We start from the raw sequence: 72,089 nt of genomic DNA, 5'->3' as shown, positions 1-72,089 counted from the left end.
TTTGTTTACTTTAGAAATGAAAAATGTTTTTCCCTCCAAAACCCTACTCCCTATCATAGCCTTAGTATATATCCAAACAAAATCTCAGAGATTGACAAAAGAAAACAAATGCATATCACTCACAAAATGACATAGTGAACCAAGTAATAGGGCTCAAGTGGTTACTGAACTCCCCTAAGGGCAAATAGCTCGGGAGTACCTAAATTCGATTCTTAGGTGGAACATGTTTTTTCTAGGATTTACTTACCTACTGGCCGAACTCTGGATTATCAGAGTACCCTTCCCTTAGGAACCGGATGGTTAAAAAAAAAAAGAATGACATAGTGAGATACTGGTTAAATTAGTCTACAGAATCTGTTTCTGATACTCGTCCATAAATTATACTACTCAACAGAGATTTCAAATGTTTCAACCTAAACTAAACAATGCACACATAGTAAATACTAAAATTGGAGTCATGCAAATGGAAAATATATATATAATTTGATAGGAGAGTAAATGGACATAAATGAAACACCAAATTCATTATTCAAAAACACCATTTTCTGGCATTAATTGAATGCATTGTAACACTGAGTAGGCTCATCAGGTGGTAAAACTGGTTGCAAAAGGGAACCTGATGAGTTATTTCACAAATATCTTGTGAAATAACTGAAGATACTTTTCATGAACGATGCTGGTTATGGCATCTAGTTTTATAGGGACGCTTCATTTAACATGATTAATTAAATTGACAACTGTATGAGAAAACTGACTCGATTATTTGTGTTAATGTTTGACAGAAATTCAGGTTCTCCATGATACAACTCAAAGATGTCGTATTTTGTTCTTCTTTCCTTCTATGATTCTTCAATTCAAAATCAAACATTTCCTCCTCATCATGCACAAATCAAGGAAAATATGGATTCCATTCGCTACGTGACTTTGGCTTTTCTGTTTTATTTGTCATTTGGTGTTTTATAATTTGGTTCTGGAAGCTTTGATTCAAAACCTTGTAACCAAGACCTATATCTGGACTCCATTCAGACAATCAGACGTCTTTTGACATTACTTTCCTACTTTTTCCATTTCTAGAGTTTAAGATTGGTGGGAGCTTTCCTTCAACCCTTGTAATAATAATAATCAAAACCACTTCATATGAATGAATATTTTTATTTTGCTAACCACGATCGATGCTACTATCGTTATGTAGCTGTAAATTTAAACGCCTAGTTGATTTAAAGTAAATCTGGACGATATGTATGCGTCTCAGCCAACCGGTTTCATCCATCCATCATTTCCTCACCAACTATTTATTTAAAAATTCAAAGTTAGACACTTCGCTCTACTATCGTTTTTTTTGCTAACCAAGATCGATGCTACTATCGTTTTGAAGCCAAAAAAAGTCTTATACTATCTAAACTGGTTGCCTGCACCGGGCCTGATTTCAGCTCTATGTGACTTCCTCGCCAACTATTTATTTAAAAATTCAAAGTCAGACACTTCGCCTTCGACTACGCATCAGGTTTTATCATTGGATATTTTCTAATAGATCAGCTGCTCATGTGGAATTACTCGAAATTCTGCAACAGTTCAAGAAACCACTTACTTCCACATTCTCTAAAGGATCATGGTCCATCAACTCACTTATCAGGTGTTGAAAGCATTCCTACTTCCACCGCACTCTTCTAAACTCAGCATCACTACCATGGCGGATTCTAAGCTTCCTCCACCTTTCAGAGGCATTGTGTTGGTTAAGAACTAAAGATTGAATTTTGTTTATCTATGTAACATAGAATCATATGCTCCATCAACTCCCTTATTGCAACAGTTTGAAATATACAAAATAATTTATGTTTCTATAAATAACTCCACCATAAGAAAATCAGAAACTTTACCAACTACCTAGTTCCTTGTTATATGTAATTCAATTTCCGTTAGTTAGTTAGTTAACTATATGTGTTGGTTAGTTAATTAGTTATTCAGTCAAACATAAGAATAAGTGCAATTATAATACAAGTGCATTATCCAGAATACTGTCTCTGATTCTTCTCTTTAGATTTTGCATGTAACTTGAGTTGAACTTTCAGTTCTCTAACAACCGGTATCAGTGAGCATTTGTTTGTGATGCAAGAAATCTTGTGTGAAGAGTTGAGTACGAACAACGGAACAAGTGTTATGCATCATTGGTTCATGAACTTCAAGCAAATTTTTGGGTTGAGCAACTGATATAAAAACAATTGAGGTGTGCTTAGTGAACTTCAACCAGCTCAAACCATTAAGGTAAAGAACTTGATCATGAAAACAATTTTGCTGGTAAAGTCTACATAGGCATGAAATATTGTTACTGATTGTAGTATCCGTTTTCCCCAAGAAAATGGATTTTAATGACTTATAAAATGAGATTTATTAGGGATGTGTGTGTAGCAAAGTCATTAAAAACGTTGTAAATGTATTTCAAGCCAACTCGATTTTGTCTTAAATCCAGTCCAACATGAGGCATAAATTATCGGGTTAAGCTAGGGATGGGTTAGGGACTTCAAAATCATCCAATCAAATTTAGGACATGGCTAGGGTTGGTTATTATCCGTCCCTTGCGCATCTCTAGATACCGTATTCGAAACTTCAAAAAAATAGTTAAAAAAAAAAAGGTGTAAATACATATTTTCTTCTCGCATTAGGGAAAAATGCGAGAAGAAAATAAAGTTCTTCATCTTTTTGTGAGGCAATGTCAGTGGTAGATAGAGTGAAACTCTTAGCTTGGAAGTGGTTCATGGCTAAGTGCCCTGCTAGCTAGTTCCTGCTCTCTCTATGAGTGGGAGGTGCAGCCCGTCCTATGTTGGAATCAGTAGGGTTTTTGCGGTGGGTTTTTTTTCTTCTGGGGTTGCTTGTGGGGTTCGGTGCGGTTGTATCTCCCCTACCTTTCCGGTGTGGCTCCCAAACTTTCCTCTGTCTTTTTGTTGTTTGCAGGTGTTTGCTGTCGCTTTTAGCTATCGGCTTTTTGGTGCCTCTTTCTTGTTTCTTTTGTTGTTTTTGCTGCTTTAAAGTAGTTTTGGGTGCGCCTCCGACCCTGTCTGTGGGATTGGGGCGTTATCCTAGGTGGTGGTTTGTTGGAGTGTCGTTTTGACGGCTATATGGTGTATTGTACATCATTTTCTTTTGTATTTTTATATATTTATTTTGCCATACAAAAGAAGAAAAAAAAAATGAGTCTACGCCTTGCCAATTGGACCCATCTAAGCTGTAAATTCCTTCATCTCTGGATGTGCACGTTGTATCTTAGTATCATCAATGCAATGTGAAACATCGCTTATTTGTACCTTTGCACATAAGAAGAGTAAACATGCATTTTTTTTAAATTCGGTATCCAATTTAAACACTGACTAATTAACAAAGTATTAAAATTATAACATAATTGATATTTTGACACAATTTCTTTGATAATAAATTGGATAGTTAGCACGGTTTAAATAGAGTTAACTACGTTAAGTTGATGATTAACTAAATAACAAGGTGCCTCAACTTATTAACAATTAACTGGATGCACTTAACCATAATTTTCAAGTTTTTAGGCATGCATGATACCGATTAGGGTTGTTCGCGGTGTGGTTTGGTTTGGTTTTGAGGCTAAAAGTCATCCGAACCACAAGATAAAAAAGCATGCGGTTTGGTTTGGTTTGGTTCGGTTGACTTTTAAAATAAAATCCGAATCAAACCAAATCAAACCAATGCGGTTTGGGTTTGATCGGTTGGTGCGGGTTTTTTGAGACAATACAATTTTATGTTTTCAACATTAAAATCGAGTTTAAAAGGTAAAACACAACGTATTTCCATTAATGTTTCCAACAATGTTTTTAATTTCATTTCACATTAGAATTTCATTTTCACCAAACAACATAAACCAAATTAAAAACTTGGACACAAAGTAATTCAATTACATAATAAATATAAAAGATCAATATTTTATCATTCTCGAAAAGTTCAAGTAGCACATAAATATATTTTTGAAATAAAAACCAAAGAAGAAACTTAACAAGAGAAAAAAAATGTCATTTTATAAAAGTTTACATTGAGTTTTTATGAGTATTGGTCCAGGTGACATAAATTTCATTAAAGTTTATCTTATGTTACAGTTTGGTTTTGTTTGCGGTTTTTATTTTACAAACCAAACCAAATCATACGGTTGAGTAAAAGAGTGATCCAAATACATCCAAACCAAATGCGGTTTTTTTCGGTTTTGGTTTGGATTGATTCGGTTTGCGGTTTTTCTATTGGATTGGTTCGGTTTTTTACTTTTTTTATTTTATTTTTATGAGTGTTTGCATTGGATATGTGTTTATATCAATGAATCCAGATATATGCAAAAATGACCTATTCTTCAAAACTTTCCTTTATTTATTTAGTATTATTTTTTTATTTATATTATTTCCGAAAAATAAATAATTTTTAACAAAATCAACTCATGACAATGGTGGTAATTGATTTAATAATAGGTTTTTATGAAAACTTGTATAATCATTGCATTTAAAATTGAAATATTTGACTTTATTAAAAAATAATTTCTTGATTTGGAATCCTTAAAGAGTGTCTCATGGGCACTCGTTAGTAACACAATGTCCATGGGGCATTGGTTAATGAATCAATTATAGTAATATTCCATTGGAATTTGTGCAGGCAAATCCCTAAGAAGCCTAAATTTTTTTTTTTTTTTCAATTTGAAACTTCCCTTTTTGGGTTTCCTTAACCTGTGCCTCAGGGGTATTGGTTAGCATGACTCATAATTTAAAATGGATGGAGTATTTGATTTATTTTAAGATAATGACTAAAAAATATTTATCTAGTAGTGAAAAGCTTTTCAAAAGAAAACGAAATGAAGAGTTAAAAAAATCGCAACATGGGGTTCTTGATAGATTTTCTTTTTTATTAATAATATATGAGATGAGATGCATTTGACACATGATGTTTTTGGATACCAACATAATTGAGATGTCAGAACATTGTGAAAATTGTTGTATACACATGTTGTTTGGCTGAGAAACATATGTAAAAGACGAAAATATCCCTCAATAATTAACTGCCGATGAAAAATAAAACCGACTACAGTTAACTACTGAGAAAAACCTCGACAGTTAACTGCCGAGAAAAATAAAGAAGGAAATAATTGACTCAATCTTAATAGGGAAAATGATATGGTATCATTTATTTGAGGATCATGAATTTTGATATTTAATGGCACTTGAGACAAAATTGTGTGCATCAATTGTGTGTATCAATATATTTCATTTCGAATTCCTCCAACGCTCGTATATCAGTTTTTTTAAGTTAATCAAAGCAAGCTAAAAAATATATTTTTGAAACAAGCAAGCTAAAAAATATATTTTTGAAACAAGCAAGCTAAAAAATGTTAAAATAACTAAAAATAACTTTGCATACTAGTCGAAATATCATTTTCTCTTAAAATATTTTCATACTTACGTTGTAACTATACATTTTAATATAATATTATCATACAAATTAAAGTCAATTTTAATAAATAGTACTAGTTTTCCAAGAGATATCCTTGTCCTACCCACATTTTTCCTCGAATTGATTCCAAGCAAGTAAAGCTACACCAATCAACAAGAATACTGTGAAAAAGATGAAAACACGAAATAAAATAAAATCATATGAAATAATGTTAACAATTGATCCACACTATTTTGTCTTAAGTGCCGTTAAATATAAAAATTCATGGTCCTCAGATAAATGATACTATATCATTTTTGCCATTAAAATTGAGTCAATTATTTCCTTCTTTGTTTTCCTCGGCAGTTAACTGCCGAGGGGTATTTTGGTATTTTACATCAAATTCAGACATGGATGCATATTATGTCAATTGGGATCGGCTGACCCCACTTCATTTACTTTTTTAGGGTTAAAGGTGCTTTATCCGTCTGTAATATAGATCATTTTTTATTTTCTTTCTTGTAAAATAATTTTTTTTATTTACCCCTGTAATTTCTTTTTTGGAATACCCTCCTAATAGGTTATAAAAAAACGAAAAATTTACAGAAAAAAAATAAAAAATGACCTATATTACAGAAGGTAAAACACCATTAACTTTTTTTATAAAAAAAAAATGATATTTTCCTTTGTTGACCCCCACACGACCATTTAATACATAAAACACAAACAAATAGCATGCATTTTATAGGAAAGGATGAATGGAATTGCAATAAAAATTGGGGCACGTGTCTTAGTTTTCAAAACAAATAAACAATGTCCAATCAAAAAAATTAAAGTGGCAAGTTGAAGATAAAAAGTTTAGCGTCAATATTTGAGGGATGAAAATCATAGGCTAAATTGCATTTTTGATCCTTAACTATTTATGTATTATTGATTTGGTCTTTTAATTAAAATTTGATTTATTTTGGTCCCTTAACTTTTCTCCGTTACATATTTTGGTCATTTCCATTAGTTTTAATTCAAAAACGTTAGGTTTTCTTCATTTTCTCATGGAATTTTTCTGGAACTCTTGTTGTTGAAGGTTGATGGAGATGATATGAAGATGAAAAAGAGGAGAAGAAGATGAAGAAAACCTAATGTTTTTGAATTAAAACTAGCAGAAAAGACCAAAATGTTTAACAGAGAGAAGTTAAGAAAACCAAAATAAATCAAATGTTAATTAAGAGACCAAAACAATACTACCTAAATAGTTAAGGGACCAAAAATACAATTTAACTAAAATCATATAAAAGTGAGATAAATTATGATCCTTTGATAGGTTTTTAATTTTTCGATTTAAAATGATAAAAGAATAATATTTGTATAACCATTTGCTAACAACATTTAGAATGATTTTTTTTTGTTTGTGATTTTTAAAGTACATAACAATATGTAATAAAAATAAAATAATAATACTTTTTAATAATACATATTGAAGTCAACATTTTTACTTTGAGTAAAAAGTACATTTGCAAATATCTTTGCGATTTAAGTACATTCAAGTGAGGGGCAATGTGACATCAAATTTCACTTCTAACTAGCAAAAAAGGTTTGCCCTTATTGGTAAAAGATCTTTTGTCGGAATCTAATTACATTGGTGCTGTTGTCACATTTTCCCTTACACTGTATAACGGGACACGAGCACAGACAGTCTTACTTTATTACACCACGTGTCCTATCCTAGTTGTACGACATTAGAACATGCTATATAAGTAAAATAATTTTCTTATTTTAAATGTGTATATAATAAAAATAATAAAATAAGGAAATGTTAACGAGTGCTCTATCTTTTAAATGTTTAAAATAAAATATTTATCAAGGAGAATGTACATTCAAAAAGTTGAAACAACAAAAAATAACATTTGTACATAAAATTCATCAATTATATCTATTTTTTTATATAATCATTTACTCTTCGATTCTTATATATAATCATTCATTTTACTAAAAATTTATCCTCAAGTATAAACCGTTTTTCAAATTACTATATTCATTAATTTTTTTCTTAAACATACCTTAAATTAATATTATTACCTTAAATTAATATTATTACCAGCTTATGTTAAAATATGAAAAGTGAAATGGTGCTTGTTTAGCATGGTTTTTTTTTTTTTTTGGTACAACTTAGCATGGTTTTCTATACAAGCACAAAGCAAATATTTCTATTTATTATTATTATTATTATTATTAATTAATAGTAATAATTATTCTTAACCATTTCACTCAGTACACAGTTCACAAAACCTCACTTCAATTTTCTCCCTCTTTCTCACTTCACCTTCTTCCATTACATCCGAGTTTTTCCAATCTTCAGCAATTAAGCACTTCCACAAGGTAACACATCAATTTTTCGTCAAATGCATACTCATTGTGTTGTTTTAACAATCTTGTACTTTGTGTTAATCTCTTAATCATTGTTAGAACTTAATTTTTTTTTAGGGATTATCTATTTTATGTAAAATCCTTGCTTGATCTCATTTTCATTTTGGGCTTTTTCTGTAAAAAAAATGTTTTTTTTCCCTTGAATGCATGACCCTTTTGTCTTCTTCTGCAGAAAATGATGAAACTTTCAATTTTAGGTTTTGAAATGAAGTTAGAAAAGAGAAATTAAAGATTTTTATAGTTTTTGTTTGAGGTGAAAAGGAGTGGAATTTTTAACAAAATAGGGAAAGTTTTAGCTAGTGGAAGTTGATTGTAAAGGGTTATAATTTAGCAAATTTTAGGGTTTATCTATTTTAAGCAAAATTCCTTGCATGACCCTTTTTTACAAATCTTAGGGTTTATTTGTAAAAAATCAATTTTTCTTTCTTTCTGAAAGCATCTTCAAGATTGCATGACCCTTTTGTGTTCTTCTGCAGAAAATGATGGTTTTGAAATGAAGTATGGAAAGAGAAATTAAAGGTTATTTGAGGTGAAAAAAGAGTTGGATTTGTAAGAAAAAGGGATAATTTCAGCTAGTGAAGGTTGATTTTGTGTGAATTGTATAATGGAAGAAGGGTTAGGTCAACATTCAGTTCCTCCCCCGGGTTCCATTGACAAGTATAAGATTCTGGATATTAAGCCTATAAGAAGTTTGATACCTGTTTTTTCAAAGAATCCTCAAGGTCAATCTTCAGGTCAATATCCTTCTGGGTTTTCTCCATTTTTCCCATTTGGTGGACCTCATGATTCTTCAACTACTGGGGCAAAGCCAAGGAGGACAGCGATGCCGACTCCACTTCAAGCATTTAGGAGCCCTTTTGGAGAGGAAGAGGATCTCAATGACAATGATGATTTTAGTAACAAAAGGAGTGCAGCATCACAGTCAACCCGGGTCAAATTGAAGAAGCATAAGGTATATAATGATGTTCATGTTGATTTGAGTGGTTTAGTTGGTATAAGCCCAGGTCAAAGAGACAATGGTAACCGTGAAGTTGTTAATACTGTGCTCATGACATTTGATGCGCTAAGAAGAAGGCTGTCTCAACTTGTAGATGCCAAGGAATTGAACACGGGTTTGATCAAACGTACGGATTTAAAAGCTGGCAATATTTGTATGACCAAAGGAATTCGAACAAACCAACCAAAGAGGGTAGGATCGGTACCTGGAGTTGAGATTGGGGACATTTTCTTTTTCCGAATGGAAATGTGTGTTGTTGGTTTGCATGCTCAATCCATGGGGGGGATTGATGCCTTGCATATCCAGGGTGACCGCGGGGAAGAGACTTTGGCTGTTAGCATTGTTTCGTCAGGAGAATACGACGATGAAGCTGATGATGGTGATGTTATAATTTATACCGGTCAGGGTGGGAATTTCAACAAGAAAGATAAGCATGTGTCAGATCAGAAGCTTCATAAGGGTAATCTTGCTTTGGATAGAAGTTCACGAACACACAATGAAATAAGAGTTATCCGAGGCATCAAAGATGCTGTGAATCCAGGTGCAAAAACCTATGTCTATGATGGTTTGTATAAAATTCAAGATTCATGGGTTGAAAAAGCAAAAGGAGGTGGTGGCTTGTTTAAGTATAAGTTGATAAGAGTGCCTGGACAACCTAGTGCCTTTGCCGTTTGGAAATCTGTTCAGAAGTGGAAAGCTGGTTTCCCTGCAAGGACCGGACTTATTCTTGCCGACCTCTCCTCGGGAGCCGAGAGTCTTCCTGTATCACTTGTCAATGAAGTCGATAACGTGAAGTCACCTGCCTTTTTCACATATTTCCACTCACTAAGACATCCGAAATCATTCAGTTTAATGCAGCCTTCACATAGTTGCAGCTGTAGTGGTAAAAAAGCATGTGTCCCCGGTGATTTGGACTGCTCATGCATTCGGAGAAACGAAGGTGATTTTCCGTATATTATCAATGGAGTTTTGGCGAATCGGAAGCCGTTGGTTCATGAATGTGGCCCCACATGTCAGTGTTTTCCTAACTGCAAAAATCGAGTATCTCAAACCGGTTTGAAGCACCAAATGGAAGTGTTCAAAACAAAGGATAAAGGTTGGGGTCTTCGGTCATGGGATCCTATTCGTGCTGGTGCTTTTATTTGCGAGTATGCAGGAGAAGTTATCGATAAAGCTAGGTTAAGTCAGCTTGTACAAGAAGGAGATACTGATGAGTATGTTTTCGATACAACCCGTATTTATGAATCTTTCAAGTGGAATTATGAGCCTAAGTTATTAGAAGAAGCGATCACAAATGAGTCTAGTGAGGATTATGCTTTGCCACACCCTCTTATTATAAACGCCAAGAATGTTGGCAATGTGGCTAGATTCATGAATCATAGTTGCTCTCCAAATGTTTTCTGGCAGCCTGTCTTATATGAAGAGAACAACCAATCCTTTCTCCATGTTGCATTTTTTGCATTGAGACATATCCCACCAATGCACGAGTTAACATATGATTATGGTTCTGACCGTTCCGATCACACTGAGGGTAGCAGTGCACGCAAAGGTAGAAAGAAATGCTTATGTGGATCATCAAACTGCCGCGGTTCTTTTACTTGACATTTTGTCAGTTTCCACAAATGCATTCATGGCTTAAAAGGTTTTAAGATCTCACTCTTCTTTCTCGCTCTATATTAGTCTTCATTTTCAAATAACATTAGTTTCGTTGTTTTTTTATCTTAAAATTGATCCTAAATAAGAGTTTTTGGTTTCCGATAGAAAATGTATGTCATACTGTCTAGATGGCAAAACAGAAACATTAAGCTAGAGGAATGGAATTTAGTAATGCATGAATTCATATATCATGTTTCATTGTTAACTTTTTTATAATTCCTCGCATATTCTGGAAATTTGCATAAGTGCCCTTCAACAGCTCATCAAGCTCATAAAAGGTGGGAAAAAATAGAACTGTTCCCTTCCACACTGAGCTTGTTTAGATAGACTTAATTGAATTTATCAACTAGCATAAACAATTTTTAGACTTTTTGAGAGAGCTTATAGAAACATCTTGTGTTCATAAAGTATTTTAAGCTTATTTTCATAAGCTCTCCAAGATAGCTTATGAAAATAACTTACATGAAAACGTTTTACTTTATTTTATCTTTTGTTATCAGAATCACTTAAACATAAGCACTTATATGCTTTAATTAACTTGATTATCCAAACAGCGTCTATATTCAATTCAGTTTTTTATATTGTTGCCCTTGCGATGTTGGTATGTTAGCATTTCCTGATTAACTTAAAATCAACTATGCACCTACATTCATTTGGCATCATAATTCATTATAGTATGACATTTTACGTATATTATATGTTGATTACTAGTAAATATTCACTGTCTTTCTACTTTTTTCCTTACACATGTATGTGTGTTGATAGAAGTCTACTATACTGTCATTTTGGTTTGTGAAACTTACCAAAAGTTTTAGAGTTTTAGGAGTCAAAAGTATTGATTTTGTTTTTTAACTAATTCTGATTTTTATCCTGGAACTTGCATATTATCTAGCCTACGGAAGCTAATTGTATTTTCCATTTTCATTTAACAGATGGATGGTAGCGTTCTGTTTGAAGATCCAGATCCAGTTTAGAAGTTTCTTTAGTTGATATAAGCTTCCAAATATCCATGCCAAGGGTAGGTAGGTTTGTGTTTGACCATAAATAAATCATGTGTGACCTGGCCCTTATTTTTGCTCCAACTTTATCATAAGTAATCAGTGAGGCTGTGTAATTTGTGTAAATTTTGAGCTGGTAATGGCCATGATATACTCACAGAAAGTGCATAACTAGTGATATCTGACTTTGTCCTCTTGGCATGGATTTGTTGAGCAGTAATTGTTGTTGCATGTAGTATCCTTTGTATTATTAGTTTTTTTACATTTGGGATTGTAGGTGTCACGTTATGAAACCCTGGCATAAATCACATTTTATGCTAATTGCATTGGTTTAAACTCGTCTTTGATTGTTGTTTTGCTTCAGTTGCAGCTGTTTTGACTTGCAATTAAGTTGTGCGTACTCAGTTCCAGTTATGTTGTTTATTAGCGAGACGCCGAGACCTAACTATATGTGCAGTGAAGAAGAATACTAGCAACACTCATTTTACTCTTCTTACTTATTGAGTAAAATTGATGTTGGTTCTACATTTTGGGAATGGTTCCCACATAAAGTGGTTAAAGTGAGTGCGGATAGCACTTTTTTCATGCAGTGATTATTAGTTGACTGATAGATACGGAAACTCCATGCATCCATGTTTGATTTCTGCTGCCAAGAACAGTTCCCTTTTACTTGATTATTGCGTTTTGGCGAGTTAGGTGGTAGATTTGGCAGAAATTTGTTACTGTTAATGTCAAGATGCCAATGTTATTGGAAAATATCCAATGTCTACATTGACCAAAATGGTCAGACCTAAATAAAGCATATCAATAAATTTTTTACAATCTCCATCCTATACCTTGATTTTATAGGTTGAATTAACCAAAAACTTGATTGTATATAGGCTTGATTGCCCCGTGCGTGGGAGGATATCCGAAAAGACAAGTCTAGGTATAGAGACTGATAAAAGTCTAGATAATCTTCATCTTACAAGCTGATTCTATTTTGTGAAAGGCTAAGAGATCACGTTTGCCAAACCCACCAACTCTATTCAAACATACTAGAAACAAGATAGGGAAGAAAATTGATTAACAGGAATAGTCATGCCCTAAAAGAGGCTATTTTCTTTATATATAGTTTAAATTTCCTTAACTTTAAAATTAAATTATTTATAATATAACTATTTTATTGTCTTTTTTTTTTCTTCAGTTTTTTTTAAGAAGTTCTGTCCAATTGAGGTAGTCTTATTTGAAATGTGTCGCGGGTCCTCTTAACTAGATTATTATTTTTTGAAAAGGGTCCCCATGCACGTCCTCCTAATTAACTAAAACCATCTAAGCATTAGTATCTATATTGGTTAAGCAAATTGAAGGTGTAAGAGGTTTTGATTATTACAAGGGTTAAAGAAAAACTCTTACGGTTCCTGTGTACTTAGCTCGATTGATATGAATATTACATATTATATGTTGGGGTCGAGGTTCGTAAAACACCTGATTTTAAGATTAGTGTCATAACGGGTTCAAATGACATATGTTATAGGATACTCCAAAGAGTTTATTGAGATTTGAGAGTCAAATCTATGTATATAATATAGGTCTTCATTACAATTTTAGTTTGTTTTTTTTTGTTTCAATAGAAAAACATAACAAAAACACAACCAAGTCTAATAGGGAAAATACCTATGACATCCACAAGAATAACATGAATGAGCTGAGTGGGACACTAGTTCCAAACATTAGGGAGCTTTCTTAACACCATTATGTTTAGCATGTTAATCCACATTAAGGATTAAAGGATTATTAAAGAAGCTTTCATCCACATTGTGGAATGAATTTGATGGTAACATATCTCAACATTCAGTCAAAAACAATTGGCGTGAAGTAAACTGTGGAAAGTGAACAAACAAAAACGTTTGGAAGTACTAACATTAAAGTCAGAATGAAAATTTTGTTTGATAATTATGTTATTGATGTGAAGTATCCACAATATTTTTCTATCAACGATACTTGAATTCGAGACTTTGCTTAAGGAATCAGAGTTTACTTTCATTCGGAGCAATATAATATTGATGTAATCCACCTCAGGTTAGAAGAAGGTGATTGCTACCAGTTTCCACCACCAGATGATGCACCTGTCAGAAGAAGGTGAGTTTAAATTATGTGATGACTCAAATCTTAGTTTTATAGAAGTTATGGTTCAGGGAAGAAAATGGTTTAGTTAGGGGACCTGCCAGTTGATAGGTTGATGACACACGGGAGAAACACCGAGATTCTTGGCTTCTAGTAATTAACCTACAAAATGATAATCTATGGTAAAGTGTTTCACGCAGGAGTGGAATGCGGGTTTCACGCTCAGATAAGTTGCACCTGTGTTGTGTTAGTAGATTGTAGGTGCATCAATTGGAACACCGAGTTTAGAGTAATGTTGGAGTGTGTGTAGCTATTGTTAGGATTCTCTGCTTCAATGAAATGAAATCCATGTGACATGGTTAATTAAATGCTTACATTGCCTATGTACTGAAGTTGGAGTTTGCATATGCTGAAAAAAAATTGTTTAGAGGAAATGTAACATCCGAGTGAGCGGTGATAGATAATGCAAGGAACCAACCAGACTTTGAAACAAGCTATATTGTCACATGTTGTTGAGTCTAGTGTAGCAGCCAAAATGATAAAACTATATTGTAACCTGATGCGTAGATGAAGATTGAAGTGTATGACTTGGAATTTATAAATAAATAATCGGTGAGGGGAAGTCGCAGAGAGATGAAACTATACAAGACCTTTGTTGAAGTTGTGGGATTTTAAAGATAAGAATGAGAGAAAATAATAAGAACCTTGAATGTTATTGATACTGACTTGATTGTAGTTTGATACCAAAGGCTAAACACAAATCCCTATTTACAGGGATAGACAAATTCAACCTTAAATCAAGAACAAATCATAATATTAAGATATATAAACTCTAATCCTAAGAGATGCTCTTATAAGGTTATAAACTAATTGCAGGAAATAACTTCCGATACTCTAATACAATATTAAAGATATTATAAGATATATTCTATGATTCTTACACTTCCTTTTTCAGCTTTCAAAAATAATCAAGAAATGATGGGTGGATGAAACCGGTTGGCTGAGACACATACATACATGTCCTCCTGATTAACTTCAAATCAACTAGGCATATAAATTTACAGCTGGGTAATGATAGCAGCATTAGCATCAATCTTGATTAGCCGAATAAACAAATTCATTCAAATGAAATGGTTTTGATTATTATTACAAGAGATGAAGTAAAGTTCTCACCAATCTTAAAAACAGTAAAGAACAGAAATATCAAAAAGACGTCTGAATGGAGTCCAGAAATACCCCCGATTACAAGATTTTGAGTCAAAGCTTCTCCAACCAAATTATACAACACCACAAATGACAAAAAGAAAAAAGAAGCCACAGTCGCTCAGTGAATGGGATCCACTTTTTGCTGATTATTGCAGGATGAGAGGAAATATTTTACTTTGAGCTGTATCGTGGAGAACCAAATTGCTGTCCGCATTGACACAAGAAACAATCAAGTCAGTTATCTCATAGAATTGTCAACTTAATTAAACACACTAAATCTTTTTCAAAAGAAAATGAAACATATAAAATAAAACGTTGATATAAAACTGAATGCTTTATAAGAGAAGCATTGCATGATCAGAGGAAAGGTACCTTCATATTTTGAAGCTTGCAAGACAGCAAAACATTCTCAGCTTGCAAAACAATGATCAGATGAAGTAATAGTGCAGATCTCATCATCATTGAATTTTGGGTCACTCGTGTGATGAAAGGATACAAGAGGAGCATGCTTGATACTCCAATAGTCATTTCCATTGTTTTGATCAATACTCTCAAAGAATTCATCTGCCATTTCACTGAAGTTAATAGCTTTGAGATTATTCAAGGACTTGATGCCGTAGGGTACCTCCATCAGTTCGGGGATTCTGTTCATGGTAAGATATTCAAGAGAGATCAAAGTTCCTTCGTCTATACAGATATACTTTACTCTATTCAAGCGACTGAGGTTCAGTCTCTTCAATTTTAGAAACCCTCCAATTCGAAAATGCAAAATTTCACCATCGTAGGCATCGTCCCATAGACCAAACTTCAGCAGGTTCGGCAAGTTTTTCAGAGATTGCAGTGGATCATTTTTCAACTTAGATAAAGCCAGCTTGATCTCCACAAGAGACTCAAGTTTTGGAATCCAATCAGGCAATGTATCTAATCTGGCTTTCAAATGAAGCCGCTGAAGTTGGTGTGGATATGAGACAAAATTCAAGTTAATGGTTTCATCCTCACCAATGGTAGTGATATTAAGATCTTCAAGGTGTTTCATTTCTACTATAACAGCACTTAAGGCATCCCCATGTTCTCTTCTTACATGCCTTAAACCTAACCTCCTTAACTGCTTTAACATTTTCATCTCGTTAATGAGATCGACTCCCCTATGTTTTACATCCACATAATAAAGTTTCTGCAATGAAGCCATGTTTTTAATACCTTTTTCCATCTTCACACCAGATGTAAAGCCCAACAGAGAATAATTTTCTTCATAGTTACGATGTAATGCAAGAAGGTGACGTAGCTTTGTGAGCTTGTTTATCTGACTTGGTATCTCACGCACAAGTGTGTATCTTATATCGAGTGTCTCTAAGTTCTGTAGTTCACCAACAGATTTAGGAAGAGCATGTATTTTTGTATTCTTTAGGTTTAAGTACCTTAAGTGGAAAAGACTCCCCAAATTTTTAGGTACATGATTCAATGATGTACCTTGAATGTCAAGTACCTTCAAAATCCGAGACTTTGAACCCAGTTTGCCCACGAAATGCTCCAACGACCCAGCTTTATCAAAAACATGAATAGCACGAAAATGTGAAATGTTAGTGCTCTTCAACACATCGTTGTCACTAGTGGTTATAGATAGGCGTCTAGTTTTTCCATTCACGGGTAACTCACCATCATCATGCACACAATGACAAAATCTTAAATCCTTTATTTTTGTAATGATCACTTCCCGCAATAAATCATGGACTTGACATTTATCAACTTTACCTTCAAAGTCAACATCCGAGACTTGAACCAGACTTCTCTGAATCAGTTCAGACAAGTACTCCTCTGCAACTTGCTCTGGAGTTCTTCTCCCAACTGATATTTGAACAAACCCTTCAGCTATCCATTGTCGAGTTATTCTCCCATGACTAATAGCATAGTCCTCTGGGTATAAACCAAAATACAAAATGCATGGTTTCAGGTAGTGAGGGAGGCCATCATAACTAAGCGACAAAATCTTTGTTAGACTCGTTAAATGGGCATTACGTTCCAACTCCAGGCTCAAATTTTGACTCACCTTTTGCCATTCGATCATGGTTTTAGATTTTGTTGAAAGTAGACCACCAATGGCTACGATTGCCAAAGGTAATTGCTTGAATTTTTGAACAATTTCTTTTGCCACAACCTCAAGTTCCGGTGGACAACGACCACCAAGCTCAGACCTAAATACTTTCTTGCAGAAGAGTTCCCATGCTTTGTTTGGAGTCAAAAGTTGCAAGTTGTGAACATGAACTAGAAATGATTTCTTGAAAAAATCTGCAACTTGCATCATTCTTGTGGTGATTATGATCCTACTACCTTTGTTGTTATTGGGCATGGCAAATTCAACCTGGTCGGAAAAATCTTCTTGCCATACATCATCAAAGAATATTAAATACCTCTTATGTTCTAGGTATTTCCTTACCTCTATAATCAGTAACCTGTCATCCATTTTGCGTAAAATCTCTAGATCAGGGTCTTCAGCTTCCTGATAAAATTGCTCCATCATTTTTATCAGTAATCCTCTCACAGTGTATGATTGAGAAACTACGATGCAAGCTCGACAATCAAACTGTGTTGTTACCTTTTGGCTGTCAAAAACTAGCTTGGCAAGAGTGGTTTTTCCTAGACCCCCCATTCCTACCACTGATATCACTGTGCGCTCGGCTGCACCCTCCAATAACCAACCATATAGTTCTTCTCTCGGGCCTTCAAATCCTACGATTTCTGTTTCTTCAATGAAAAGAGAAGACAGTCGAGGATCACGCCATCCTCCTGTGTCTGACTCTCCACATCCGTTGCTTTGGCACGAGGATCCTTGTTCATGCGAAATTTGGAAGTTATACCTCTCGCTTCTTTCCTTGATTCCACGAATTGACAACTTGATGTCCTGAATCTCTGATGCAATTTCATAACGGGGAGTCAAAGTCTTCATTAATCTTGGAATCTTGCATACCAAAGATCTGCATCCTGGAGAATTGGTCCTATGGATCAAAAGAAGGTATTCATCAATGACATCTTCAATGCGAAATGATGCATCTCTCACTTGCTTCACCCATGTTCTTATTCCATCATTGGCGTCCGCTTCATCTGCTGCCCTTCTATCTGCATCTTTGAGGAAGACTTGGATGCTTTCTAGTTCATCTTTGATGTCTGAAAAATCTCTGTGTACACCTCTCAGAAGCTTTGTTTCTTCTTTTAGGAACTGAAACACTTCCGACAAGGCTGATGATACTGCAGTTTCTGCCATTTCACTTGCAGAGTTGCAGTTATCCCCCAACTATGAATGGTGTGATGTGATTATTTTATCCAGTTGGTGATGCAGGCAGGCCATGCATTTTATTTTTATCGGAAAATATTTATTATTCCGTAATTCCAAAACCAAACGTTATCATAAATAAACGATGAGTCTTTGGAATTGGCCCACTTTTGTCTCTAACTCCAACTTTAGCATAAATAATGAAGTGAAGCTGAATAATTTGGCTATATGATACACACAAGATGTGAACACAGGAAAGTGCATAAAGCCACTTTTGTTGAATTGTTATCACATGGCAGTAAAATATGTTGGCATGTAATTTCTATGTTCACATGGGAAGTTACTATGCAAAGTTGAAAATTCACACGCTGCCATAAATGCAATTGGTTGGGGCATGGCTCTTTCACTAGTATACATAGCATGTCCCTTGCACCATTCTACTCATCCCAAATCAGTAACAACACAAGAACAAGTAAAACTTGTTTAGGGTAATGAGAGAAAAAATATAGAGAGGAAAAATAGTTTCTCCTAGTTTGTATTAGTTAGTATTCTCCTATTTATAAGAGAGAGAGTGGTGATTGTACTCTCCTTGTATTTAGAGAGAGTTCTTGTAATTTCTTCCACTTAGTGAGAGTTCTTTACTCTTGCCCTGTGGTTTTTTCCCTTATTTGTTGAGGGGTTTCCACGTAAAATATTGTGTGTTCAGTTCCTCTTTTCTCATCTCTTATTTTAGCTGCGTGATAATATTTTGTTACTCTGGTACCTAACAGTGGTATCAAAGCCGCTGGTTCGTAGTTGTTATTCCGCAGTAATAAACTAGTGGTGTGGTAAGAAAAATCTTAGTATGCTATGTGGTTGTGGTTTAAACTGATCTTCCACATCAGAAAAGAATTCTTATTATTCCGGTCTAGTTTGAATGAAAAATATTTGGTGTAAAACCATGGCAGCGAAATTTGAGATAGAGAAGTTCAACGGGAGAAATTTTTCCATGTGGAAATTGAAGATAAGGGCAATTTTAAGAAAAGATAATTTCCTAGACGCAATAGATGGCAGACCTGCAGATATCACTGACGAAAAGTGGAAAGAGATGGATGATAATGCCGTTGCCAATTTGCACCTAGATATGGTGGACTCGGTATTGTCAAGTATTGAAGAAAAGAAGACAGCAAAGGAGATCTGGGATACTTTAATAAAATTGTACGAGGTCAAATCACTCCACAATAGAATATTCTTAAAGAGAAGGCTCTACACTCTTCGAATGGGTGAATCCACATCCGTAACGGATCACATCAACACCCTGAATACGCTATTTTCTCAACTCACAGCTTATGATTTCAAAATAGCGGAAAATGAGCGTGCTGAACTTCTACTTTAGAGTTTACCAGATTCGTATGATCAACTCATCATCAACATTACAAATAATAACATAGCTGATACTCTTCACTTTGATGATGTCGCCGGTGCAATCCTTGAAGAAGAATCCAAGCGCAAGAATAAGGAAGAAAGGTCAGAGAGTTCAAAGCAAGCAGAGGCTTTGACGATGACGAGAGGCAGATCAACGGAACATGGCCCCAGTGGGAGTCAAAATCATGCTAGGTCAAAATCTCGAAGAAAGAAGAATATCAAATGCTACAGTTGTGGCATGAAAGAGCACATAAAGAAGGAGTGTTGGAATATCAAGAAGAATGGAGAGAAGAATTATGAAGCTTCAACATCTCAAGGATGTGTTGCAAGTACCTCAGATGACGGGAAAATCTTGTATAGTGAAGCAGCAACCAATTCTAAAGGTGAAAGACGACTCAACGATGTCTAGATAATGGATTCAGGTGCAATATGGCACATGACTCCACACTGAGATTGGTTTTACTCTTATGAGCCTATCTCTGAAGGATCAGTGTACATGGGAAATGACCATGCCTTAGAAATTGCTGGAGTCGGTACTATCAGATTAAAGATGCATGATTGCACCGTTAGAAAAATACAAGGAGTGCGTCATGTAAAGGGGTTGAAGAAGAATTTATTGTCTGTTGGCCAATTGGATGATCTCAGGTGTAAGGTCCACACTGAAAGTGGAATCTTTAAAGTAGTGAAAAGCAATCTTGTGGTGATGAAAGCAGAAAAGATCACAAGTAATCTATACATGCTTCTGGGAGATACATTGCAAGAGGCGGATACATCAGTTGCAGCAGCAAGCCAAGAAGAAACAATGATGACGTGGCATCAAAGACTAGGCCATATGTCATAACGTGGCTTGAAAGTCCTTGCGGAACGCAATCTCCTTCACGGGCTCAAAGCAGTAAATTTACCATTTTGTGAGCACTGTGTGATAAGCAAGCAACATAGATTGAAGTTTGCTAGAGTAACTACTAGAAGCAAACACATACTAGACTTGATACATTATGATGTGTGGAGTCACCGGAATTATCTCTGGGAGGAGCAAGATACTTCGTGTCATTCATTGATGACTATTCCAGAAGATTATGGGTGTAACCAATCAAGAAGAAGTCAGTTGTGTTTCCAGTATTCAAGGCATTAAAAGCACAAATAGAGCTTGAAACTGGGAAAAAGATTAAGTGCTTGAGGATAGATAATGGAGGATAATATGTAGATGACGAGTTTCTAGCATTTTGTAAACAAGAGGGTATTGTAAGGCAATTCACTGTTGCACATACACCTCAGCAGAATGGTGTGGCAGAGCGGATGAATATAACTCTCCTAGAAAGAACAAGAGCTATGCTGAAAACAGCGGGAATGGCCAAGTCGTTCTGGGCAGAAGCAGTGAAAACCGCCTGTTATGTAATAAATCGCTCACCATCAACGATGATTGATTTGAAGACGCCGATGGAGATGTGGAAAGGAAAGCCAGTAGATTATTCTTCTCTACATGTGTTTGGTTGTCCTGTGTATGTGATGTACAACTCTCAAGAAAGAACAAAGTTGGACCCAAAGTCTAAGAAATGTATCTTCTTGGGTTATGCTGACAATGTTAAGGGGTATCGCCTGTGGGGTCCCACTGCCCGCAAGGTTGTTGTTAGCAGGGATGTAGTCTTTGCAGAAAATGAACTGCAAAGTGAGCAGAAAAATGACAGCATTTCTAAAGAGACTGCTATAGTGCAGATGGAAGAAAAATCCAAAGAAAGTGATTCTTCAGAATCAGAATCAGTGCACGAAGTTTTTTTTTACAATTTTTAAAAAAAAAAAAAAAATCTCAAAGTCAATGATAAAGTGTCTAGAGTTAACACGTGTTATCTTGTCATTGGTTCTGCGATTTTTTTACAAAAAAAATAGATATATTAAAAAAAACGATATTAAAAATATTATTTTTTTTATAAAAAAAAATATCTCAGAGCCAATGACAAGGTGACACATGTCCACACTTAACATTTTTTATTAAACCTAACGGAAATCAAACAGAAGGGACCAAAACGAGACTAAAAAAAAACTTAAAGTACTCGATCAATCTTTTTTTCTTAGTTAAGAGACCAAAGTGATATCAGTTAAATACTTAAGGAACCAAAAGAACATTTAAGCCGATTTTTTTTTATACAAAATACCCCATGTAGATAATCATAGATTTTGGTAAAATAAAGACAAATGATAACAAATAGATAATAACATCTTGTCAAGAAAATAGAAAAAGTGTTGCTACATTTAGTTTTTTTTTTAGAGAGTTTATTATTATTGTTAAAGAGGTGTTACATTGAGCTTTGTTATGATCAAAATACTTTTAGTGCAATGTTATGTTTAATTTTTTTTGAAAAAATGTTTTAATTGTTTTGAAGTAACATTTCATATAGATTTTTTTTTTTTTTTTTATACAAGATATCCCATATAAATAATAATACATTTTGGTAAAGCCAAAATAGAATTATATACGAAATAGGATAGTCCCAAACGCACAAGGTGTGTCTTAGAGACTACCTCAGAAACCAAGAGTTACAACGGTTACAAACAAAACACACTAGAAAAACATTAGCCAATACCCAAACAAACAAGAGGGCATGACCACCATTGCTGAGTCCCAAAAACAAAGGTAGCTTTTTTAGCTTTCAACCAACCTAGAGACAACAACTTAATCTTATCTAGTAAACAAGGGATGGGGGTAACAACATGATTAAACATACGGTTATTACGTTCATTCCAGACTACCCAGGCACATAGAAGTCATATTAGTTGCATAAACGAACGTCTAGCAACACCACCACCTGTCAAATGAGTGAACTGTAAAAAATGATTTGAAATATTATCTGTATCCACCCCATATCACCCAATCCAATCGCGCACCAAATGCCACAGAGAATCAAAAGTATCGCACAATAAAAATAGATGTCGTGCCGATTCAGGATGACCACAACCAGCAACACACGAGGACATGTCAGGCGACAGCACCCGTCTAGCAATCAAATTTGTCCTTGTTGGTAAACGATCACGGATGAGCCTCCACGCAAAAACGGAAACCTTCAAGGGAACCTGTTTGTGCCACACCAAATCCATAGCATAGTCGGCGACCTGAGGTATCCGAGAGATTAACAAACTATATGCACCTCGAACTATGTATCCACCAGATGGGTCCGGAAGCCACACCCAGCTATCTGAAACATTAGGATTCAAGGAAACATCAAGAAGTAAAGCCCTACACTCATCTAGCAACTCCTCCTCCCACTGCCATAACCTACGTCTCCACCCCCACACCCCCCCCCCCCCCCCCCCCCCCCCCCCACCGCTCCGAATCAACAGAGAGCAAGTCGGCGACGAACATAGACTTATTCTCTGTTAACTCAAACAACCGCCTAAACCGCACACAAAGAGGAGCCTCCCCTATCCACCTATCAGACCAAAACGAAGTGTCAACCGCACACAAATGATAATAAATAGATAATAACATCTTGTCAAGAAAATAGAAAAAGTGTTGCTACATTTTTATTTTTTTAGAGAGTTTATTATTATTGTTAAAGAGGTGTTACATTGAGCTTTGTTATAATCAAAATATTTTTAGTGCGCAATGTTATGTTTAATTTTTTTTTGAAAGAATGTTATGTTTAATTGTTCTGAAGTATAAAAACTGAAATAAAATCATTTATACTTTATTTTTTTCTTCATATAGTCTAAAAGTCGAAATGGAATAGATTTAAAAATAAAATTTTAGCAAAACATTAATTTAATAATATATAAAATATTTATTAAACTAGTAAATTTAAATGATTGAATATATATATATATATATATATATATATATATATATATATATCTTAAATATTAATTGATATAAATTTTAATATAAATTAAGAATGTCCTTTTATGTCATTTTACATTTATTAGGTAGTTGAACCGCTAATTTTACCAAACACTTTAATTATCTTATCAACTATAAGTCACTAGTTATCAGCTATCCGCTATAACTTATCAATCATCATCTACCAGTTATAAAATATCAGTTATAAACTAGCTTATAAACTATCTACTATTTTTACCAAAGAGAGCTATCCAAATTCTTGTATTGCAAATGTATAAATAAATATGACCAAATTTATATACGGTGTCTTCTTCAAAAGCAAATCATCTCATCTCCTTTGATAAAGAATAGAGTAGTAATATATGTATAACTATTTGAGACAACTTTAATGATAATTTTCATTTTCTTTCTTCTTATTGGTCCAAAACAATGGAGAGAGAAAAAAGAAGAGAGAGAATAAAAATATAATGTGAGTATGCGAGAGAATTTGTCAAAAAGTTGTAATAAAGTGGGTGTATACATATCATTTCTCTAAAGGATAATAATGTATTTCCATATAAAAGATAAATGATTTTGGGATAAGAATATTTTATTTATACTTCATGAAATTAGAATGTTAACCCATCAGATAAGAACACAACATAATGACCTAATTAATTGTTCGGAAAGAAACAAAAGAGACATGCTAAATTGTTATGAAAGAAACAAAAGAGACATATGCTAAATAATGATCTATTTTTAATTATGATACGGCGGGAACAACTAACAATTAAAACATAGATTTAATCTTTATGCTGTTACCATTCAGATTATATAATCTGAACTGATTTTCTCATGAATTATTGGCACAAGTGGACATATATGAGGTGTTCGAATATTATAATCTGAAGAAAAAAAAAAACAAGGAAGGCTCCCTATACATGGAATTATGCTCTTCTCCCAACATATTTTGCTCGCTCCCAACTAAAAAGTCCATAATAACCTTGCGTGAGTTAAGTTACGCTGCGTTATAATCCTGCGTGACTTAAGTCACGCCGCTGCGTGACTTAAGTATTATATCACAGCAAAATAGAAACATAACCCATTCACTTTTAAACCATCCAAAATATGATTTTTCTTCCACCAAGCGCGAATTTCACCAAACTCAACCAAATCAACATCAAATCAACAAGCAAGTGTTGCTTATCCTATTACATTGCTTTTTTTTTTTTTTTGTTAAAATTTTTAATTTTTTGTATGAATTTTACATTTTTTGGTTTTTAGAAATTTGGTTTGCATGTTAGTTTTTAGGATTGTTAGTGATGAATTAAGTTAGGAATTGTAGTTTAGATGTTGTTTAGAATGCAATGTGGTAGTTTAGGGTTTAAAAATTGTTAGATTTTAAGTTGATTGAAAGTTGGACTCTAGGTGTTTGATAAAACGTCTCAATAAAATTTTGTTTGTTTTTTGGATTGTTAAAGATGAAATTAGTTAGAAATTGGTTTGTTATGGTTGATTATAGTTAGTTTGACTGCAATGTGTTAGTTTATGGATTGAAATGACACTACTGAAATTTAACTGTTATTGAATAGTTAGAAATGACACAATATCTGTATGAAAAAATCATTGATTTTTTGCTTTTTGAAATGTTGTGCAAATATGTCTCAGAGGCTTGACAGAATGAGGGGAAATAGGGAGTCGGCTACAGAGAGTGCACGGAGAGAAAAAGTGGCATAACGCCCTCCTATGGCTGGTCGAGGGAGAGGTGTAGGCACGATGTTTGGTAGGGCTAATGAAGCGGAGGGTTCATCTTCACAGGCAGCTACGTCCCAGATAGTGGACCCGACGTAGAATCAACATCAGTATGAGGCGTATCAGCCTCAGTATGAGCAGCCTCAGTATGTGGAGGCTCAGTATGAGCAGCCTCACCAGGAGGAGGGTGAGGCTTAGGGGGAGCCGGCTATGGAGTTTGAGGCTGGACCGCAGGGCTTTCCTGGGGGCCTTATGAGTTGTCGCTTTTATCGAACTTCTGTAAACATGTGGCATGCAGGCTATGACTCGATAAAGAAGTAAGTTCAACTAGCTGTTAAATAAACCGTTCAAAATTGAAATTTACTAAGTTCAACTAGCTGATAAGATTGAAACTAACTAACTAGCTGTGGTGGGTGGAAAAAGTGATTTAGTTTGGAGGCCTGATGATTGTTGGTGACTTGTCAGCGCACAAAAACACCGAGCTGCTTAACTGCCAGTAATCCACGTAAGAAATGTTAATTTATGCGGGAGTGGAAATCAGTGTTAGCACATCGCGATGAGTTGCAACTATATATTGTTTTAGTAGATTGTAGGTGCAGTTGGAACACCAAGTTTGGAGTAGCTGCATTTGTTAAAGATATTTCAATAAAATCATTTCTCTGTTTATTCAAATCTGTTCAGTTTTGAAAATTCTTTCTTATGCCAAGAGAAAGGTTTCTAACACAATAAGTTTCCCTATGAATCTTTAAAGAGTACAGCAAGTGATTTCAACAGCTTTAGGAATGAGTTGATGGACCATGATCCTTTGAAGAGAATTTGATAGCAAGTGATTTCTTGCAGAAATTTGGTGTATGTTGCAAGTCATCTACATATTTTAGAAAATATGCAGCGATTAAACCTTATGCGTAGATGAAGAGCGAAGTGTATGACTTTGAATTTATAAATAAATAGTCGGTGAGAGGAAGTCGTAGAGAGCATAAACTAGGTCTAGGGGCAAGTTTAGACCATACAAGACCATACAAAATGACGTCCGAATGGAGTCTAGATATACGTCTTGATTACAAGATTTTGAATCAAAACTTCCACAATCAAATTATAAAACACCTCAAATGATAAAAAGAAAAAAGACGCCAAAGTCATTCAGTGAATGGAATCCACACAGTCTTTTCTTGATTATTGCAGGGTGAGAAGAAAATATTTACTTTAAACTGAAGCACCTTAGAACAAAGTACGTCATCTTCGCGTAATATCATTGAGAACCAAATTTCTGTCCGCATTGACACAAAAAACAATCAAGTCAGTTATCTCATACTCAGCTTAATTAAACACATTAAATCTTTTTCAAAACAAAATGAAACACATTAAATGAAACGTCGTTATAAAACTGAATGCTAGTACAAGAATGCTTTATAAGAGAAGCATTGCATGATCAGAGGAAAGGTACCTTCATATTTTGAAGCTCGGTAGGCAAAAAAATCATTCTCAATTTTCTTGTGACTCAATGGAAGACGAGTGAATAGTGCGAATGGCATAATCAAAGAATTTTGGGCCACTCGAGTGATGAATGGATACAAGAGGAACATGCTTGATTATCCGGTAGTCTTTTCCTTTGTCTGGATCAACGCTTTCAACAAATTCAGCTGGCATTTCAGTGAAGTTAATAGCTTTGAGTTTATCCAAGGATCTGATGCCTGAGGGTACCTCCTTCAGCTGGGGTATTCTGTCCATGGTAAGATATTCAAGAGAGATCAAAGTTCCTTCGTCTATAAGGACAGTATGTACTCTATTCAAGCGACTGAGATCTAGTTTCCTCAATTTTAAAAACCCGCCATTCTGAAAATGTAAAATTTCACCATCATAGGCGTTGTCCCATAGACCGAATTTCAACAAATATGGCAAGTTTTTCAGTGACTGTAATGGATCATTTTTCAACTGAGATAAAGCCAGCTTTATCTCAACAAGATACTCCAGTTTTGGGATCCATTCAGGCAATGAATCTAGTTTAGCTTTCAAATGAAGTCGTCGAAGCTGGGGTGGAGACGAGACGAAGTTCAAGTTAATTGTTTCATCTTCACCTATTGTAGTGATATTAAGATTTTCAAGGTGTTTCATTTCTACTATTGCAGCACATAAGGCATTCCCATGTTCTCTTCTCACATGCCTTAAACCTAACCTCCTTAACTGCCCTAACATTTTCATCTCTTGAATGAGATCTACCCCCCCATGATCTACCTCCACATAATAAAGGTTTTGAAGGGAAGTCAAGTTTTTAATACCTTTTTCCACGAACACACCCGTTGTAAAGCCTAAAAGAGAATACTTTTCTTCGTAGTTACGGTGGAAAGCAAGAAGGTGCCTTAGCTTTTTGAGCTTGTTTATTTCACTTGGTATCTCACGCACAAGTGTGTCCCTTAAATCCAATGTCTCTAAGTTCTGCAGTTCACCAACAGATTTAGGAAGAGCCTGTATTTTTGTATTCCTTAGGTTTAAGTACCTTAAGTGAAAAAGATTCCCCAAATTTTTAGGAATATGATGCAAGGATGTACCTTGAATGTCAAATACCTTCAAAATACTAGACTTTGAACAAAGCTTATCCATGATATGCTCCAACGGTTCACCTTTTTCGAAAACATGAATAGCACGGAAATGTGAATTGTTAGCGCTCTTCTGAACATTGTCGGGAGTAGTGACTATAGATAGACGTCTAGTTTTTCCAACCGCGATTGATTCGTTATCTTCACGCACAGAATGACAAAAACTTAAATCCTTCATTTTCCTAATGATCACTTGCCGCAATAAATCATGGACTTGACATATTTGAACTTTTCCTTCAAAGCCAACATTTGAGACCTGAACCAGACTTCTGTGAATCAATTCATACAAGTATTCCTCTGCTATATGCTCTGGAGTTCTTCTCTCATCTGATTTAACAAACCCTTCAGCTATCCATTGTCGAGTTAATCTCTTATGATTAATAGAGTAGTCCTCTGGATATATACCAAAATACAAAATGCAGGGTTTCAAGTAGTAGGGCAAGCCATCGTAACTCAGTGATAAAATCTTTGTTAGACTTGTTAAATGGGCATTACGTCCCAACTCCAAGCTCAGATTTTGACTCACCTTTTCCCATTCCATTATTGTTTTATATTTTGTTGAAAGTAGACCGCCAATAGCTACAATTGCCAAAGGTAGCTGCTTGCATTTTCGAACAATATCTATTGACATAGCCTCAAGCTCCGGTGGACAGTGCCCATCAAGATCGAATCTAAATACTTTCTTGCAGAAGAGTTCCCATGCTTTGTTTGGAGTCAAAAGTTGCAAGTTGTGAACATGAACTAGAAAGGATTTCTTGAAAAAATCTGCAACTTGCATCATTCTAGTTGTGATTATGATCCTACTACCTTTATTGTTGTTAGGCATAGCAAATTCAACCTGGTCAGAAAAATCTTCTTGCCATACATCATCAAAGAATATCAAATACCTCTTATGTTGCAGGTATTGCCTCACTTCTACAATCAGTGATTTGTCATCCAATTTGCGTAACTTATTTGGAAGAGGGTCTTCAGTTTCCTGACAAAATTGCTCCATCATGTTTATCATCAACCCTCTCACAGTGTATGATTGAGAAACTGCGATGCAAGCACGACAATCAAAGTGTGTTGTTACCGTTTGGCTATCAAAAACTAGCTTGGCAAGAGTGGTTTTTCCTAGACCTCCCATTCCTACCACCGAAATCACCGTGCGCTCAGCTACACCCTCCAATAACCAAACAGACATTTCTTCTCTTGGGAATTCAAATCCTACAATTTCTCTTTCTTCAATAAAAAGGGAAGACAGTCGAGGATCACGCCATCTTCCATTTTCTGTCTCTCTAGTGCTGTTGCGGCTTGATGATCCTTGTTCATGTGAAATTTGTAAGTTATACCTCTCACTTCTTTCCTTGATTCCGCGAACCGACACCTTAATGTCTCGGATCTTAGATGCTATATGATGACGGGGAATCAAAGTTTTGACCAGGCTTGCAATCTTGTAGAATGAAGATCCACCGCATCCAGGAGGACTGGATTTTGCCATATGCATCAGCCGATGGTATTCATCGATGATATCTTCAATGCGAAATGATGCTTCGCGCAGCTGCTTTACCCAAGTTCTAATTCCATCATTTGTGTCTGCTTCATCTGCTGCTCTTCTATCTGCATCTTTGAGGAAGACTTGAATGCTCTCAAGTTCATCTTTGATGTCTGAAAATTCTGTGTGTACACCTTTTAGAAGATTTGTTTCTTCTTTTAGGAATCGGAACACTTCATCAAGGGCAAATAATACTGCAGTTTCTGCCATTTCACTCTCATCTGATACTGCTAGACTATTGGAATGTGTCTATCAATCTAGTACTGTCTTTTTCCTCTCAGTAAAATTAAGCCTCAAAAGTCGAATGAAAGGAATGCCGTTACTTTTGTTATCAGCATATGGTAACGTGATGAGCGGAACATGATTAGTTTTGTCAACTTGGTATTATATGCAGACCATGTTTTCTCCAAGATTTTTTTTATTAGTTTGTAATTTTACCACTGAATGTGGTCAAGTATGAATTGTTGTTTTATTCAATGCTTTTATTTATGCTACCCCATTGAAATACAACAGGTTTAACCGATAAGAAATATAGCTTTGAGACCAGTACCATTAAAGAGTCTCATATCGGATAAAAGATGGCCGGTACATGTGTTTATAAGTGGGTGGAATCCTCACCTCACAAGCCAGTTTTGTGGGGTTTTGTTAGGCCCCAACACAATTTCTAAGAATTATGCATATGTCTTTCAAGTATGGTTGAATATTTAGAAATATGTGATAATTTATTGATTATCAAGTATTAAGATGTTTTGTAGGGTTGTGTTAAGCCGAACCACAATTTCTAAGATGATATTAGAGTTTCCTGCAAGATTTATTGGGCCACCTGCTACAAGTTTCTACTAACGAGATGGTCTAAACATGTGTTTATAAATGAGGGTAATCCTATCATAGTTTCAAAGAAGGGGGCTTATGACTTTCAAGTATGGTTGAAGATTTAGAATTATGTGATATGATAATTTATTGATTATTCATTTCTAGGAAACAACCGAGTATATCTAAATTAAGATCATCTGGGACCAGGGACCACATACTAGAAAACAAAATTTCTGTTCTAGTGGATGTTAGCTTCCAAATAACTTGTTTATTGTAGGTGGACCTGTTTGACTATAATGAATATGGTCACTACTACTAGGAAGTTACTTAACTAATTATATGCAACCGTATTTTTATCGTTTGACATGGATTTTGTTATGCAGTAATTATTTTTACATGGATAGCTGGCATGGATGGATCATATTTTAAGGTAAAAATAGAGTAATTATGTTCTTTATATAATAATCATCATACTTGGTGAATGTGATCTTATTCTAAACTGAGTGCGCCCCCAAAGATTAGGTTTACTCAAGTTCAAGATGTTTTCACTATTACAAAAATCGGAAATACTTGTAGGTTTGCATCCAAGATTTTCCGTTTTCACTCTGTTGATAATTTATCTTTTGAGTAGTTGTCTCTCAATCAAATCATTACAATAAGTGTGATCTTATTTGCTTTGCGGACTTGATACTATCTTTGAAATCATGATTGAACCTAACACAATCCCACAAAACCAACTTATGAGGTGAGAATTGCCCCCCACTTATAAACACATTGTTAGACCATCTCATATCCGATGTATGACTTTTAGTCCATATAAGACCTCTAGTAATGTCCTTTTCCTCTCGGTAAAATTAATGTTCAAAAGTCAAAGGAAAAGAATGCCGTTACTTTTGTTATAACGTGATGAATGGAACATGATTAATTTTTATCAACTTGGTATTAAATGCAGACCATGTTTCTCAAAGAAAAAAGGTTTATTATTCTGTAATTTTAACACTGAATGTGATCAAGTATGAATGATTGTTTTATTCAATGCTTTTATTTATGTTTATCCATAGAAATACAACAGGTTTAACCAATAAGAAATATAGCTTTGAGACCAGTACACATGCAAAAAACATTTTTTTTTTTGTAATGTAAAAAATATGGTTGAAGATTTAGAATTATGTTATAATTTATTGATCATCAATTTCTAGGAGCAACTGATTATGTTTAGATAAGACTCAATATCTTATCTGGAACCACATGCTAGAAAACATTTCTTTTGTTTCTTATAATTCCTCGGGCCTTCAAATCCGTGCTTGAATATAAGTAAATCATGTGTGACCTTGCCCCTTTTTGACTTCAAATTTTAACATAAAATTTGGGCTGCCATAACTAATAAAATGCAAATGTATGTAATATGTAGAAACATATTTGTTGTGTAGTAATTATTGTTTCATATGGATAGCCATGTCATGGATTGATCACACATTTAATGTAAAAATAGAGTCCGTCCTTGTGTTCTCTTTATCTCACAAACATCATACTTAACGAATGTGATCTTATTCTAAAATGTGAGGCCTCTAGTATTGTATGTGATCTTATTCTGATGATGAGTCAAAGATCAAGGTGAAGGAATGGGGAATAGGTGTTTGAGGTGACGAAGAAATGGACACTGCAAGCAAATCTGATGAAGAAATGATCAACATAATTGTTTTTTCCTTCTACGTTGTTTTTTAATTTGTTTTTTTTTAGTTTTTTAATTTAATTTTATTATTTTAAATAATGTTTTATTTTATTTAACTAATTATCAAAAATAAAAATGCCACATGGAATATATTTAATCACACATGAGATGAAAACGGATCGTTCGGCTTGCCACACAGACAGACTCTGCTGACATATGCTACATGAGGGATAAAAATTGAAGAATCTAATATGATAGGCATGGAATCAAAACTTCTATTTAATAAGGAAATAAATCGGAATTCACTAATATTACATGGACTAAAAGCAAGATTAACCTATAATTTTACCATTTTGTGGCTGGAAAATTTTATAAGCTTTTGCAACGGAGCTGTAGCCAATAAAAATACCTTGAAGAGCTCTCTTGTCTAATTTATCTCCCTTGATTACAAATAACCAAATATTTTAAGGAAATTCAAGGAGGGTTTGTAACCATACCAAGTCTCGAATGACGTCTTATCCTTTACTGCTCTTGTAGGAAGCCTATTTTGTAGATAAACAACAGTTATCGCCGATTCCGCCCAAAATTACTTGGGCAAGTTCTTCTCATGCATGCAACATACATCGGGTCATATCCAATATAAATATGTCTCTTCTTTCACTAACTCCATTTTGTTGTGGAGTGTATGAACGATCAACTAATAATGAATGCAAACATCATCACAAAATTGATCTAATGCTTCAGAAGTATACTCTTTGAAATATGTTACATGAAATTTGATATAGACGGGAAGGGTTGTTTGCCATCTCCTTGGATTTTAGTTGTAGCAGGCCCTGATGATGATAATTATCGAGTCTTTTGTGCCACAAATTTGTTACATTTTCTTTCATTTGAAAAACAATTTGTTCCTCATCCAATGGATTTAGAGGAAAACTTTTTCCTCTCATTTTCACTTTGAAAATGTCTTTGTCATCACCATCTTTAAACAAGCAACTTTCGTTTTCAAACAAAATTTTATAGCCCCTTTCAATTAATTGACCAACACTTGATCAATTTCAAGGACTTATAACACATCAGAAATGAACTTTGTACTTGACTAGGTTGAGATTGCTATTGTTCCTTTTTCTTTTACAACAATATAGTGGCCATTTCCAACCCGAACATTCGATGAACTTGCACGCTTAGTTCTGTGAATAAATCCTTATGTGTCATGGGGTTAGTACAACCACTGTTAATAAACCAATTCTCACTTGATTCGATGCTAGAGAAACATGTTGTAACAAACAAGTAATCCTCCTCCTCTTGACCAACATCCTTTGCCCCATCACTATTTTGTTGATTCTTTTTTCTTACATATAACAACTTCACGTCCCATTTGATTACACAATGCACTTAGCATCAGGTCTTCTCCACCCTATAAATGGTGAATGACCTTTCTTTCCACAATGTTGACAAGGTGGATAAGATTTTCATCGAATTTCATTCTTTATGTTTTGCATTGGCTGATGTTGATCCTACTCCAATTTCACCAAAATCTTTTTTGAATTTTCCCACATTTTGATGCTTTGCTGCTAAACTCGTTCGACTGTTGTGTCCTCTCTCATCAATCTTCCATGTTCTTGCGCCTTCAATGCATTAAGCAATTCTACCAAAGAAATTTTTGAGAAATCCTTGGATTTCTTTATGGTAGCGATGATCGCTTAATATTTTTCGAGTACCGTTACAAGAAATTTTTCAACAATTCTTAAGTCAGTGAATTCTGAACCCAAAAGTCTCATGTTGTTGCAATATTGAGAAGCTTGTCAGAGTAATCTTGAATCGTTTGGAATCCTTCATTCTTTGAAGTTCAAATTCCCGAGTCAAGTCCAAGACTTGCATGCCTTTAATTATTTCTTCTCTTTCAAATTATTTTTTAGATAATCCCATATATTTTTTTGGTGATTTAAAGGACATTATTCTTGTGAAAATAGTGATTGAGACAACATCAAATAAGCATGCCGTTGCCTTTGCTTTCTTTGTCTTTTTATCCTTTTGCACTTTTATTTGTGTCATGGTGGGATTGTTTTGAATTACATGAATTTAGTAATTTTTTCCACTGCTTCCCAGAAATCTAATGCTTCCAAATATGCCTTCATACACATTGCCTAAAGTTGGTAGTTACTTCCGTCAAAAACCGTCGGAGCAATTCTAGAGAGAGTTGCTTCATTTTCCACGACGTTAAACTTGCACAGAGATCACTTAGGAATAGGGTTCTAAATACCAATTGTTGTTAATTTAAGAAAATAGGTGCAGGAAATGAACAAGAGGAGAAATAAATGCTTTCATTCATGTAATTGATCTATAAAGGAAACTGAACATACACCGCCTCTTTTCCATATATAGTTTCACAATACTAAAACTTCCGATAACTACCACAATTAATTTAAAAAATAAAAAAAAGTTACTAAAATAAAAATATCCAACACATAATACATAAAGACTCCACATCAGCAGTCCTAAGCATGATAGTGTTATTTTTTTCTTTCACTTGTTCTTTTCTTTTTCCAAAGTCCTCCCCTCCTTTCCTCTCTTGTCCCGCAAATAAAGCCTAAAGTTTGGCACATATTTTTATTTACCCATCAATAAAAGGTGGATATAGTTATCTATATTGGGGAGTTGACATCAATAAAAAATTCATACAGTTATCAACTTTTTTCTTTTGTGTTAATCCTTAGGTTTATAGGAGAAAGAACCATGTAAGTCGAAGTTTGTCGCCCATGAGGTAAAAATAGCTTGACCAAGAATTGTTACACCCACAAATCGAATTCGATTATCTGAAATGTCACGTCTTTGGTGAAGCTCATTAACCACTTGAAGCCAAATTCATATTTTATTGATGAGTAAATTGTTACATCCACGTATCGAATTCGGTTCTCTGGAGCATCACGTCTTTGGTGAAACTCGTTAATCACTTAGGCCAAATCCATCTTTTATTGATGAGTAACATAATACCCCTGTTTCTAATTATTAGACCCTTTTGAGAATTTTTTTTGTCTCTTTTTGTAAGACCCTTTGATAATTTTAATTACATTAATTATTTCTTTACCAACATATACCCTTTGGTATTTCCTTAGAATTCGAGCGAGTAGTACGGGGCTTTGAAGTTGTAGAAACCTTTTGAGGGATGGTATCATATACAAATTTAATACTATTATCAACTTTCTTAATTCCCGTGATTTTGACAAAAAACTCTTATATTTAGGGATGGAGTTAGTATAGTTGTAACCCGTAAATATAGATTCTGCCATGATAGCTCAACCATTGAATTGCTTTATGTAGTATTGCTGAGTTAGGAAGAGTCCAATGGAAGTAGGAATAGATTTAATACCTAATAAGAGAGTTGATGGACCATGATCCTTTAAAAAGAGAATTCGGCAGCAACTCAGGAATTGGTTTCTTAAACTTTTACAGAAATTTAGAGTATTCCACATGGCAGCTGGTCATCTACGTATATTAGAAAATATGCAGTGATGAAACCCACTGTAGATGAAGAGCGAAGTGTCTGACTTTGAATTTATAAGTAAATAATTGGCTGAGGATTAAATAAATATGGCTTAATTACTCTTTTGGTCCCTTAACTTATTTTTTGATTTCGTTTTGGTTCCTTAACTTATTTTTTGGTTTCCTTTTGGTCCCTTAACTCTAATACATTCATCCTAACATAAAGGACCAAAGTGGTTAACGGAGGAAGAGTTAAGGGACCAAAACGAAACCAAAAAGTAAGTTAAAGGACCAAAACAAAACTTTTAATAGTTAAGGGACCAAAACGAAACTAAAAAATAAGTTAAGGGACAAAAACGAAACCAAAAAATAAGTTAAGGGACCAAAAGAGTAATTATATAGTAGGCAGCTAAATTTTAATTGATTATTACAAGGGTTGGAGAAAAGCTCCCACCAATCTGAAACACCAAAAATGGCAAATGTTGGAAAGAAATGTCCAAATGATGTCTGAATGGAGTCCAAATATAGGTCTTGATTACAAGGTTTTGAATCAAAGCTTCCAAAACTAAATTATAAAACACCACAAATTAATGACAAAAATAAAAATGAAAACCCAAAGTCACTCGGTGAATTAGTCCAGATTCTCCTTGATAGTTGCAGGATGAGAAGGAGATATTTTATTTCGAATTGAAGTACTGTAGATTGAATGAAGCACAAAATCCGCCATCTTTGAGCCCAATTCTGTCCAAATTGACACAAGAAACAATTGAGTCAGAAATCTAATACAGTTCTCAACCTATTAGATTTATATATTTTCCACTTGTGTTAATCCAATTTTAGTATTTACTATGCGTGCATTATGCATTATGTTGTTTAGTTAAAACGTTTGGTATCTTTGTTCTGTGTGTTAGGAGCTAACACTCGGTGGATTTAGTCCCACATCGGATAGATAGGATTCTTAAGATGAGTTTATAAAGGTGAGACTCGTTGGGCTTCCTGCATCATCCATGCATCAGGCCCATTGGGCCGGGCTGAAGCATGAGGGGGTGTATTAGCAGCCAACACTCTGATATAGTGAGTATTAGGAGAAAATTTGGTAGTCTAATTTAACAACCTCTCTTTCTCTAGTCTATCAGATAGAGATAGACAGGAAAAAGGTGTATAAAAAGATATACAAGAGAGAGATCAAAGAACAGAGAATAAGTTAGGAATTATAAAGATAAATAAGAGAAGCATTGCATGATCAGAGGAAAGGTACCTTCATACTATGAAGCTTTATACAGACCAGAGCATTCTCAATTTACATATGACTCCTTCGTGGATGAGTGAATAGTCCGGATGTCATAATCATATAAGTTTGGGCCATACCAGTGACGAATGAATACAAGAGGAACATGCTTGATAATTGAGTAGTTCTGTCCTTTGTCTGGATCAATGCTTTCAACAAATTGAGCTGGCATATCAGTGAAGTAAATATCTTTGAGTTTATGCATGTGCTTTATGCCAATGGGTACCTCCTTCAGCTGGGGGATTTTTTCCAGTGTAAGATGTTCAAGAGATAGCAAAGTTCCATTCTCAATAATGATGGAATTTATTCTATTCAAGTGTCGAAGGTTCAGTGTGTTCAATTTTAGAAACCCTCCATTTCGAAAATGAAAAATTTCACCATCATAGCAATTGTCCCACAAACAGAGATTGAGAAGATTCGGTAAGTTTTGCAGTGACTGCAATGGATCATATTTCAACATAGAAAAGCTCAGCTTTACCTTAACGAGACACTCAAGTTTTGCAATCCAATCGGGCAACTTCTGTAGTCTACCTTTCAAATGTAGCCGCTGAAGTTGGGGTGGGGATGATATAAAGTTCAGGTCAATAATTTCATCCTCCGATATTACTGAGATATTCAGATTTTCAAGGTGTGTCATTTCTGCTACAGCAGCACTTAAGGAATTCCCATGTTCTCCTCTGACATGCCTTAAACCTGAACTCCTTAAATTCCTTAGCATTTTCATTTCTTGAATGAGATCAACCCCTCCATGATCTACCTCCACATAATAAAGATTTTGTAGGGAAATCAAGTTTTTAATACCTTTTTCCATCAACACACCAGTTGTAAAGCCCAAAAGAGAATACTCCGCTTCATAGTTACGATGGAAAGCAAGAAGGTGCCGTAGCTTTGTGAGCTTGTTTATTTCACTTGGTATTTCATGCACAAGTGTGTTTCTCAAATCCAATGTCTCTAAGTTCTGTAGTTCACCAACAGATTTCGGAAGAGTCTGTACATTAGTATAACTTAGGTTTATGTACCTTATGTGACAAAGACTCACCAAATTTTTAGGAATATTTTTCAATGATGTACCTTGAATGTCAAGCACCTTCAATATCCTAGACTGTGAACACAGTTTACCCATCAAATGCTCCAATGATTCATCTTTTTCAAAAACATGAATTGCACGAAAATGCGTATTGTTAGTGCTCTTCAACACATTGTTTGGACAACTGGCAATAGATAGGCGTCTAGTTTTCCCAACTGCGATTGATTCACTATCTTGATGCACACAATGACAGAATCTTAAATCCTTCATTTTTCTAATGAGCACTTCCCGGAATAAATCATGGACTCGGCATGTTTGAACTTTCCCTTCAAATCCAACATTTGAGACCTGAACCATACTTCTGTGAATTAGTTCAGACAAATACTCTTCTGCAACTATCTCTTGAGTTCGTCTCTCATCAGATTTAACAAACCCTTCAGCTATCCATTGTCGAGTTAATCTCTTATGATTGATAGAATAGTCCTGAGGATATATAGCAAAATACAAAATGCATGGTTTCAAGTAAAAAGGAAGGCTATCGTAACTAAGAGATAAAATCTTTGTAAGACTAGTTAAATGGGCATTGCGTCCCAACTCCAGGTTCAGATTTTGACTCACCATTTTCCATTCAGTCACAGTTTTAGCTTTTGTCGAAAATAGACCACCAATGGCTACAATTGCCAGGGGTAGCTGCTTGCATTTTCGAACTATTTCTATTGACATGGAGTTAAGCTCTGGTGGACAATGCCCACCAACCTCAAATCTGAATGCTTTCTTGCAGAAGAGTTCCCATGATTTGTTTGGTGTCAAAAGTTGCAAGTTGTGAACATGAACTTGAAAGGATTTCTTGAAAAAATCTGCAACTTGCATCATTCTCGTGGTGATGATGATCCTATTTGCTTTGTTGTTATTAGGCATGGCAAATTCAACCTGGTCAGAAAAGTCTTCTTGCCATACATCATCAAAGAATATCAAATACTTTTTATGTTGCAGGTATTGCCTCACTTGTATAATCAATGACTTGTCATCCATTTTGTGTAACATCTGCAAAAGAGGGCTTTCAGTTTCGCTACAAAATTCCTCCATCATGTTGATCAATATCCCCCTCACGGTGTATGATTGAGAAACTGTGATGCAAGCACGACAATCAAATTTTGTTGTTACCTTTTGACTGTCGAAAACTAGCTTGGCAAGAGTGGTTTTTCCTAGACCTCCCATTCCAACCACTGAAATCACTGTGCGCTCAGCTGTGCCCTCTAGTAACCAACCAGACAATTCTTCCCTCGGGCCTTCAAATCCGACAATTGCAGTTTCTTCAATAAAAAGGGAAGACAGTCGAGGATCACACCATCTTCTATTATCCGTCTCTCTACTGCTGTTGTTGCTGCTTGATGATCCTGGTGTCTGTGAAATTTGAAAGTTATACCTCTCACTTCTTTCCTTGATTCCACGAATTGATATCTTAATGTTCTTAATCTCAGATGCTATCTGGTGAAGGGAAATCAATGTTTTGATTAGACTTGCAATCTTGCAGACTAAAGATCCGCATCCCGGAGGATAGGCCCTATGCATCAGCTGAAGGTATTCATCAATGACATCTTCAATGCGAAATGATGCTTCTCTCAGATGCTTCACCCAAGTTCTTATTCCATCATTGGTGTCGGTTTCATCTGCAGCTCTTGTATCTGCATCTTTGAGGAAAACTTGAATGCTCTCAAGTTCATCTGTGATGTCTGAAAAATCTTTGTGCACACGACTCAGCAGATTTGTTTCTTCTTTTAGGAATTCAAACACTTTCCCCAGGGCAAATAATACTGAAGTTTCTGCCATTTCACTCTCATCTCATATTGCTAGGGTATATATATGGTGTTCTAACTGTGAATTTTGCGAAGGAAAATTAAGCTTCAAAAGTCAATGGAAGGAATGCCATTATTATTTATTGGCCTATGGATGTGATTTATTAGTTTTATCAACTTGGTGGATACAGACCAGGTTTATTATTCTGTAATTTGACAGATGAATGTGATCATGTATGTTTTCTTTTTATCCAATGCTTTATTTTATGCCATTTTGGCCCGATTGAAATTTTCAACAAGCTTATTCAATAAGAAATATAGCTTTCACCAGCACTCGTCTGTCTTATATTTAAGGCTTAAATATGTACTTCATCCTTGCAATTAGGAGTTGTTTAAAAATTGGTCCATGTATTCGCTAATGCAATCATTAATCAGTTAAAATTTCGTCCTTTGACCAACTTAATCACTGCCACACATGAAATTCCAATTTTGCCCTTTAGAAGAGGACAAAATATTGAAGAAAGAATTGGAAACCCAGGGGTAAAATTGGAATTTCATGTGGCGTGGCAGTGATTAAGTGGGGAGAGGGACGAAATTTTAAATGATTAAACAATGCAAGGGTAAATTGCCAGGATTAGCGATTACAGGGACCAATTTTTAAATGACCCCTAATTGCAAGGATCAAATACATATTTAAGCCTATATTTAATTATTGTTTTTATAATCTTAGACAAAACAGTAGTTATTTGTGTGATTAGAGCCCGCTTTAATATTAGAGTTCGTTGAGGGAGACACCTTACCGAGTCTAACATGTTGAAATGAAATTCCTGAAGTGATCCTATCCATTCTCATCTCCATCACAATGATTTTTTATCAATGAGTTAAAATGAACACATATTTTAGAATATGAAAACATAAAATATTTTCACACACTAAACAGACTTTAATAATCTCCTTGTTCATTTTAAATGATATATATGTTTAATTAAAGTTGTTTTTTGCAAAAAAAAAAAAGGCAAATGAACTTTGGATTTTTGTAAAGTGGTTATGTTGTGGCTGTGGTGGTGGTGGTTGGTGGTTTTGTGCTATTATGGTGAAGTTATTTATAGAAACATAAAATGACTTTGTATAGCCAGTTCTAATGTGCACAATTGGTACATATGTTGCACGTTGCCGCACCATTTTTCACCCTTAAATATTGAGATTTCATGGGTCTAAACATGCATTCTCTATACTATATATTTTTTATTTTTTCGCAAAATCCCCAATTTTCAAGAGCGTGTTTGGAGAATCTGGCGCGGTAGAATACATTAATTGATCCATGAATCATCTCAATCAGATGGTCCATAAAACTTGTGCAGCACAGTGATTGGAAGAAAGTGGTTTAGTCAGGAGGCCTGCCAGTTGATGGCTTGTTCATATTAGAAATAGCCGATTTTGTATATTTCAAATTGTTGTAGAGTACGTATATGTTGTTTGAATATGTAGAAGCTGTAAAATAAACAGGGATGACGAATGGATAATAGAAAAATACAACCTTAACAAACAGATAGTATTTTGAAAATAAATAAACTTGTAAGATTGAATATAACTAACTAAAGAAGAGCACCTATATGCCCCCACAAAATGGAGGGAGATCCATTGACTTGAGTCTATGGTAAAGTGTTCCATGTGGAATGGAATGTGGATTTAGCACACAGATAAGTTGCACCTGTTTTCTGCTGGTTGCATTTTACAAGATCATCAAATCACGTTGGGACCAAAGTAAATGACTTTTTCTGTCTTGAGTGTCTCTTCGTCATACATACCCAACCAGAATCACAAAATGTTGTAAGCTATGCATTGATTAGATAAATTCCATGTGAAATGGTTGATTTGAGACATTATAGAATAGGCTTCAATGCATGAATGTCTTTCTGAAGTTTGTGATTGCATATGCTGGAAAAATTTGTTGGCTGAAAATGTAAAATCCGAGTGATGGATGTTAGATAATGCAAGGAACCAACCAGACTTTAGGAAGTGGCCATGGATGTTGAAATCAGTTTAGAACCTGCCAAGGTAGCTCATATCTGCTTACAGAAGTTAGGAAGGGTCCACTGGAATCACGAAAAGTTTCAGCACCTAATAGGTGAGCTGATGGACCACGATCCTTTGAAGAGAATGTGGTAGCAAGCAAGTGATTTCTTGAACCGCTTGCAGAAACTTGGATTCATTCCACACAAGCAGCATGTCATCATCTACGTATATTAGAAAGTATGCAATATGAAACTTGATGTGTAGATGAAGAGCAAAGTGTCTGACTTCGGTTAGTAGCTGGCGAAAAGGTCAATTTGAACTGAAACCAGGCCAATTAAGGCTTTTTCAGTTTTCAAATTTAATGAAGAGATGATGGATGAAAGCGGTTGGCTGAGACACATTCATGTCCTCTCAATTAACTTCAAATCATTCAGTTATTTGTAGTTATAGCAAGATTATGATAGTAGCATCAATCTTGGTAAGCAAAGTTAACATATTCATTCAGATGAAGTGGTTTTGATCAAGGTTATCACAATTGAGATTTTGCTTCATATCGAAAAGATGATAGCAAGATCGCAAAACCTAAAATTGCAACCAAAATCAAAGGATTCTACTGCATTGATTTTGTAGAATCGAAAAGGGGATAGCAAGATCGCAAAATCGAAGATCGCGACCAAAATCGAAGCATTCTACTTAAATAATATTAAATATCAACTAGAAAGTGCATACACTACTTAAAGTTTGAAATCTTATTGCAAACATAAAACAACCAAGTCTCAAATCATAAACATCAACAACTCAGTCTCAAATCTTAAACATAAAACAAACTGGTAACAAAGATTAAACATTAACAACTAATAGTCTCAAATCTTAAATATAAAACAACCAATTCCACAAAATACGCAAAACCTAGATGCTACAAACCAATATTACATGCATCACGAACGCGCCAATTATAAGGCAGAACAAAATCGCTTAAACATAAACGATTTTGAACAGACTTTGCATAGTTTAGGATTCCACTTAAGATTCAGATTGGTTAGGAAGAACAAAGTCGCAAAACTGTAGGATTTAACGATTCTGATCAGGATTTTAACAACAATAGTTTTGATTATTATTACAAAGGTAGAAGAAAAACCCCCACCAGTCTTAACACCAAACATAGCAAAAGTAGGAAAGAAATGTCTTGATTACAACCAAATTATAAAACACCACCAATGACACAAATATAAAACAAAAGCCAAAGTCACTCAGTGAGTGAATGGAATCCACATTTTTCTAGATAATTGCAGGATGAGAAGGAAACATTTTATTTTTAATTGAAGCAACATAGAACGAAATATGTCATCTTGGAGCTGTATCACGAAGAACCCAAACGTCTGTCCACTGACACGAGAAACAATTTAGTCAGTTATCTCATACAATTGTCAACTTAATTAAAGAAATAAGACATTAAATTTTTTCAAAAAAGGTTAAACAAATTAAATGAAGCATCACTGTAAAACTGAATACTAGTACAAGAATACTTATATAGTACATTAAAATCAATAAAATTTAAAGTTATAACCAAATTTATTCTTGAAAAGTTTCAAATTCCAACTTTAGTATTTACTGTGTGTGTTGTGTAGTTCAGGTTGAAACATATGCAGTCTTTGATCCGAGTATTATAATTTTTGGAAGGGTATCTGGAACAACTTGATATAGTGAGTGATATGTATTTGTTTTTTTTTTTCTTGGCATTCTCTCTGAGATTTTGTTTGGATATATACTATGGATCTAGCTCATGTAGATCTACATTTTCCATTATCTCTCTGCCTCTCACACCCTATTTGTGGCAAGAAGATATATATATGATATATGTGTCAGTAAACTTTGTTTTCGTGTTAACAAAAGATCAAAAGCATAAAATGTTAGTTTTTTTTCCTTTCAAATAACATTATAATTCTGTGATAGTTCATTCTTGCATTTAGTATTTCTCCTTCTTTATTTTTATCAGTAATCAAAAGAGATAGGAAAACAAAAGAATGTTAGAGATGTGATGAGCAATGTAACATAAAATTTGATATAGACAGGAAAAATGTGTATAAAAAGAAAAGCTATACAAGATAAAGAATAGTGAAGAAATAGCGAAATGTAAAGATAAATAAGAGAAGTGTTGAATGATCAGAGGAAAGGCACCTTCATCTTTTGAAACTTGCTAGACATCCGAGCATTCTCAATTTGATTATGACTCCTTGGAAGACGAGTGAATAGTGCGTATGTCATAATCGAATAAGTTCGGGCCATGCGAGTGACGAACGAATACAAGAGGAACATGCTTGATAATCGAGTAGTCTTGCCCTTTATCTGGATCAAAGCTTTCAACAAATTCAGCTGGCATATCAGTGACGTGAATATCTTTGAGTTTATGCATGAGTTTGATGCCAGAGGGTACCGCCTTCAGTTGGGGGATTTTTTCCAGAGTAAGATGTTCGAGAGAGAGCAAGGTTCCATTGTCAATAACAACCGAGTTTACTTTATACAAGCAACGGAGGTTCAGTGTCATCAGTTTAAGAAACCCTCCATTTTGAAAATGAAAAATTTCACCATCATAGCAATTGTCCCACAAACAAAGACTAACCAGATTCGGCAAGTTTTTGAGTGACTGCAGTGGATCATAGTTCAACATAGAAAAACTCAGTCTTACCTTAACAAGGCACTCAAGTTCTGGAATCCAATCAGGCAACTTTTGTAGTCTAGCTTTCAAATGTAGCCGCAGAAGTTGGGGAGGGGATGATATACAGTTCAAGTCGATGATTTCATCCTCAGATATTGCAGAGATATTAAGATATTCAAGGTGTTTCATTTCTGCTACTGCAGCACATAAGGCATTCCCATGTTCTCGTCTTACTTGACTTAAGCCTAACCTCCTTAACTGCCTTAGCATTTTCATCTCTTGAATGAGATCTACTCCCCCATGATCTACCTCCACGTGATAAAGGTTTTGAAGGGAAGTCAAGATTTTAATACCTTTTTGCATCCTCACACCAGTTGTATAGCCCAAAAGAGAATAATTTCCTTTGTAGTTACTATGGCGAACAAGAAGGTTCCGTAGCTTTTCCAACTTGTTTATTTCATGTGGTAGTTCATGCACAAGTGTTTCTCTTAAATCTAATGTCTCTAAATTCTGTAGCTCACCAACAGATTTAGGAAGAGTTTGTACATTAGTATAGCTTAGGTTTATGTACCTCAAGTGAAAAAGACTTCCCAGATTTTTAGGAATATGATTCAATGATGTACCTTGAATGTCAAGTACCTTCAAAATGCTAGACTGCGAACACAGTTTACCCATCAAATTCTCCAATGATCCACCTTTTTCCAAAACATGAATAGCACGAAAATGTGAATTGTTAGTGCTCTTCAACACATTGTTGAGATTAGTGGATATAGATAGGCGTCTAGTGCTTCCAACCACGATTGATTCACCATCATCATGCACACAATGACAGAAACTTAAGTCCTTCATTTTTCTGATGAGAACTTCCCAGAATAAATCATGGACTTGACATGTTTGAACTTTCCCTTCAACAATTGAGACTTGAACTAAACTTCTATGAATCAATTCAGACAAGTACTCCTCTGCAACTTCCTCTGGAGTTCGTCTCTCATAACATTTAATAAACCCTTCGGCTATCCATTGTCGAGTTAATCTCTTATTATTAACAGAATAGTCTTGAGGATATATACCAAAATACAAAATGCATGGTTTCAAGTAGTAGGGCAGGCTATCATAACTCAGAGATAAAATCTTTGTTAGACTAGATAAATGGGCATTACGTCCCAACTCCAGGTTCAGGTTTTGACTCACCATTTTCCATTCAGTCACGGTTTTAGCTTTTGTTGAAAGTAGACCACTGACGGCTACAATTGCCAGGGGTAGCTGCTTGCATTTTCGAACAATTTCTTTTGACATGAACTTAAGCTCTGGTGGACAATGCCCACCAAGCTCAAATCTGAATGCTTTCTTGCAGAAGAGTTCCCATGCTTTGTTTGGTGTCAAAAGTTGCAAGTTGTGAACATGAACTAGAAAAGATTTCTTGAAAAAATCTGCAACTTGCATCATTCTAGTGGTGATTATGATCCTACAACCTTTATTGTTATTTGGAATGGCAAATTCAATCTGGTCGGAAAAATCTTCTTGCCATACATCATCGAAGAATATCAAATACTTTTTATGTTTCAGGTATTGCCTCACTTGTAGAATGAGTGACTTGTCATCCATTTTGTGTAACATCTGCAAAAGAGGGCCTTCAGTTTCGCTACAAAATTCCTCCATCATGTTGATCAATATCCCCCTCACGGTGAATGATTGAGAAACGGTGATGCAAGCACGCAAGAGTGGTTTTTCCTAGACCTCCCATTCCAACCACTGAAATCACTGTGCGCTCAGCTGTGCCCTCCAATAACCAACCAGACAATTCTTCCCTCGGGCCTTCAAATCCGACAATTGCAGTTTCTTCAATGAAAAGGGAAGACAACCGAGGATCATGCCATCTTCTATTGTCCGTCTCTCTACTGCTGTTGCTGCTGCTTGATGATCCTGGTGTCTGTGAAATTTGAAAGTTATACCTCTCACTTCTTTCCTTGATTCCACGAATTGATATCTTAATGTTTTTAATCTCAGATGCTATCTGATGATGGGGAATCAAAGTTTTGATTAGGCTTGCAATCTTGCAGAATAAAGATTGACGGCATCCAGAAGGATTGGATTTTGCCCTATGCATGAGCCGAAGGTATTCATCGATGATATCTTCAATGCGAAATGATGCTTCTCTCAGCTGCTTCACCCAAGTTCTTATTCCATCATTGGTGTCTGCTTCATCTGCAGCTCTTATATCTGCATCTTTGAGGAAGACTTGAATGCTCTCAAGTTCATCTTTGATGTCTAAAAAATCTTTGTGCACACCACTCAGGAGATTTGTTTCTTCTTTTAGGAATTCCAACACTTCCCCCAGGACAAATAATACTGCAGTTTCTGCCATTTCAGTCTCATCTCATATGCCAAAGGAAAACTAACTGTGAATGTTGCGAAGAAAAATTAAGATTAAAAAGTCAAAGGAAGGAATGCCATTGTTTTTTGTTATCAGCCTACAAATGTGATGTGTTTAGTTTTATCAAGTTGGTGTATACAGACCAAACCCATTTTATTATTCAGTAATTTGACAACTGAATGTTATCACGCATGTTTTATTTTATGCTATTGTTAGTTGTTACCCCATATTGAAATCTTCAACAGGCTTATTCAAAACAGTAGTTATTTGACCAGTACTCATCTGTCTTATATTTTATTTTTTTATTGTTTTTATAATCTTACACAAAACCGTAGTTATTTGTGTGATATGGAGTCAGAGTCGTACAAACACGACGAAATCATAAAAACAAAACGAATTAATAATAACAAATTCAAGTCTGATTTGACATTGAGGTGGTAGGTTTGAAATTGTTTATGACTTTAACCAAGATTACTAACACATGTTTTCTTCTTCATGTTTTTGAATTCAAGTCTGATTTTACAGGAAAAATATTTCATCAATAGTATCATAAATTCAGTAAATGATCAATTTTATTTTAAATCAAGACTGAATAATAGAGATCTGAATTATAGTTTTGAGATTAATAGTTTTGACAGCAGTGAATTTGGACATAACGACGTAACATTATTATTTTTTGTACAAAGCGACGTAACATTAAACACCCAGATAAATACTTTTTAACTATCCAGAAGTCCTAGTTCAACTGGCAAAATGCCGAAATTATTAGGCCTGATGCCATGACCGGGGTTCGAACCCCGGTACCTCCACTTGTGTTGTGAGTTTATAATGGCTTTGCCATTTCATCTATCTACCAAAAAAATAAAATACTTTTTAACAAGTGAAAATATTTTTACCTTGTTTTGTTAATCATTCTTGATAAATATTCCTTCCATATTTTTTTTTGTATATTATTGATAAGTGAAATGTATTCATTAATGTTTTTTATTTGATTTGAATTTATTAAATTTTTATAATAAATATTGAAACAATTTTCGTTTTCATTCGATTAGCTAAAAAAAAAATCATAGGAAGATGGTTCTATTTCATCAAATAGAACTAAGGTGAGATAAAAACACTTAAACACCATAAAGCTTATTTTTAGCAAATGTATATTAAATATAAGATTCATTTGTTGCGGATTAAAAACATGATTTTGATAATCAATAATTTAAATATTATTTTTAAGGGATTTTATGAAAAAGAAGAATCAACTTTGTGTTTGTTTATTGAAATAAATATCACTTTTTGACAAAAAAAAACAATTGACTTTGTTTGGATACAACTATGTAAAAGTGATTTTTTGTTTCAAAATTATCTCCATCTTTTAATACTTATTTTCTCTCCCCTCTACAAAAAAAAAAATATATATTTTAAAAAATTGGAACAAACAAATATAATATTCTTTAAAGTAGATGCTGATTTTTTTTTTTTGTTCTTAAATTGTCACAAATGGACACAATACTTTTTGATGTGATTTTTTTTTAAAAAGTAATTTTTTTGGAAAAAAAAATTGGTTTATTTTTTTAAAAAAGTTATAAGAAACAACCTCATATGGTTCGTTCTTTACGGATTAAAATGCATGTGATTTTGACATTCAATAACTTGAAGATTATTTTTTCTAGTGATTTTATAAAAAAACTGAATTTAGTTTTTGTTACAAAATGACCTCAATTTTTCGACCAATTGTTTTCTCTCCACTCTAAAAGCTTTTTTTTTTTTTTTTATGTTACAAAAAGACACAAAAGTGTAAAAAAAGTATAATGTCTCATATGAGTAAAGTATGACATGACTATGTTTTTGCACACAATTAGGTTTCATAATTAAATAATACTATCTCCGGTCCTATTTATAAGAGAAATTTAGGTCAACAAAAGTGAATGTATTTGGACTGAATTTTTAACTAGATACATCAACTTTTGCTGACCCAAAATTCTCTTATAAATAGGACCGGAGGGAGTAGATTATCAATGTTTATTTGAGATTAGATCTAGCCCAATGATTGAATTTGATTAACATTTACAAAAGTAAAAGCACTCTCTTCTCTTTCTACAAACTTCACAAAGCCACCGCCTTCCTCATCCCGTTCCAATCCAAATTTAACTCCTTGAAGATGTAGATCCCAAGCCTAGTGGTGCAATAAGAGCTCTCCTGCACACCACCGCCGCTTCCTCCTTCCTCTGATGCCCTCATCATCTTGTGTCTCTAGATCCAGTTTGAGTTCGCTTGTTCCGGTCTTCGTTTTCGTGGTTTCGTGGCTCGTCGGAAAATTGAGGTTTGCGTGTGTCTCGACTCAGCCTCTTCTGTGGCCGGTGTTATTTTCTTTTTTTGTTCCGTTTTTCATTGTTGTTAGTTTTTTTTTGTTCTTTTCCTTTTGTTCTGCTTTGTTGTTGTGTCGCCGGTTTGTTGTCAGCGCCGTCGGTTCTGCTGCTGCCAGGTTGCTTGTTTGTGGGTCTTCGGCTTCTTGTTTGTTTCTTGTGGTTCTGTTGTGCCGTTTAAAGTCTGGTTTTTTGGATCGCTCAGTTGTCGGCGGCTGCAAGTTCTTCACGATTAATCCTCCTTCTTCGCAACTTCTGGAACGTTCGTCGTCGTAAGGATCATGGTGGTTTGCGGTTGTCTTACTGGTGGTTGTGGTGTGCGCTTGTCTATTCAAATTTTGTTTGTGGCTTGTTCGGGTGGCAGTCTCAATCTGGTGTTGGTGGCTTGTTTTGGCCAGGTCGCTGGTGGTGTTTGTGGGTGGGTGGTCGCTGTTGTTGTTTTGTTCGTTTGTTTGGGCCTCGTGTTTTGTTACGTGTTTCATTCGATGAGGGTGGCTTGATCAGGTTTCCTTCGAGCTAGTTTTGGTTACTGTTCCTTTTATCTGGCCGTCCAAGCTTCTGTGCGCTTTCCCAACCTCCCCTCGTCGTCGGTTTTTAGTCGGTGATGAGTTCCATAAAGTAGTATTTCAATTTTGTATCTAAGGCACTTTTGTTACTTGTTTCACCAACTCGCAATGGCGAGCTCAAAGGCGAGCAATTCTAGTAAGTCCCATATTTCACTCGCCCCTAACTCGCAATGGCGAGTGGAAGGCGAGCAAACTCGGCATGGAAAGTGAAAGGCGAAGGAGTTCCAGAGAGCAAAGGTCCATTTTTCTCCATGGCGAACAATCTACTTGCGAGGCGAGTTAGGGCGGCTAAAACTCCTCAAAGCTGACGTGGCAGAAACCCACTGGTGAAGAAACATCAACTCGCCATGGCGAATGCATTTACTTGCGAGGCGAGTTAAGTAAGAACAGAAATTCTATAAAATCCCATTTGATCATATTATACTTTATAGAGAGAGATAGGGTGAAATTCACAGTTGTATCATATCATACTTTATAGAGAGAGATCGGGTGAAATTCTTCGTTCTTCATAGAGTGAGAGTGATAGAAGGTGGATTCTTCCATTTTTGTGGAGAAATCACAAGTTTGAATATGAATCTTCATCTTTCAATTCAATCTTGCAAAGTTATCATGACAATGAGTAGCTAAATTTCCATTGTTGGGATTAGAGGTACTTGATCTAAGCTAAACATGTAATCTTTTAATCCTTAATATATGATTCTAGCATTTGATTTGATATTGAGGTTATTCTTGCATTTTATTGCTTATGTTTGATAACTGTTATTGAAAAATACTCTTGAATCTAGGTTTAGAATCATCATCTATCAAAACATGAATTCTGGACATAGGATTGATGTTCTGATAATCACCTTTTGTATTCAAAGCTTCATGCTTTCGGATCGTTTAATCGATGGAGAAATCGTCGATTAAACGATACGACCGAATATTGGATCGTTTAGTAGTTTGAGAAATCAACGATTAAACGATACAATTGATTTCACGAGATCATTTGGACACAAATGATTTTGTCGAGGGATACGTGATAATATCGATTAAAAGCTAGAATATGTATATGTGGTCATATGGTTATATGTGATGCTTGGTCAAGAAACTCTAATCCTAACATGTTTTACGCCATATTCTCAACTTTATCTTCGTATTTTAGTTTTAAACAAACAACAAATTAATGTTTTAACTTGAAATGATAATCGATGTCGAACGGTCCATGATATCGCACTAGTCCCTGAGGAGACGATACATAAATACTTACTTTTTATTGATAGAAAAATACTACATTAGTCGATGGCGTTCTTTAGGGCAGCAAAGGGTCGTGTTGTTGAAACAAAATGTGTTTAACGTTAACCCTTAAGAGTTTTGATGATAACAAAGTATTAAAAATTGTCAATTGGATATGCTAATATTTGTTCAAGTGTACAGTATAGACAAAATTTGACATCTTAAAAAGGTCTTGGAAGAACAAATAAAGAGCAAATACATCAACAAAAAGGGAAGCTTAAAGCGTCTGAAGAAAACTGTTCCTGAAGATAAAGCGCTCATGAAGATAAAGTGCTCCTGAAGTGATGACGTCATCTGAAGCAAGGTCATCAGAAGCAAGTTCATCAGAAGCAAGTTTATTAGAAGCTGAGAATCACCAGAAGTTGTAGTTCATCAGGAGATGCAACTTAAAGCTTCAAAAGTTGTTTAACGGATTCAAACTCGTCTAAAGATTGCAGAAGACTGGAAAAGTGAAGCAACAACTATTTTGAAAGGATTTGAACGCATTGGATGCTTGTTCCTCAAAAGAGCGTTGACATAGTACGTTTGTACGAAGTGTACAACCACTACCTCCACTACTCTGATTTGTCTCTGCTACAAGACAAGAAAAACAGCTCTGCCTGCAAGAATGTTCCTTCTCAATGGGAATGCATTTGAAATTGATCCTTCTTTGGACAATAACCATATCAGGCAAATGATCATTGGTGATTGATCAAAAGCTTCAAACGACTCTATTTTGAATGTGCTGGCAATTCAACGTCTCTTTCACACCTCTATATAAAGGAGTGAAGACTCAGAGTTTCAGAAGAACAATACCAAGAATTAAAAGTGCCAAAACTCTGCTGAAATTGTTTTGCATTCAAAGTTCACTTATAATTTCTTATCAAAGCTCATATCTTAGAAATTCTAGTGTCTTTAGAGTCTGTATCTGATTTGTATTATGAACACCACTGATTGTATATCAAGTGTTCAAACTTCAAACAATTTTCTTTGTAATTCTGTTTGAATTCAGAAGTCTCTTGCAGTTGTGCTTGAGCAATAGAAGTCTCTTGATTGTGTTCAGGAGCATATGAAGTCTCTTGCTGTTGTGTTTGAGCAATTTGAAGTCTCTTACTAAGTTTAGTAGTGAGCATTTGTAATTAGATATTACATAGTGAACTCTCCTTGGAAGTGCAAGGGGGACATGTGATAGATATTTTAGCAAGTGTACTAAAACTATCGAAGTAATAAAATAAGTTCGTATCCACGAGGACTGTGTTAATCTCAACTTAGCAATAAAGTTAGTATCTAGGATGTGTAAACTTTATAAGTGCCTGAGGCAGTAGGTTTGTGTGTATAAAAAGTATATAAAGTTGTTAAAAGATGATTTGAGAAGGATGATTAAGCCGATGAATCCCTTATTGTTCTATATGAGTAGTTACCTCCCTTATTTACTAATTACTATTCCATCTTTACGACAAATTAACTAAGTAGTTTTGATCAATCTCTTGACTCAAAACCCTTTCCTAAGTTATAACCTTTTAATCTCTTAAACCGATTGAATAACCACAGAAGCGATAAAAGAACGTTAATTCATGAGTCATGATCCTCAATTTCCTATCTCTAGGTTCCTATGTTGAATCAAACAGGATTACTATATCAGGATTAAAAGCTAGTGTTAATAGTCATTCAATTCCTAATATCAATTCATGTAGTTGCACGAAGCTAGGGTTAATAGTCATACAAAGCAATTATCTGAAAAGCAATGAACACAAGTAATTCTGAATAAAGACTGAATAACATTAATACTAAAGAGAGGATCAACTACTCATTCATATATTACAATAGATTCATCATGGCTTAATCAAGAGGGAAATTAGCTAGACATAGAGATACAAATTAATAGCATGGGAAATAAAATTAACCATGAAACCATGTTGTGGCTCGGTTCTCTACTGCTTCGTGAGTTTCTGTTGCCTTCTATTCCCTCGCGTTCCCGTTCCTTTTCCTGGCGTGGCTTTGTTCCAAAACGTGATTCCACTGTGCCGAAACGTGAATGAATTGTAATGTCTGTGGCTTCCACATATATATAGCCTCTTAAAAACCAATTTTCCTTCCAATTTTTTTCTTCAGCGTGTTCCATATCTTCTTGCTGCTTTCCAATTCTCTTAGGTCAACACACAATTGGTCAAAGGCCCATAATTATTTTCTTCTATTAGCACTCGCCACCAACTCACGTTTTGTTGTGAGTAATAATAAGCAATTCTTCCTTATTTGACTCAATAAATCAACAACGAAACTTTATTTAAAATGACTCTAAATTAAATACTAAATAAAAAAAATAGACTAAAACTTAATTAAAAAGACTTTAAAAATGTGATATGACGGACTGTCATCAACATGACTGACTTCCGGTTTGTGGAAGGAACCTGTATAAATTGCTTGTGTCTTTCCTCTCTCTCTGTTTTATTCGCTGCAACTAGTTCTGAACATCACTTCAGAAGTAGAATTCTATCTGATTCTGATCAGTGTTTTCAGCTAAGGAGAAAAGAAGAAGAAAAAACCAACACAATTCAACACACTTCAAACAATTTTCTTTGTAATTCTGTTTGAATTCAGAAGTCTCTTGCAGTTGTGCTTGAGCAATAGAAGTCTCTTGATTGTGTTCAGGAGCATATGAAGTCTCTTGCTGTTGTGCTTGAGCAATTTGAAGTCTCTTACTAAGTTTAGTAGTGAGCATTTGTAATCAGATATTACATAGTGAACTCTTCTTGGAAGTGCAAGGGGGACATGACTGACTTCCGGTTTGTGGAAGGAACCTGTATAAATTGCTTGTGTCTTTCCTCTCTCTCTGTTTTATTCGCTGCAACTAGTTCTGAACATCACTTCAGAAGTAGAATTCTATCTGATTCTGATCAGTGTTTTCAGCTAAGGAGAAAAGAAGAAGAAAAAACCAACACAATTCAACCCCCCCCCCCCTCTTGTGTATTTCTCACCTTCACATGCAATTGTGGTGGATCCAGTCTTTAGATGGTTGGTGGTTTATCTCCTTTACGATGAAAGGCGGTACATTAAGTAGCTTGCTGTTGGTACGAGATCGCTGTGCTTCGGGTGTTTGCGTGTGGTTTCTGTGGATCTCTAGTGGTGTTGTTGGGGTGCGTCATGGTGGTTTAAAGGTGGTTCAAATGGTGGCGCTGTATCGATGCTCGTGGTGGTGCTTTTGGTGGTTAGTGGTGGTTTTTGTGGTGGTTATGGCCTTTGGATGTTTTCCCTACGCGTTATGGGGTTTGTTTGTAGGGATTGGTGATGATGTTATGTTGTCTTGGTGATGTTCAAGTGGTGGTGATGCAGTTTGATTTTGTAGCTTGATTTGGTTTGTTTATGCTCGAGCTGGTTCGATTTGCGCTGTTGTTCCACCTTTTCTTTGGCTTACGAATTTGGCATCTAGATAATGGTGGGCCGAGTTTTTGGACAGGTTAAGGTGTCTGCTCTGGTGGTTTGTGAGTTGAGGGGTGCCTTAATGATTTGTGTCGAGAGTCTGGTGGGACGATCACTTTTGATTTTAGATCGGGAGCCAGTTTTTTGACTAAAGTTCTTTTAGGCTATTTTGGTGTTGATGAGATAAAACCGCAAGTGCACGGTTCTATCGAAGTAGTAAAAATAGAGTATCGTTCCGACAGGGAGTTATGAATTCAATTAACTTTTAATGATGATTAGATGAAAGAATTTTAGATAAAAGTTTGGATTTTTAATTACAAGAAAATAAAAGAAAAGATAAAAGCCTTGGGATTATTGGTTCATCCTAACGACAAGTCCTTCTCAAACCAATCTATTAAACTTATAACTTTATGTTAGACCTAATTTCTCAAGACAGTTTCTCTTTTGTTCCTCTAGCAACCAAGCCTATTTCGCTGACTTGATTACTATTAGATTTTGGTTCTTCTAACAACCAAGCCTATTTCGCTGACTTGATTGTTATTAGTTCCCTTGAAGATCAAAACTATATGTCTCAAAGATTGCAAAGTCTATTTCGCTGACTTTGCAATCTTTGTCTAAATTCACTTGTTCGAATATCAAAGCTCCACTTTCGTTTTATGAATTGATATTTGAGATGATGGATAAACAATTATCAAACCCTCCACTTTCGTTTCCACAGTTTGATAATGGTTGATCCATGTTAAAGCGGTGAATTTAGATAAGGAATTAGGGTTACATAAGATTAAGGTTTAAAGCTTGGTTTGATTAGGATTATGTCATTAGACTTATCCAACAATCCCAAGACAAGAGAAGTCTACTCACTGACGTTCATTGTAGACAAGGAGAAGAAGAGAGAAAACATAAAAGTAAATAGCAAGAAAGTAAAATGAACTTTTATTAGAAAGACAATTGTCACATATTGCATTCCAAGAAAAGATGATTATTTGTGGTGGATGGCTACTCTATTTATAGCATTCTTTCGACTTAAAATCTAAGCAATTACATTCGGGCTAAAAATAGAGTAGCTTAAAATCTAAGCAAAAGCAGCAAAAGCAACTCTAGAGGGTGGCACGGCCGTGCCAAGCTTCTGACTTTAGGGGAGACATATTTTGTCTTCCAATCTTTGTATTTTCGTACCGAATCAGCTCCAAGTCCCTTTCTTTTGCTCCAAGACTCAATCCATCCAATATTCATTCATGAAATATAATAAAATGCAGTTTGTAGTAAACTATCTTAAAAAGGAAATAATATTAATATAAAATAAACTAAAATCTAATTAAAACTAAACTAAATAATATTTAGAAATAGATAATAAATGACTCATCAGGTGTCTATTCCTATAGACCGGGTGCTTAATTGAACTCTATTGGTGGTGTTGAAAAATTGATGGTGCCTTTGATTTTTCGCTAGGTGTGTTGGTGTTTTTATTTTTCTTTTTGGTGTAATACTTGGGATCCAATCCCCTTTATTTACCTATATATATATATATATATAATATTTTGCCATTATAAAAAATGTTTATTTGAGATTGTTTTTTTTTCTAGATATTTAGCAGTGTAGAGTGAGTTATTATGGAAGAATTTGTTTGAAAAGTGAGTTATTATAGAAAAATTTGTTTTGAATAGAAGTAAGTTTGTTATATAAGAATTTTTTTTTTGGAAAATGAGTTATTGTAGGAAAAATGGAAATCGGTTGTAGACCAGGTGGTTGATAATTGTAAGTCAATGGATACAAATGATTGAAGTTGTAAATAATAGAAGCAATTCAGAATGACAACAGACACAAATATATATATATATATATATATATATATATATATATATATATATATATATATATATGGGGCATATCACATGAGAATGGTTAACTTATGTGAGAATGGTGAGAATAAATTACAGCCATCAGATTAAAAAGGAATGGCTAAGATTAAAAGATAGATTAGTGAGTTGCTGCACCTAATTCCAAATTATCCCTCTAATTCACGTGTTCTCCTCCAGACTCTAATTCTTTCCCAAATCACACATCTTCTTCATCTAATTACAACAGAAATAAATTCATTCAAATTCTTCAACACAACTGATAAATCCAATTACAACACAAATTTGTTTTCTCAATTATTATGTTTTTTTATTTTTGGAAAAGAACAAATTAATAAATCTGGAAAAAAGAGAGCAGTGATGATGGAGGAGGGAAATAAACGACGGCAGAACTGGTAGGGAGGGGAAAGCGGTGACAATGTCCTCCTTGGTAGTGGAAGGCGGAGTAGTTGAAAAAGTTATAACAAAAAACTCAATTCATGAAATTTACAAAAAATGTGAATTGATTTTAATCTTACACAATGAGAGAGAGAGAAGAGAATAGGAATTGTGGAATAGAGAATGGTCACATGTTTGGCACATGAGTCATTTAAGTGGTGTTTTAATCCGATAGCTGCAATTTATTCTCACCATTCTCACATAAGTTAGTCATTCTCATGTGATATGCCCTATATATATATATATATATATATATATATATATATATATATATATTCAAGAAACACCAAATGAGTCAATGGATGAAACTTCCTCTTCTATTACTATAGTACCCTACCCATTCTAATAAGATGAAGTTTCTTTTTTTTTTTTTGAGCAATAAGATGAAGTTTCTTAACCACCATAATTAATAATAATATAAGACCAACTACTTGTTTACACTCCTTTAAAAAAAACCTACTTATAACAATACATTATTACTAATTTATTACGTATGAATTACATATAAAATACATATTAATAATTTATTTCAAATATTATTTAATATAGGTATCAGAGCATCATTCTTGGTTTTAAAAATATTTATTCAAATGTAGAGGTTTTAAACAAGAGTTTAAGAAAAGCTCCCACGAAATCGAAAAACTAGAAAAGAAATGTCAAATTGATATCTGAATGGAGTCCATGTATAGTTCTTGATTACTGTTAAAAACAAAATTTTCAAATTGAAATGACTCAACAGTCCCCGACAGCGGCGCCAAAAACTTGATAGATTTTTGTGCAAGTGTACTAAATACTATCGAAGTAATAAAAATATCGTTCCCACAAGGACTGTGTTAATCTCAATTTAGAAATAAAGTAAATATTTAGGATGTATAAATTATTTTGTTTAGATTTTGTTTGATTGCATAAAATTAAATAACATAAAATAAAGATTGATTTAAAAAAAATATAGATTTGGTTAGAAAATATGAAGAGAGATGAGATCAGGTCTTTCGAATCATCTATGTTCCCCTAATTGGTATACTGCACCTATTCTTATGAATGATTTTCTAGTTCCACGATAGTTAACAAAATAGTCCTAATCAATCCCTTGAATTAGGACCCTCTTCTCAAACTACAGCCCCTAATTCCTTAGGTGGTCTAATAATCTTTGAAGGTTTTAAGAACGTTAACCTAATATCACTAACAAACGATTATCCATTCCTAGACTAACCCTGTTTATTAGAACAATTCAATTCTGTCTAAGTAGAAAGCTATGGTCAGTAGTCATTCATTCTCACTAAATCATGTTTATATTTGATCAGGATATAAAAAGCATTAAGAACAATTGAATTGAATAAAAACTAGATTGTCATTCACAATAAATAGAGTTTCACAGCAACATGGTTCAATTAGGGTTACAAAGAATCATCTCAGACCTATCTCTAAGAGATTTAGCTACTCATAATTGAGTTTACAAATAGCATAATCAATAGTGGAATCAAAACATAAACGAACCGATAGAAGGTTGAAGAAATCGCCCTCCTAGCCGTCTTTTGGTCTCAAAATCGCACTTTGCTCTCTCCAAATCGTCACCTGGTCTTTGGAATAGACTTCAGCTTAAATAGGCACATAATTCCGCCTAAAATCGTGGCACGATTTAAGTAAATCGTGGCACGATTTTCCTTGAATCGTAAATCTCTGAATTTGGGTTTCCTCCGATCGTGCCACGATTATGCCATCGTGACACGATTTCTTCAATGTCGAAGCTTGATTTTGGTCTTCTAAAATCATGTCACGTTTTTACCAAATCGTGACACGATTCTCTTCTTTGTATTTTCTTCAGTTTTCTACTCTTTTGCTGCATAAGTTGCCTTGTGAACTCCACTTTGTGATCAAATTACATATAAAAAGACTCTAGAAATAGCGAATGACGGACTGTCATCACAACCCCAAACTTGAACTATTCCTTGTCCTCAAGGAATTTACTTGTAATATTGACAATTGACAGTAAAATAACAATTACCTGATCAAGCGATAGTAACCAAAAGTTCAACACCTTACTAGCTAAAGATGAGCTAGTTTGACTTGTTAGCAACCACCAATTAACAACTCCACGCAACAATATGAAAGGGTTCACACACAGTCGACATGCAATCTACATATTACCATAAGCTTGAAAAGTTTCTAGACGTCAATCAAAATCAATGTCAATGCACACTTTGATGTCTTAAAGGGTTATAACGGGGCTTAGGTGAAGGTGGGATAATATTTGGATAAGTAGGCTACACAAAATTTGAAGTAGGCACTCCTACGGAAGTTAAGTACAAAATTCAATTCATCATTTATTCACCTTTTGGAACAACAATTCTTGCAAGGGTACTAGAGATTATTTATAACAATTGGGACAATCGAGTTTAATGTTACTCGGTTTTTCAATGTCTTGTCCCTTTTTCATTCTATTCTTTTTTTTTTGAATACACCATTTTGGCATATTGTTTTAATGAGAATGTTTTTTTTTTCTTTGTTCTCTAGTACCCCCACCCCAAACTTAGTTGGTTGCAAATTCCAATAGCAACCCCAAACTTAATATTTAGCAACATTCTACAATGCCTAACTCAGAAAAACAATACGGGATAAATCCTAAAAGTCTCTAAGCTTGTAATGTAGTTTGTCACCGAACAAAAAGATCTAAACCTACCGGCTCAAATTGGCTAAAAAAAGATAATATTTCAAATAATAACAGGGTAGGCTTCAAAAAGGCTCACATGACCAAGCACTTTTGCCTCAGTGTGCATATGACAAGATCAATCGACAGCAGAGAAAAATTGCAAGTTCTAGAAATGTAAGTGCATGGAACACTCTTTAAAAGTAAATTTGAAAATAAAATTTGGCCATGAACCTTACAGTTTAGATTTCTGGGAGTTGAGACTACCTATCTTTCACTGCCGTACACTTCGCCTTTGAATCACAAGTCACTCCTCCTTTTGAACTTTTGGAATACCACTTGAACAAACATTTGTTACTAAACTGGAAAAAATCAACAAACAAGCAAATTCATCAATAATAAACAAGTTCAGATTCAATCACATAACAGGGGGGATACAACTGAGTTATTCAAACACACTGACAATTGTCTGACTCAACAATAGGAATAAAATTATTGAAAATAAAGACATAATAAAAAGGATGGGTTGCCTCCCACCAAGCGCTTTCTTTTAAGTCACTGAGCTTGACGCTTCAACCACTGTTAGGGTGGCAAATATGATAGAAAGAATATATCATCCTTCTTCTTCCTCTTGTTTGGTAGGAATTCCATGAATTTGGCATAAATAATCATATACTCCCATGCACTCACTGTTGATCTTTTGGAATTTAAGCTCTCCCACCTCAGAGAAGGACGTGCATCCATTTGCACACGAGTTATTTCTTTAACCTCCGTTGGTTCAGATTTCGGACCAATATCAACACTTCTTACTTTAGGATTTTCTTCTAGCATAACCTTGTGACATTCTGTCTCCATCTTAACCAACTTCCTTTGAGACTCATGTGCCTTCTCAACAAGATCACCACACTGAACATCAAACTTCTCAAATGAAACTTGATTTGACACCAAGAATTCATCTAAAATATTTTGAAGTTGAGTATTGTAATCTATGTGGATCACCTCTTTCTTCTCTTCACAATTAATACCTGGTTGATCTACCTCATAACGACCACATCTCTCATTTAATCTCGAGATTTTATTGTCCAAATATCCTATCTTCAAAGATAGCATATATTTTTCATACTTCAACATACCAATCTCTTTTGTGTCATGGAGGTATAACCTGTCTATCATAGCTGCAAAACTTGGATAAACTTTTTAGTAGCACCGTACAATGAGAAGAAAAGAAGAGCATCAATCATATATTTTTTTTTATTTTTTTTATATATAACAAAAATATAAATGACAGAAATCCTAAATAAAAACAAAATTTTCAAATTGAAATGACTCAACAGTCCCCGGCAGCGGCGCCAAAAACTTGATAGATTTTTGTGCAAGTGTACTAAATACTATCGAAGTAATAAAAATATCGTTCCCACAAGGACTGTGTTAATCTCAATTTAGAAATAAAGTAAATATTTAGGATGTATAAATTATTTTGTTTAGATTTTGTTTGATTGCATAAAATTAAATAACATAAAATAAAGATTGATTTAAAAAAAAATATAGATTTGGTTAGAAAATATGAAGAGAGATGAGATCAGGTCTTTCGAATCATCTATGTTCCCCTAATTGGTATACTGCACCTATTCTTATGAATGATTTTCTAGTTCCACGATAGTTAACAAAATAGTCCTAATCAATCCCTTGAATTAGGACCCTCTTCTCAAACTACAGCCCCTAATTCCTTAGGTGGTCTAATAATCTTTGAAGGTTTTAAGAACGTTAACCTAATATCACTAACAAACGATTATCCATTCCTAGACTAACCCTGTTTATTAGAACAATTCAATTATGTCTAAGTAGAAAGCTATGGTCAGTAGTCATTCATTCTCACTAAATCATGTTTATATTTGATCAGGATATAAAAAGCATTAAGAACAATTGAATTGAATAAAAACTAGATTGTCATTCACAATAAATAGAGTTTCACAGCAACATGGTTCAATTAGGGTTACAAAGAATCATCTCAGACCTATCTCTAAGAGATTTAGCTACTCATAATTGAGTTTACAAATAGCATAATCAATAGTGGAATCAAAACATAAACGAACCGATAGAAGGTTGAAGAAATCGCCCTCCTAGCCGTCTTTTGGTCTCAAAATCGCACTTTGCTCTCTCCAAATCGTCACCTGGTCTTTGGAATAGACTTCAGCTTAAATAGGCACATAATTCCGCCTAAAATCGTGGCACGATTTTCCTTGAATCGTAAATCTCTGAATTTGGGTTTCCTCCGATCGTGCCACAATTATGCCATCGTGACACGATTTCTTCAATGTCGAAGCTTGATTTTGGTCTTCTAAAATCGTGTCACGTTTTTACCAAATCGTGACATGATTCTCTGCTTTGTATTTTCTTCAGTTTTCTACTCTTTTGCTGCATAAGTTGCCTTGTGAACTCCACTTTGTGATCAAATTACATATAAAAAGACTCTAGAAATAGCGAATGATGGACTGTCATCACGGAGTGTCATCAATTGGTAACTACCATTTTGATATTACGAGAGAATGTCTTATTTTATTGAGAATAAGAGTTTTTAAAAATTGAAAGCGTGAAAATAGATGTAATCACATTACAAGTCATATAATGTGTCGACTATGTTTGAAGAGAAAGCTAAGTCATACTTCCTAATAATATAAACAAATTAAACATAACCACACAATAATTTAACATTCCCTCCATTTAAACTATATGCATAATACATTTAGTTTATTTTCGAAGCTTCAAACATTCCCATCATCTTGCAAAGTTTCAAATATTGATATAACTTTATGGGTTTTGTCATTTTGTCGGCAACCTTTTCTTAAGTATTGCAGTATCTCAATTCCACAACTACATCTTTTACCAAATCCTCAAAAAATGAAATCTTACATCAATGTGTTTTCTTCTTCCATAAAAATTTGAATTCTTTAAAAGCTTTATTGTAGAGTTTTTATTGCACTGAATCATAGTGCTATTTTTCTCTTTATGGCCAAGCTTTCTCTACAACCCTCCTTAACCAAAGACATTGACAAGCACAAGATGCAACAACTACACACTCAACCTCAATAGTGGACAATGTCACAATATGTTGTTTTTTAGAGGACCAAGACACTGCTGCAGAACCAAGCATAAAAGCAGATCTAAAAGTGCTCCTCCGGTCATCCAAATCAGTTATATATGAGAGACACAACTGGGGTGAGAGAAATAAGTGTGTATCAAAAAAGAAAATTTTCTTTCTTGATACACACTTATTCTTCTCAACCCAACTGTTTCTCTCAGTCACTCACCGTGGATCAGGCCCCAATAATAAAGCTCTTATACCAATTGTTAAAACTGATAACTACCATATTGGTTTTAGGAAAGAATGTCTTATTTTATTGGGAATACAAGTTTGGTTTGATATAGTCATACTTATTATTCAAAAATGGAAAGTCTGAAAATAGATGCAACAACATTACAATTATTATTATTTGCTCAAAAAAAAAAAAAAAACATTACAATTATTAAAATATGTAGACTAACTAAGTCATTCTTCCTAATAATAGACCCAAATTAAACATAACCACAATAATAATTTAACAATACAAGATAAGAAAAGTAAAAACGAAAAGCCAAAGTTACTCGGTGAACTTAATCCACATTTCCCTTGACAAATGTAGGATGAGAAGGAAATGTTTTGGATTGAAGGACCATAGTGAAATGAAGAACAAAATACGTTATCTTTGAGCTGTAAATGGAGGATCCAAATTGCTGTCCACATTGGCACAAGAAACAATCGACTCAGGTATCTCATACATTTGCCAATTTAATTAAGGCAAAATTACACTTTTAGTTTATTAACTTAATTTCAGGTAACAACTTGGTCCTTTATCTTTTTTTCATTTCAATTTTGGTCTTTTTTGTCCATTTTCAAGCTTCAAATCTTATATTCTTATGCAAACATAGACGAGAATCATAAATTTGAAGACTGAAAGACCATAAGAAAATAAAATCATAAGCTTAAAAATTCATATGCTCTTGAAGTGGTTATTTGAAGGCAAGTGTAGCAATGAATTGTGCAATGAACCCAAAATCTCCCATTAGTATACTATCATTAACAAAATTAAACTTCAAGGAATAAATAGGCAAGAAAATTCAAGAAATAAAATAATGATGATGAATTAAAGAGAATCAAGAGTCAGAAAAGATGAACATTGAAAGAGGCTGTCACAAACCTTTTTTTGAAGGAAAAGTAATTTAGAGTCGTAATCACATTAACTATAACATGAATACTATTATGTTGCTCTTGTTAGATATTGAAAGAGGCAGGCACAAACCTTTCACTGGACATTGAATTTTAAAGTATATATAACTCGATTACCTATTCAAGAAATTTTCCTCAAAATCAAGATACATTTTTTCGAGACTCATTGATTTGTATATTGTTTGTTGACAATTTACTATTTGAGAGGGAAGTTGAATGTGAAGTGAGGGAAATACCAACAAATTGAGACCCTGTCGACCTTGTCGATGGAATATAGAAAATCAGAGCCAGTCTTAAAAAGTAAATTAAATAAGAAAAATTGAATTGATATAGAATGATAAAGATATGAAACTGATTACTTTCAGTGACTATGAAACTAAAGGCATATTAAGAAATGAGAGTCAATGACACTGCCCAAATATACCTTTCTTGATGTTTGTTTATCTAAAACTATTGTTGTTGTTTTCAAAGTGAGCGATTTTTAGTTATGAATAGGTTGAATTCGAAAATATTATTAAAAAGAGTAAATCAGAAATTGAAACAGTTACCGCTATGCACATTTCATACGAGTGCAAGAAGAAGCATATCAATGATATAGAATTGAAAACGAAACCTTCAGCTAACTTTGATAGCTAATTAGAACCAACCAGACTTTGAAATAGGTTCTAGTGTAAAGGCAGAAGAGACGGCATTAGGTTGTGGCCATAATCAGTTTAGAACCTGCAATGTCAGCTCATCCAATAAGCTGCGTTAGGAAGCTTCCAGTGGAAGTAGGAAAACTTTCAGCACCTAATAAGTGAGTAGATGGATCGTGATCCTTTAAAGAGAATGTGGTAGCAAGTGATTTTTTGAATCATTGCAGAAATTTGGTCATTCCACATTTCCACACAAGCAGCATTATGAAACTTGATGTGTAGATGAAGAGTGAACTGTCCTGAGTTTGGTTTTATATGTAAGTAGCTGGCGAAAAGGTCACTTTGACCTGAAACCAGGCGCGGGATCCAATTTAGACCAATTAATGAAGAAATGATGGATGAGATACATACATATCCTCTCGATTAACTTCAAATCAACTAGGCCTTTATAGTTACAGCTAGATTATGATAGTAGCATCAAGCTTGGTTAGCAAAATAAACATATTCATTTGAATGAAGTAGTTTTGATTATTATTATTACCACCAGTCTTAAACACCACAAATGTCAAAAGTAGGAAAGAAATATCAAAACGACGTCTGAATGGAGTCCAGATATGGATCCAAATTATAATACACCACAAATGACAGAAATAGAAAAGTAAAACCAACGTGGAATCCACATTTTTCTTGATTGTTGCAGGATGCGAAGGAACGATTTTATTTGAATTGAAGCACCATATAAAGAAATATGTCATCTTTGAGCTGCATCAAGGAGAACCTGATACTGATACAAGAAACAATTTACTCAGTTATCTCATACAATTGTCGGTCAACTTAATTAAACACGTCAAATCTTTTTCAAAAAAGATTAAACACATTAAATGAAGCATCGCTGTAAAACTGAATGCTAGTGCAAGAATACTTTATATAGAACATCAAAGTTTATAAATAAAATGAAAGGTACCTTCATCTTTTGAATCTAGCCAGACACTCAAGCATTCTCAATTTGATTATAACTCCTTGGAAGACGAGTGAATAGTGCGGATGTCATAATCGAATAAGTTTGGGCCATGCGAGTGACGAATGAATACAAGAGGAACATGCTTGATAATCGAGTAGTCTTGCCCTTTATCTGGATCAATGCTTTCAACAAATTCAGCTGGCATATCAGTGATGTGAATATCTTTGAGTTTATGCATGAGTTTGATGCCAAAGGGTACCTCCTTCAGTTGGGGGATTTTTTCCAGTGTAAGATGTTCAAGAGAGAGCAAATTTCCATGGTCAATAACAATGGAGTTAACTTTATTCAAGCAACGGAGATTCAGTGTCATCAATTTTAGAAACCCTCCATTTTGAAAATGAAAAATTTCACCATCATAGCAATTGTCCCACAAACAAAGACTCACCAGATTCGGCATGTTTTTCAGTGACTGCAGTGGATTATCTTTCAACATAGAAAAACTCAGTCTTACCTTAACAAGGCACTCAAGTTCTGGAATCCAATCAGGCAACTTCTGTAGTCTAGCTTTCAAATGTAGCCGCAGAAGTTGGGGTGGGGATGATATACAGTTCAAGTCAAGTATTTCATCCTCAGATATTGCACAGATATTAAGATGTTCAAGGTGTTTCATTTCTGCTACTGCAGCACATAAGGCGTTCCCATGTTCTCGTCTTACTCGCCTTAAGCCTAACCTCCTTAACTGCCTTAGCATTTTCATCTCTTGAATGAGATATACGCCCCCATGATCTACCTCCACATCATAAAGATTTTGTAGGGAAGTCATGTTTTTAATACCTTTTTGCATCCTCCCACCAGTTGTGCCCAAAAGAGAATAATTTCCTTCGTAGTTACTATGGCAAACAAGAAGGTTTCGTAGCTTTTCCAATTTGTTTATTTCATGTGGTAGTTCATGCACAAGTGTTTCTCTTAAATCTAATGTCTCTAAATTCTTTAGCTCACCAACAGATTTAGGAAGAGTCTGTACATTAGTATAACTTAGGTTTATGTACCTTAAGTGAAAAAGACTTCCCAAATTTTTAGGAATATGATTCAACGATGTACCTTGAATGTCAAGTACCTTCAAAATGCTAGGCTGTGAACACAGTTTATCCATCAAATTCTCCATCGGTCCACCTTTTTCGAAAACATGAATAGCATGAAAATGTGAATTGTTAGTACTCTTCAACACATTGTTGAGACTAGTGGCTATGGATAGGCGTCTAGTGTTTCCAACCGCGATTGATTCACTATCATCATGCACACAATGACAGAAACTTAAGTCCTTCATTTTTTTAATGAAAACTTCCTGGAATAAATCATGGACTTGACATGTTTGAATTTTCCCTTCAACAATTGAGACTTGAACTAAACTTCTATGAATCAATTCAGACAAGTACTCCTCTGCAACTTCTTCTGGGGTTCGTCTCTCATCAGATTTAATAAACCCTTCAGCTATCCATTGCCGTGTTAATCTCTTATTATTAATAGAATAGTCTTGAGGATATATACCAAAATACAAAATGCATGGTTTCAAGTAGTAAGGAAGGCCATCATAACTAAGAGACAAAATCTTTGTTAGACTAGATAAATGGGCATTACGTCCCAACTCCAGGTTTAGCTTTTGACTCACCTTTTGCCATTCAGTTCTTGTTTTAGATTTTGTTGAAAATAGACCACCAATGGCTACAATTGCCAGAGGTAGCTGCTTGCATTTTCGAACAATTTCTTTAGACATGGACTGAAGCTCTGGTGGACATTGCCCATCAAGTTCAAATCTGAATGCTTTCTTGCAGAAGAGTTCCCATGCTTTGTTAGGAGGCAAAAGTTGCATGTTAAGAACATGAACTAGAAAGGATTTCTTGAAAAAATCTGCAACATGCATCATTCTTGTGGTTATTATGATCCTACTACGTTTATTGTTATTTGGCATGGAAAATTCAACCTGGTCGGAAAAATCTTCTTGCCATACATCATCAAAGAATATCAAATACCTCTTATGTTGTAGGTATTTCCTTACCTCTATTACCAGTGACATGTCATCCATTTTGTGTAACATCTTTAGCAGAGGTTCTTCAGTTTCCTGACAAAATTGCTCCATCATTTTTATCAGTAACCCTCTCACAGTGTATGATTGAGAAACTGTGATGCAAGCACGACAATCAAAGTTTGCAGTTACCTTTTGGCTGTCATAAACTAGTTTGGCAAGAGTGGTTTTTCCTAGACCCCCCATTCCTACCACTGATATCACTGTGCGCTTAGCTGCACCCTCCAATAACCAACCAAATAATTCTTCTCTTGGGCCTTCCAATCCTACAATTTCTGTTTCTTCAATAAAGAGGGAAGACATCCGAGGATCACGCCATCTTCCACTTTCTGACTCTCCACTACTGTTCCTGCTGTTTGAGGATCCTTGTTCATGTGAAGTTTGAAAGCTATACCTCTCGCTTCTTTCCTTGATTCCACGAATTGACAACTTAATGTCCTGAATCTCTAATGCAATTTTATGACGGGGAGTCAAAGTTTTGATTAGGCTTGCAATCTTGAAGATTAAAGATCCGCGTCTGGGACGATTGGCCCTATGGGTCAACCGAAGGTATTCATCAATGACATCTTCAATGCGAAATGATGCTTCTCTCAGCTGCTTCACCCAAGTTCTTATTCCATCGTTGGTGTCTGCTTCATCCGCAGCCCTTCTGTCTGCATCTTTGAGGAAGACTTGAATGCTCTCAAGTTCATCTTTGATGTCTGAAAAATCTCTGTGTACACCACTCAGCAGATTTGTTTCTTCTTTTAGGAATTGGAAAACTTGCCCAAGAGCAAATAATACAGCAGTTTCTGCCATTTTACTCATCTCATATTGGTAGTAAGCTGTTGGGATCTTGTGTATATCATCCTAGTATTGTGTTTTCTCTCTCTTGTTTTTTCCTTGGGTACAGTAACTTCGAATGGTGCCAAGGAAAATTAACCTTCAAAAGTCAAAGTAAATTACAGTTGTTATCAACCCATCGTAATATGATGAAATGAAAGGTGATTAGTTTTATCAACTTGGTACTATATGCAGACGATGTTTTTTCAAAGAAAAAAGGTTTATTATTCTGTATTTTGTCAACCGAATGTGATCAAGTATGAATGCTTGTTTTATTCAATGATTTTATCTCTCCTACCCCATTTGAAATTCAACAGACTTAGCATATATGTTTAGTAATGGTACCACGGTGGGATGCCATAATCACGGTGATATACCGTGATTTTCCAAAAGCTACACTCTAACTCTGCAAAATCACAACAGATCAATGTGATTCTGTCATATCCACCATGACATAGAGTTATTTGATACTGTCAATTTCTTGCAAGCTACTGAGTATGTCTATAGACTGAGTCACTAAGATTCATGATCTTGGACCAAATCCTATAAAACATTTTTTCTGTTTATTATAATAACACTATTGGATATTAGCTTCCAAATAACATTGTCAAGGGTATAGGTAAGCAGGCGTGCTTGACTATAATAATACATCATGTCTAAATCATGTATATATGAATATGATAAACTCACTACTGCTAGCTAGGAAGTTACCTAACTAATAGTTGAACTAGATTGTGACCGGCAAGATGCGCAAGCATATGCTTCTCTTCTATGTGCAAAGGTAAACAACTTTAAATATTTTAGAATATGTGTATTTTATGTTTCAACTTTAAATTCGAGTTAGGTGTAGGATTTACTTCTCTCGTACCAACTTTTCCATCATTTTAGACCTTTCTATTATAATGATCGTAGAAAAACCACAATCTAAACCTTTTGCAGGTGGAAAATGAGACCTACGAATATAGTTTGGCTGGATTTGGGTCCTGATTACTTTTTTTTTTAAATACATCCTTGCAAATGTTTTTGTTTTTGTTTTTCAAATCATTGGACCTATTTCCTTATTGATTTTGTTGGACATTGCATAGATGACAATTGCTGACTGTATCAATTTGAACACGTGAAACACATGACTTTTAATTATTTTACAAATCTTTTATAAATTCATTTACATATTTATATTAATTTTTTTAATTTAAAATTTAGGCTTAATTACATAAATGATCCCTTAACTAATTATGAGTTTTCAATATATTAATTTTCGCCTCATTTTGATCCTTTAAATTACCTCTGTCCGCCACTTAAATCCATTCCTTCAATTTTATTAAAAAGACGTTAACATTCATCTTCTTCCTTCATCAACTTAATCCTCAAACCCAGAAAAACTAATAAAATTCATCATCTTCATAACCAAACCTAAAAAAAGTAATAAAATTCATCACAAAACTCAAAAAAAAAAAAAAAAAAACCAAAATATTATCTTCTTCGCAATCATCCAAAATTAACACAAATCACAAAATATTATCTTATTCCCTTTTAGAAAAGATTCATATTAACTAATGTTCATCATTCTACCAATCTTTTCCAACCGTGATCTTCATAACCTTAATATGAAACCCAGAAATCCCAATATTTTTCCTTTTTCAAACAAAAACGGGTGAGTTACTGAGAGATTAGGGAATAAAAGAAGTTTTCTAAAATACAGCCACCAAAAATCCCAACAAGAGCCTTGGATTTCGAATTGGATATGTGAGAAGAAGGTATCAATTGAGGTTTCGATTTTGGGTTTCTTGAACTGGATTCAATTAGGAGAGATGGGTTTAAATGGTACTGTGTTATGCAAAATCGAATTTATGTCATTCAAAGGATAGGTTTCATAGATTCTAAAAACGGATTCAATTGGGTTTCTTGAATTGGATATGTGAGAATAAATGGTTGAATGTGAGTTTAGAGTTTTGCGATTGATGATTATACGGTTCACTGCATTTAATCTCTGATTTTAATTTGTGTTAATTTTCAATAACGATGGAGAAGACGATAATATTTTGGGTTTTTTTTTGTTTTGTTTTGTGATGAATTTTATTAATTTTTATGGGTTTGGATATGATGATGATGAATTTTCTGGGTTTGAAGATGAAGTTGATGAAGGAGGAAGATGAATGTTAAACATTTTTTGATGAAAATTGACGGAATAGATTTAATTGGTGGACACAGGTAATTTAAGGGACCAAAATGAGGCGAAAATTAATAAGGGGACCATGTTAAAAACTCATAATTAATTAAGGGATCATTTATGTTATTAAGCCTAATGTATCTTTATCTCTATGATAAACTTTTGCTTTAATTTTTTTTTTTTCAAGAGTACATGTGACATCTTCATATTCTTCATCTCATTTAATGTTTTCTTATCATCTAATCAAATTGAATTACGACTCATTCATTTTTTTATTAGTCAATCAAGATGAACCATAACTCATTTAGTTTTCATCAACCAATCAAAATTGATCATGTCTTGATTTTTTTCCTATATATAGACAATTTGTTTTTCATTATTTTCATGTGTCTCTTCCCCCATATTTTTTTTTTTTTTTTTTGTAATAACAAATATTTTATGAGTTGTAAAAGCATAGAAGTTTAATCATTTGGTTGTAAATTATAGGGTTGATTTTCTTTTTTATTTGTATCTAATTGTTAATTGTTGATTCTACTTTCTCAGGGTCCCATTGGAGAGCATGTGTCTACATTCAACGACTTCAAGACGTTCAACATCAACAATATAATTTTTAGTCAAAGCCTCTAGGTAAGACTCCATTCTTACTACCTAAAGGTCATAGTTCTCCCCATCAAAGATGGGAGGAGCAACATGTAAGAAACTTGTTTCAGTTTCCATTTTCACAGGTCCCGTAAGATGATAACTCCGCTACCAATTTGTTGGTTTTATGACTGAAAGATGAAAAACGTATAAGAATAGAAAAGGAAGTTGTAGGTTGAGTGGAAATAGGAATTCAGTTTTTCATTATGGCAGAAGTAGTACACTTAATAATTTAAAAAAACAAAACTGAACAAAAACCACTAATTGACTGAAATAACTGACACAAAATAAAATAAACATAAAGAAAAGCTACATAATGCAGTCCTAAAAGCAAATAATTAACAAATTTAAGGACATTATTCTTGTGAAAATAGTGGTTGAGTCAAATTAGCATGCCATTGCCTTTGCTTTCTGTGTCTTTTTATCCTTTTGCACTTTTACTTGTGTCATGGTGTGGGATTGTTCTGAAGTACATGAATTTAATAATCTTTTCCTACTGCTTCCCACAAATCTAAAGCTTCCAAATATGCCTTCATACACATTGCCCAAAGTTGGTAGTTGCTTCTGTCAAACACTGTCAGAGCGATTCTAGAGAGAGTTGCTTCACTTTCCACGACGTTAAACTTGCACACAGATCCCTTATGAATAGGGTTCTAAATACCAATTGTTGTTAATTTAATAGGAAATAGTTGCAGGAAATGAACAAGAGGAGAAATAAATGCTTTCATTCATGTAATTGATCTATAAAGGAAACTAAACATACACTGCCTCTTTTACATATATTCACAATACTAAAACTTCCAATAACTATCACAATTAATTAAAAAAAATAAACAACAGTTACTGAAATAAAAATATCCAACACATAATACATAAAGACTCCACATAGCAGTCCTAATCATGATAGTGTTATTTATTTCTTCCACTTGCTCTTTTCTTTTTCTTTTTCTCAAGTCCTCCTCTCCTTTCCTCTCATGTCTCGCAAATAAAGCCATAAGTTTGGCACATATTTTTATTTACCTCAATGAAAGGTGGATATAGTTATCTATATTGGGGAGTTGACATCAATAAAAAATCATACAGTTATCCACCTTTTTCTTTTGCGTTAATCCTTAGGTTTCTAGGAGAAAGAACCCTATAAGTCGAAGTTTGCCGTCCATGAGGTAAGAATAGCCTGACCAAGTATTATTACACCCACATGTCGTATTCAATTATCTGGAATGTCATGTCTTTGATAAATCTCATTAATTTTTCTTTGTTTATGGATTTATTATATTATATACTACCTCTGTCTTTAATTATAAGACCATTTTGAGTAAAAAATTTGTTCCTTTTTATATGATTCCTTTGGTATTTTCAATTGCATTAATTGTTTCTTTACCAGCATACCCTTATTTATTTTGCATCTTTTTCTTCAATCAACAATAAATATTATATTGAAAACATAAATTAACTTTCTTTTTTAAGTATCAAATGTAAAAACAATAGCAATTACATACATTAATACTAGGCTTAATTGATCCTCCGATCCCTTAACTTAATTCTTTTTTTTTTAAATTGGTCTCATATCTTTTAAAAGTCTCAAGTTGGTCCTTTATATGTGTTTCTGTCGGTTAATTTAGTCCTATTTCGTCAATTTTAATCTCCTAAAAAAGGAGACCGTTGGATAAAGGAGATCTGTGAGATCTAA

General features: G+C 34.5%; 7 protein-coding genes across 8 annotated transcripts in view; 2 read left to right on the top strand and 5 right to left on the bottom strand.

The window, feature by feature from the left end:
- Positions 1-1,163, top strand: part of LOC120575778 (disease resistance protein RPM1) — a 4,431-nt gene extending 3,268 nt beyond the window's left edge. Inside the window, exon 2 of the mRNA XM_013603416.3 lies at positions 783-1,163. The gene's annotated coding sequence lies outside the window, so the exon portion shown is untranslated. The remainder of the gene's footprint in view (positions 1-782) is intronic.
- A 6,479-nt stretch (positions 1,164-7,642) lies between these two features.
- On the top strand, positions 7,643-11,859 carry LOC25488531 (histone-lysine N-methyltransferase, H3 lysine-9 specific SUVH1). Its single transcript, XM_013603415.3, has 3 exons — positions 7,643-7,797; positions 8,322-10,484; positions 11,431-11,859. Exon 2 carries the CDS (start codon positions 8,450-8,452, stop codon positions 10,442-10,444), a length of 1,995 nt encoding a protein of 664 aa, XP_013458869.1. The 5' UTR covers positions 7,643-7,797; positions 8,322-8,449; the 3' UTR covers positions 10,445-10,484; positions 11,431-11,859.
- A 2,863-nt stretch (positions 11,860-14,722) lies between these two features.
- Positions 14,723-18,238, bottom strand: LOC25488529 (disease resistance protein RPM1). Its single transcript, XM_013603413.3, has 2 exons — positions 15,181-18,238; positions 14,723-15,012 (listed from the first exon to the last, which is right to left on the bottom strand). Exon 1 carries the CDS (start codon positions 18,065-18,067, stop codon positions 15,218-15,220), a length of 2,850 nt encoding a protein of 949 aa, XP_013458867.1. The 5' UTR covers positions 18,068-18,238; the 3' UTR covers positions 14,723-15,012; positions 15,181-15,217.
- A 7,770-nt stretch (positions 18,239-26,008) lies between these two features.
- Positions 26,009-29,556, bottom strand: LOC11416338 (disease resistance protein RPM1). Its single transcript, XM_003598367.4, has 2 exons — positions 26,485-29,556; positions 26,009-26,307 (listed from the first exon to the last, which is right to left on the bottom strand). The coding sequence occupies exon 1, from the start codon at positions 29,376-29,378 to the stop codon at positions 26,523-26,525; it is 2,856 nt and encodes a 951-aa protein (XP_003598415.1). The 5' UTR covers positions 29,379-29,556; the 3' UTR covers positions 26,009-26,307; positions 26,485-26,522.
- A 5,936-nt stretch (positions 29,557-35,492) lies between these two features.
- On the bottom strand, positions 35,493-39,551 carry LOC11422437 (disease resistance protein RPM1). The gene is made up of 2 exons (XM_003598366.4): positions 36,392-39,551; positions 35,493-35,874 (listed from the first exon to the last, which is right to left on the bottom strand). Exon 1 carries the CDS (start codon positions 39,276-39,278, stop codon positions 36,429-36,431), a length of 2,850 nt encoding a protein of 949 aa, XP_003598414.2. The 5' UTR covers positions 39,279-39,551; the 3' UTR covers positions 35,493-35,874; positions 36,392-36,428.
- Positions 39,552-40,738: 1,187 nt separating this feature from the next.
- Positions 40,739-46,453, bottom strand: LOC11416337 (disease resistance protein RPM1). Of its 2 annotated transcripts, none has more exons than XM_039831263.1 (2): positions 43,439-46,453; positions 40,739-42,646 (listed from the first exon to the last, which is right to left on the bottom strand). In XM_039831263.1, the coding sequence occupies exon 1, from the start codon at positions 45,576-45,578 to the stop codon at positions 43,485-43,487; it is 2,094 nt and encodes a 697-aa protein (XP_039687197.1). In that variant the 5' UTR covers positions 45,579-46,453; the 3' UTR covers positions 40,739-42,646; positions 43,439-43,484. The 2 variants fall into 2 exon arrangements, with proteins under 2 accessions (XP_039687197.1, XP_039687198.1); XM_039831264.1 differs by having other exon boundaries at positions 40,739-42,639.
- Positions 46,454-64,228: 17,775 nt separating this feature from the next.
- On the bottom strand, positions 64,229-68,054 carry LOC11409167 (disease resistance protein RPM1). Its single transcript, XM_003598362.4, has 2 exons — positions 64,689-68,054; positions 64,229-64,508 (listed from the first exon to the last, which is right to left on the bottom strand). The coding sequence occupies exon 1, from the start codon at positions 67,573-67,575 to the stop codon at positions 64,735-64,737; it is 2,841 nt and encodes a 946-aa protein (XP_003598410.2). The 5' UTR covers positions 67,576-68,054; the 3' UTR covers positions 64,229-64,508; positions 64,689-64,734.
- Between the last annotated feature and the right edge of the window lie 4,035 nt (positions 68,055-72,089).

The sequence above is a fragment of the Medicago truncatula genome, chromosome 3 (genome assembly GCF_003473485.1).
Source record: "Medicago truncatula cultivar Jemalong A17 chromosome 3, MtrunA17r5.0-ANR, whole genome shotgun sequence".
Taxonomy (NCBI): domain Eukaryota; kingdom Viridiplantae; phylum Streptophyta; class Magnoliopsida; order Fabales; family Fabaceae; genus Medicago; species Medicago truncatula.
The sequence above is the reverse complement of the archived record's forward strand: the minus strand, read 5'-3'. Positions and strand labels throughout refer to the sequence as shown.

Coding starts and splice junctions, on each gene's coding strand:
- LOC25488531 (XM_013603415.3), top strand. CDS start 8,450: ATGGAAGAAGGGTTAGGTCAACATTCAGTTCCTCCCCCGGGTTCCATT.
- LOC25488529 (XM_013603413.3), bottom strand. CDS start 18,067: ATGGCAGAAACTGCAGTATCATCAGCCTTGTCGGAAGTGTTTCAGTTC.
- LOC11416338 (XM_003598367.4), bottom strand. CDS start 29,378: ATGGCAGAAACTGCAGTATTATTTGCCCTTGATGAAGTGTTCCGATTC.
- LOC11422437 (XM_003598366.4), bottom strand. CDS start 39,278: ATGGCAGAAACTTCAGTATTATTTGCCCTGGGGAAAGTGTTTGAATTC.
- LOC11416337 (XM_039831263.1), bottom strand. CDS start 45,578: ATGATGGAGGAATTTTGTAGCGAAACTGAAGGCCCTCTTTTGCAGATG.
- LOC11409167 (XM_003598362.4), bottom strand. CDS start 67,575: ATGAGTAAAATGGCAGAAACTGCTGTATTATTTGCTCTTGGGCAAGTT.